Source organism: Zea mays, chromosome 6, assembly GCF_902167145.1.
Source record: "Zea mays cultivar B73 chromosome 6, Zm-B73-REFERENCE-NAM-5.0, whole genome shotgun sequence".
NCBI lineage: Eukaryota > Viridiplantae > Streptophyta > Magnoliopsida > Poales > Poaceae > Zea > Zea mays.
This window is the reverse complement of record NC_050101.1, coordinates 125,735,699-125,807,787: the sequence shown is the minus strand read 5'-3', so window position 1 is coordinate 125,807,787 and position 72,089 is coordinate 125,735,699. Positions and strand designations below refer to the sequence as shown.

Sequence of the window (72,089 nt, the reverse complement as noted above, 5' to 3'; positions counted from 1 at the left end):
CAGGGCACTCGAGGCTGAACTCTTCACCTTCGGGAATTTCTAAGGGCGCTCCGCTATAATTCACCGGACTGTCCGGTGAGTCACCGGACAGTGTCCGGTGCACACCGGACTGTTCGGTGTGCCAGCGGAGCAACGGCTACTTCGCGCGCAACGGTCGACTGCAACCGCATTCAATGCGCTACAGTGCGCGTAGAGTCAGAGCACGCGCAGTTGGCGCACCAGACAGTCTACAGGACATGTCTGGTGCACCACCGGACAGCCCAGAGGCCCCACAAGTCAGAACTCCAACGGTCGAACCCCAACGGTCTGCTGACGTGGCTGGCGCACCGGACTGTCCGGTGCGCCATGCGACAGCACACTTCCAACGACCATTTTTTGTGGTTGGGGCTATAAATACCCCAACCACCCCACATTCAATGGCATCCAAGTTTCTACACTTCTACACCTTACAAGAGCTCTAGCATTCATTTCAAGACACACCAAAGAGATCAAATCCTCTCCCAACTCCACACAAAGCTTTAGTGATTAGAGAGTGATTTGTTGTGTTCATTTAAGCTCTTGCGCTTGGATTGCTACTTTTGTTTCTCATTCTTCTTGTGATCATACTCATTTGTAATCAAGGCAAGAGACACCAATTGTGTGGTGGTCCTTGTGGGAACTTTGTGTTCCGATTGATTGAGAAGAGAAGCTCACTCGGTCTAGGTGACCGTTTGAGAGAGGGAAAGGGTTGAAAGAGACCCAGTCTTTGTGACCACCTCAACGGGGAGTAGGTTTCCAAGAACCGAACCTCGGTAAAACAAATCCTCGTGTCACACTCTTTATTTGCTCGTGATTTGTTTTACACCCTCTCTCTCGGACTCGTTCTTATTTCTAACGCTAACCCAGCTTGTAGTTGTGATTAAGTTTGTAAATTTCAGATTCGCCCTATTCACCCCCCTCTAGGCGACTTTCAATTGGTATCAAAGACTGGTGCTTCATTAAAGCCTAACCGCTCGAAGTGATGTCGGGAGATCACGCCAAGAAAGAGATGGGGACCGGCGAGAAGCCCACTACAAGCCACGGGAAGGCTCCATCGGGAGAGTCCTACAACAAAGGGAAGGGGAAGGAAAAGGAATCCCCTTCACACAAGTCGCGTCGGAGCGGTGACAAGAAGAAGAAGATGAGGAAGGTGGTCTACTACGAGACCGACTCCTCGTCGCCATCCACCTCCGGCTCCGACACGCCGTCCGTAACTTCTAAGCTCCATGAGCGCAAGAAGTTTAGTAAGATCCCCCTACGCTATCCTCGCATTCCTAAACATACGCCTTTACTTTCCGTCCCATTAGGCAAACCACCAACGTTTGATGGTGAAGATTATGCTAAGTGGAGTGATATGATGCGATATCACCTAACCTCACTCCACAAAAGTATATGGGATGTTGTTGAGTTTGGTGTACAGGTACCATCCGTAGGGGATGAAGATTATGATGAGGACGAAGTGGCCCAAATCGAGCACTTCAACTCCCAAGCCACCACTATACTCCTCACCTCTCTAAGTCGAGAGGAGTATAACAAGGTGCAAGGATTGAAGAGCGCCAAGGAGATTTGGGACGTGCTCAAGACCGCGCACGAAGGAGACGAGGTGACCAAAATCACCAAGAGAGAGACGATCGAGGGGGAGCTCGGTCGCTTCCGACTTCACCAAGGTGAAGAGCCACAAGAAATGTACAACCGGCTCAAAACCTTGGTGAACCAAGTGCGCAACCTTGGGAGTAAGAAATGGGATGACCATGAGGTGGTTAAGGTTATTCTTAGATCACTTGTTTTCCTTAACCCTACTCAAGTTCAATTAATTCGTGATAATCCTAGATATACACTAATGACTCCCGAGGAAGTAATAGATAATTTTGTGAGCTTTGAGTTAATGATCAAAGGCTCAAATAAGATCATCGAGCTAGATGGCCCCTCCGCGCCCGAAGCACAACCGGTTGCATTCAAGGCGACAGAGGAGAAGAAGGAGGAGTCTACATCAAGTAGACAACCAATCGACGCCTCTAAGCTCGACAATGAGGAGATGGCGCTCATCATCAAGAGCTTCCGCCAAATCCTCAAGCAAAGGAGGGGGAAAGATTACAAGCCCCGCTCCAAGAAAGTTTGCTACAAATGTGGTAAGCCCGGTCATTTCATTGCTAAATGTCCATTATCCAGTGATAGTGACAGGGGCGACGACAAGAAGGGGAGAAGAAAGGAGAAGAGATACTACAAGAAGAAGGGCGGCGATGCCCATGTTTGCCGGGAATGGGACTCCGACGAGAGCTCCACCGACTCCTCCGACGACGAGGACGCCGCAAACATCGTCGTCGCCAAGGGTCTTCTCTTCCCCAACGTCGGCCACAAGTGCCTCATGGCAAAGGACGACACAAGGAAGAAGGTAAAATCAAGATCCTCCACTAAATATGAAACCTCTAGTGATGAGGAGGATAACTTGCGGACCCTTTTTGCCAACCTAAACATGCAACAAAAAGAAAAATTAAATGAATTAATTAGTGCTATTCATGATAAGGATGATCTCTTGGACTCCCAAGAGGACTTCCTTATTAAAGAAAACAAGAAGCATGTTAAGGTTAAAAATGCTTACGCTCTAGAAGTAGAAAAATGTGAAAACCTATCTAGTGAGCTAAGCACTTGCCATGACACTATTGCCAACCTTAGAAATGAAAATGCTAATTTAATTGCTAAGGTTAATTCAAATGTTTGTGATGTTTCAATTCCCAATCTTAGAAATGATAATGTTGATTTGTTTGCTAAGATTGAAGAATTGAATATTTCTCTTGCTAGCCTTAGGATTGAAAATGAAAAATTAATTACTAAGGCTAAAGAATTAGATGTTTGCAATATTACTATTTCTAACCTTAGAAGTGAAAATGATATTTTACATGCTAAGGTTGTTGAATTAAAATCTTGCAAACCCTCTACATCTACCATTGAGCATACCTCCATTTGTACTAGATGTAGAGACATTAATGTTGATGCTATCCATGATCACCTAGCTTTAATTAAAGAACAAAATGATCACATAGCTCAACTTAATGCTAAGATCAATGGGCATGACTTAGAAAATGAAAAATTTAAATTTGCTAGAAGCATGCTCTATAATGGGAGACACCCTGGCATCAAGGATGGCATTGGCTTCCAAAAGGGGGACAATGTCAAACTTAATGCCCCTCCTAAAAGATTATCTAACTTTGTTAAGGGCAAGGCTCTCATGCCTCAGGATAATGAGGGTTACATTTTGTACCCTGCCGATTATCCCGAGAACAAAATTAGGAGAATTCATTCTAGGAAGTCTCACTCTGGCCCTAATCATGCTTTTATGTATAAGGGTGAGACATCTAGCTCTAGGCAATCAACCCGTGCTAAATTGCCTAAAAATAAAACTCCTATTGCATCAAATGATTCTAACATTTCATTTAAGACTTTTGATGCATCTTATGTTTTAACTAACAAATCCGGCAAGGTAGTTGCCAAATATGTTGGGGGCAAGCACAATGGGTCAAAGACTTGTGTTTGGGTACCCAAAGTTCTTGTGTCTAATGTCAAAGGACCCAAAACCATTTGGGTACCTAAAATCAAGAACTAAACTTGTTTTGTAGGTTTATGCATCCGGGGGCTCAAGTTGGATCATCGATAGCGGATGCACAAACCACATGACTGGGGAGAAAAAGATGTTCTCCTCCTACGAGAAAAACCAGGATCCCCAACAAGATATCACATTCGGAGATGGAAATCAAGGTTTGGTCAAAGGATTGGGTAAAATTGCTATATCTCCTGACCATTCAATTTCCAATGTTTTTCTTGTAGATTCTTTAGATTACAATTTGCTTTCCGTATCTCAATTATGCAAAATGGGCTACAACTGTCTTTTCACAGATGTAGGTGTTACTGTCTTTAGAAGAAGTGATGATTCAATAGCATTTAAGGGAGTGTTAGAGGGTCGGCTATACTTAGTAGATTTTGATAGAGCTGAACTCGACACTTGCTTAATTGCTAAGACTAACATGGGCTGGCTCTGGCACCGCCAACTAGCACATGTTGGAATGAAGAATCTTCACAAGCTTCTAAAGGGATAACACATTTTGGGACAAACAAATGTTCATTTTGAGAAAGACAGGGTTTGTAGTGCATGTCAGGCAGGGAAGCAAGTTGGTGTTCATCATCCACACAAGAACATTATGACGACTGACAGGCCACTCGAGCTCCTACACATGGACCTATTCAGCCCGATAGCTTACATAAGCATCGGCGGGAGTAAGTACTGTCTAGTTATTGTGGATGATTATTCTCGCTTCACTTGGGTGTTCTTTTTGCAGGAAAAATCTCATACCCAAGAGACCTTAAAGGGATTCTTGAGACGAGCTCAAAACGAGTTTGGCTTAAGGATCAAGAAAATAAGAAGCGACAACGGGACGGAGTTCAAGAACTCTCAAATCAAAGGCTTTCTTGAGGAAGAGGGCATCAAGCATGAGTTCTCTTCTCCCTACACCCCACAACAAAATGGTGTAGTGGAGAGGAAGAATAGAACTCTATTGGACATGGCAAGGACCATGCTTGATGAGTACAAGACTTCGGATCGGTTTTGGGCCGAGGCGGTCAACACCGCCTGCTACGCCATCAACCGGTTGTATCTACACCGAATCCTCAAGAAGACATCATATGAACTCCTAACCGGTAAAAAGCCCAATATTTCATAATTTAGAGTCTTTGGTAGCAAATGCTTTATTCTTGTTAAAAGAGGTAGAAAATCTAAATTTGCTCCTAAGACTGTAGAAGGCTTTTTACTAGGATATGATTCAAATACAAGGGCATATAGAGTCTTTAACAGGTCCTCAGGACTAGTTGAAGTTTTTTGTGACGTTGTGTTTGATGAGACTAATGGCTCTCAAGTAGAGCAAGTTGATCTTGATGAGATAGGTGATGAAGAGGCTCCGTGCGTCGTGCTAAGGAACATGTCCATTGGGGATGTGTGTCCTAAGGAATCCGAAGAGCCTCCAAATGCACAAGATCAACCATCCTCCTCCACGCAAGCATCTCCACCAACTCAAAATGAGGATGAGGCTCAAGTTGATGAAGGAGAAAATCAAAAAGATGAGCCACCTCAAGATGACGGCAATGATCAAGGGGGAGATGCAAATGATCAAGACAAGGAGGATGAAGAACCAAGGCCGCCACACCCAACAGTCCACCAAGCAATCCAACGAGATCACCCCGTCGACACCATCCTCGGCGACATTCATAAAGGGGTAACCACTAGATCTCGTGTTGCACATTTTTGTGAGCATTACTCTTTTGTTTCCTCTATTGAGCCACACAGGGTAGAGGAAGCACTACAAGATTCGGATTGGGTGGTGGCGATGCAAGAGGAGCTCAACAACTTCACTAGGAATGAGGTATGGCATTTAGTTCCACGTCCTAACCAAAATGTTGTAGGAACCAAGTGGGTCTTCCGCAACAAGCAAGACGAGCATGGTGTGGTGACAAGGAACAAAGCCTGACTTGTGGCCAATGGATATTCACAAGTCGAAGGTTTGGATTTCGGTGAAACCTATGCACCCGTAGCTAGGCTTGAGTCAATTCGTATATTATTAGCCTATGCTACTTGCCATGGCTTCAAGCTTTACCAAATGGACGTGAAAAATGCCTTCCTCAATGGACCAATCAAGGAAGAGGTATATGTTGAGCAACCTCCCGGCTTTGAAGATAGTGAGTATCCTAACCATGTTTACAAACTCTCTAAGGCGCTTTATGGGCTAAAGCAAGCCTCAAGAGCATGGTATGAATGCCTAAGAGATTTCCTTATCACTAATGGCTTCAAAGTCGGAAAAGCTGATCCTACTTTATTTACTAAAACTCTTAACAATGATTTGTTTGTATGCCAAATTTATGTTGATGATATTATATTTGGGTCTGCTAACGAATCTACTTGTGAGGAATTTAGTAGGATCATGACACAAAAAATCGAGATGTCTATGATGGGGGAGTTGAAGTACTTCTTGGGCTTTCAAGTGAAGCAACTCCAAGAGGGCACCTTCATTAGCCAAACGAAGTATATTCAAGACATTCTAAACAAGTTTGGAATGAAGGATGCCAAGCCCATCAAGACACCCATGGGAACCAATGGGCATCTCGACCTCGACACGGGAGGTAAATCCGTCGATCAAAAGGTATACCGGTCGATGATAGGTTCTTTACTCTACTTATGTGCTTCACGACCGGATATAATGCTTTCCGTATGCATGTGTGCAAGATTCCAAGCCGACCCTAAGGAAGCTCACCTTACGACCGTAAAACGAATCTTGAGATATTTGGCTTACACTCCTAAGTTTGGTCTTTGGTACCCTCGGGGATCCACATTTGACTTAATTGGTTATTCTGATGCCGATTGGGCGGGTTGCAAAATTCATAGAAAGAGCACATCGGGGACTTGCCAGTTCTTGGGAAGATCCTTGGTGTCTTGGGCTTCAAAGAAGCAAAATTCCGTAGCTCTTTCAACCGCTGAAGCCGAGTATATTGCCGCAGGTCATTGTTGCGCGCAATTGCTTTGGATGAGGCAAACCCTTAGGGACTATGGTTACAAATTAACCAAAGTTCCTCTTCTATGTGATAATGAGAGTGCAATCCGCATGGCGGATAATCCCGTTGAGCATAGCCGCACTAAACACATAGCCATTCGGTATCATTTCTTAAGGGATCACCAACAAAAGGGGGATATCGAGATTGCATATATTAACACTAAGGAACAATTAGCCGATATCTTTACCAAGCCACTAGATGAACAAACTTTTAACAAACTTAGGCATGAGCTGAATATCCTTGATTCTAGGAATTTCTTTTGATGTTTTTGCACACATAGCTCATTACTATACCTTTGATCATATCTCTTTCATGTGCTATGACTAATGTGTTTTTCAAGTATATTTCAAACCAAGTCATAGGTATATTGAAAGGGAATTGGAGTCTTCGGCAAGGCAAAGGCTTCCACTCCACTCTATAACTCATCCTTCGTCATCGCTCCGAGCAACTCTCCATCTTTGGTATAATCTTCACTCATGTTTTATTTGCCAAAGGGGAGAAAGTAGTTTTACACGGGCTTATATTTCACTCAAAGTATCCGTTTTTGGCGATTCATGCCAAAGGGGGAGAAAGTATTAGCCCAAAGCAAAAGGACCGCACCACCACCCTTATTTTAAAAGAGTTTTTTCAAATTGGTATCTTATTGTGTTCAAAAGGGGAAGAAAGTAGCACCTTCAAAAATTTAGTATCTTAAAACCCTCTTGAACACTAAGAGGAGGAATTTATTGAGGGGGAGTTTTGTTTAGTCAAAGGAAAAGCATTTGAAACAGGGGGAGAAAATGTCAAATCTTGTAAATGCTTCTCAAAACTTAATCATTTACCTTTGACTATTTGCAAAAGGACTTTGAAAAGAATTTACAAAAGAATTTGCAAAAACAAAACATGTGGTGCAAGCGTGGTCCAAAATGTCAAAAATTAAAGAAACAATCCATGTATATCTTATGAATTTATACTGGCTCAATTCTAAGTAACCTTTGCACTTACATTATGCAAACTAGTTCAATTATGCACTTCTATACTTGCTTTGGTTTGTGTTGGCATCAATCACCAAAAAGGGGGAGATTGAAAGGGAATTAGGCTTACACCTTTTTCCTAATTAATTTTGATGGTTGAATTGCCCAACACAAATAATTGGACTAACTAGTTTGCTCTAGTCTATAAGTTTTACAGGTGCCAAAGGTTCACAATAAGCCAATAAAAAGACCAAGAAAAGGGTTCAAACAAGAGAGCAAAAGACAACCCGAAAGGCACCCTGGTCTGACGCATCGGACTGTCCGGTGCACCACCGGACAGTGTCCGGTGCACCAGGGCACTCGAGGCTGAACTCTTCACCTTCGGGAATTTCCAAGGGCGCTCCGCTATAATTCACCGGACTGTCCGGTGAGTCACCGGACAGTGTCCGGTGCACACCGGACTGTCCGGTGTGCCAGCGGAGCAACGGCTACTTCGCGCGCAAAGGTTGACTGCAACCGCATTCAATGCGCTACAGTGCGCGCAGAGTCAGAGCACGCGCATTTGGCGCACCGGACAGTCTACAGGACCTGTCCGGTGCACCACCGGATAGCCTAGAGGCCCCACAAGTCAGAACTCCAACGGTCGAACCCCAACGATCTGCTGACGTGGCTGGCGCACCGGACAGTGTCCGGTGCGCCATGCGACAACACACTTCCAATGACCATTTTTGGTGGTTGGGGCTATAAATACCCCAACCACCCCCACATTCAATGGCATCCAAGTTTCTACACTTCTACACCTTACAAGAGCTCTAGCATTCATTTCAAGACACACCAAAGAGATCAAATCCTCTTCCAACTCCACACAAAGCTTTAGTGATTAGAGAGAGTGATTTGTTGTGATCATTTAAGCTCTTGCGCTTGGATTGCTTCTTTTCTTTCTCATTCTTCTTGTGATCAAACTCATTTGTAATCAAGGCAAGAGACACCAATTGTGTGGTGGTCCTTGTGGGAACTTTGTGTTCCGATTGATTGAGAAGAGAAGCTCACTCGGTCTAGGTGACCGTTTGAGAGAGGGAAAGGGTTGAAAGAGACCCGGTCTTTGTGACCACCTCAACGGGGAGTAGGTTTGCAAGAACCGAACCTCGGTAAAACAAATCCTCGTGTCACACTCTTTATTTGCTCCCGATTTGTTTTACACCCTCTCTCTCGGACTCGTTCTTATTTCTAACGCTAACCCGGCTTGTAGTTGTGATTAAGTTTGTAAATTTCAGATTCACCCTATTCACCCCCCCCTCTAGGCGACTTTCATCAACCCTTGCACCTTATTATACTCCTCTCAACTTAGAGAGGCGAGGAGTATAGTTGTGGCTTGGGAGTTGAAGTGATGGATTTATTCGACCTCCTCCGAGTCATAATCCTTGTCTCCCTTCTTTGGTACTTGCACTCCATACTCAACGATGTCCCATATGCTTTTGTGGAGTGAGGTTAGGTGATGCCTCATTTTATCACTCCACATAGAATAATCTTCACCTTCAAACATAGGTGGTTTGCCTAATGGAACGGAAAGTAATGGAGTGCACCTAGAAATGCGAGGATAGCGAAGGGGCATCTTACTATACTTCTTGCGCTCATGGCGCTTTGAAGTAGTGGAGGCCGATTCCGAGCCGGAGGTGTAGGGTGACGAAGAGTCGGTCTCGTAGTAGACCATCTTCTTCTTCTTGTCACCCATCCGATGGGACTTGATGGAGGAAGAGGATTCCTCCTTGTGCTTGTGGGCGGACTCCCTTGAGTGTGTTCTCCCCGAGCTTGCGGACTTGTCGCCGGTCCCGAGATCCCTCTTGGCGGATGCTCCCGACATCACTTCGAGCAGTTAGGCTCTAATGAAGCACCGGGCTCTGATACCAATTGAAAGTCGCCTAGAGGGGGGGTGAATAGGGCGAATCTGAAATTTATAAACTTAAGCACAGCTACAAGCCGGGTTAGCGTTAGAAATAAGAACGGGTCCGAGAGACAGGGTGGAAAAACAAATCGCGGGCAAATAAAGAGTGAGACACAAGGATTTGTTTTACCGAGGTTCGGTTCTTGCAAACCTACTCCCCGTTGAGGTGGTCACAAAGACCGGGTCTCTTTTAACCCTTTCCCTCCCTCAAACGGTCACTTAGATCGAGTGAGCTTCTCTTCTCAATCAAACGGAACACAAAGTTCCCGCAAGGACCACCACACAATTGGTGTCTCTTGCCTTGGTTACAATTGAGTTTGATCACAAGAAGAATGAGAAAGAAAAGAAGCAATCCAAGCGCAAGAGCTCAAATGAACACAAATGTCGCTCTCTCTAGTCACTATTTGATTTGGAGTGATTCCGGATTTGGGAGAGGATTTGATCTCTTTTGTTGTGTCTAGAATTGAATGCTATAGCTCTTGTAATGTGTTGAATGTGGAAAACTTGGATGCCATTGAATATGGGTGATTGGGGTATTTATAGCCCCAACCACCAAAAGTGGTCGTTGGAAGGCTGCTGTCGCATGGCGCACCGGACAGTCCGGTGCGCCACCGGACACTGTCCGGTACGCCAGCCACGTCAGTCGGCCGTTGGGTTCTGACCGTTGGAGCTCTGACTGGTGGGGCCTCTGGGCTGTCCGGTGTGCCAACTGCGCGTGCTCTGATTCTGGCGTGCACTGTAGCGCATTGAATACGGTTGCAGTCGACCGTTGGCGCGAAGTAGCCATTGCTCCGCTGGCACACCAGACAGTCCGGTGTGACACCGGACACTGTCCGGTGCTTCACCGGACAGTCCGGTGAATTATAGCGGAGCGGCCTCCCATTTTCGCGAAGGTAGCGAGTTCAGCGTCGAGTGCCCTGGTGCACCGGACACTGTCCGGTGGCACACCGGACAGTCCGGTGCGCCAGACCAGGGTGCCTTTTGGGATGTCTTTAGCTCTTTTTATTTGAACCCCTTCTTATTCTTTTTATTGGTTTATTGTGAACCTTTGGCACCTGCAAAACTTATAGACTAGAGCAAACTAGTTAGTCCAATTATTTGTGTTGGGCAATTCAACCACCAAAATCAATTAGGAAAGAAAAGGTGTAAGCTTAATTCCCTTTCACGCGCCCACCGCCCAGGCGCCCACGCCGTTAGACCGGGCCGGTTTCAAAGCCCGGTTACCGTCGGGCCGTGCCCGGGCCAGCCCAACGGACCGAAACCACTGCCGAGCACGGCACGCGCTTCGTGTCGGGCTGGGCCCGGGCCCATTTCCACTCGTGTCGGGCCGTGCCAGTCCTGGGCCAAAATAACGGGCTCTGTGCTGGGCTATCGGGTCGTGGGCTTTCTAGCCATCTATACGTTAATGTTTACTCCTAAGGCAAAAAGTAAAAGAACAAAAGATATATATTGATTTGGTTCGATTGTTGGTGTTTCAATTGGCCCCCCTTCAAATATATAAGAGGGGGGTGTAGACCCGTTCCTAGGCATCCTCCAATAACTCTCACGAGTTTATAGGGATAAACATGCGTGGAGATATGAGTTAATCCGCCTGATTTGATTTAATCGTGGACTGTCGTGCTGAGGGCGGATCGTCTAGCCGTGCCTAGTGCTATAAATGATGCTCAACAATATGGTATCTTACATGAGTAGTATATGGTGATGATAGCCGCTAAAGCAATAGGTGTTGCTTCGTTGTCTTTCATATAGATAGAGCTTTATAGTCACCAAACATCAAAGTGAGGAGTAAAGAGTGTAGAAGGGGGCAACATCAAATATGGTTGAGCAACATAAGTGTTAGGCGATGAGCAACATTTATAGGAATGGAACCGTTCCATTCTTCTCAACCAAACACACCCTGGCATGTGTATGATTCCATACCTCATCTAAGGATCACCGTGACCTGTGATCGACTTGTTGCCGCGTTTGGCAAGGCCTTAGCTGCAAGCTGGTTGTTTGAGCTTTAGCTTGTAGGGAATAAACTTTTTTTTGTAGGGAAACTCGGACATACTAAACTTTTAGCTTGTCATACTCTCTCACCCACTTTCTTGCCATTTGCCACAATGGGAGGAAATGTATCATAAAGGCTAGTTTAGTGAGGATTGAGGGGGATTTGAATAGTAAGGGATTCTCTCTCCCTAGGGCTAGTTTGGTGATAAAGAAATTGGAGCATATTCATAGGGAGAGAAATCTCTTGATATTTAATTTAAATAATAAAAGATTTCTTTCCAATGGATCCCTTTTAATTCTTTTGTCACCAAACCAACTCTAAAAGAGATTATTGAAGCATAGCCACATGCCGTTACCCTACACATTTGTCGCGCTCTGAACCTTTTCCCTACTTGAATGATCTCAGCACACCCAACGAATTTTCGTGGGACAACACCTTGCGACTTGCGAGCACATGAATCACTGTATAGAAACTATTTACAAGCAGTACAAGGTACATCCATGACTGGACAATGAGTGTCGATTCTCAATTTTTCTCACTGCTAAACCATCGTATGGTTACCGAGCCAGCGGCGAGGGTCTTGGCGTCTTGCTTTAGAGTTTAGGCTGTCTGAACCCTTGACAATTCATGAATAAAAGCCCCATAGGAGTATAGGACATACGATCTCAGCTCTAAGCTTGGAGAAAAGAAAATTTCGAAAATACACCAACAGTGGGATCGTCTTCAAACACCCGGCCTTATTGCTGAAGCTCGTTGTTCTCACTTCACATGGACCACTTCCTGTCACACCTAACTCAACCTGAAGATGCAAAGGAGTGAGAATTAGTTGACAATTGACTGAATTCAGACCCAAAAAAATTTGTTACTAGAAGCTCATGCGAATTCAACAATGAACATAGATATCTCTGTGATAGGAAGTAACATTGATGCATTGCGTAATGGGTTGGCACCATAATTGAAGACAGTCTAATTTGATGTTACTGTCAGTCTCTAAGGCGTCCTGAGCACATTTGATTGGCCTACCTAACATAATCGCTGGCTGACGTTCCCATCGATATCAAGATGACTGTGATGACTTCCTCAACGCGGAGAGTTTATTATGTGCATGCATTTGTGAGTGTCGGTGTAAAAAACACAAAAATACAGTTTCTTGGTTTGGCATCCATTACCTTACCTTGATCTGTATTGAGCCGAGTCTCTTCTCCTCCCTTGCTGGGAACCAGCTATGCTCCTTACAGATGAATCATTCGGCTCTGCTAAGGGATTGGTGACAAAACCACCATGGACTCCAAATTTCTGCTGTCTGTCCCACTTGTAAGGACTTCTGCTCTCCTCGGAGTAGTTTGCTGCGTCCGATATAGGGTACCTGGAAGTGTACCTACCTCCGTCATGCCTTCTCCAGAACTTTGGGCTCAGAATGCAGCAAGCGTTTGTGTCAGGCTCGCTGTTCGGAATCCTTCCCGAGGAAGCAGCCAAATCACGGGATATCTCGTCCAACACCATCTCCAGCCCGTTCACCCTTGTCTCCAAGGAACGTATCCCATTCTGGGAGCTCCCCATGAATTTCTGACGAGACAGAAGTAATTAGAAGGTCAGACGTGTTTTCTGTTGACTGTTTCCAAGGAGTAACTGGGAATGAATGATTCAAGGCTATGCATGGTTTAGAACATCTTACATGTAACGGATAGTTGTTTGGACATAAAATGTCAATAAAAAACCTGTTGTAAAAATATAGTATATTGCCTATATAATAGACCTTCTGTTCTAAAATAAAATTTGATTCATACAACACTTAATGTATGTGTTTTGTATATATGTCAACATTTATCATCATCCATTTGAATATAGACATAGAGCTAAAACTACTACTATTACTATTTTGGTACGGAGGGAGTATGTGATCAGAACATTGGTTGGTGCTTTTTTACAGATGCAGGCAAACACTGTCGATGTTCCTGATAGCCAGTGGTATGTGTGATACATGAAGATATGCTTAAAAGAAGTTGGTAATTAAAACATTGCCGTATTGCTGTACTGCGGTCCAGGTTTCCCCCACACCATGCCACTGATCAGGCCTGAAAGGATACTGATTTGACAAGTGCATGGAGGACACATTGAATGAATGCATGACTCTACCAAACGGTCAGTGCTGCTCACTAGACGGTGAGACCAAATAATAAGATCCTATTAAATATCCTGATGCAAGACCAGGACGAAGCCCCCCCCCCCCCCCCCCCCAGGTCCTGGTTGTTTCAACAAAGTTTGCTTCGTACAATTTTTTTCCCAAACAACAAGTTTTTTATCTTTTCTTCGTTATATTTAGCTTCTATGTCATCAACTCATCATGTAGGACATCTCATCTGCTTATGCACAGAGGAGATTCTTAAGAAAACAGGAGGTGAAAAAAAAATGGAATATCCAGTTTATTATAAAGAAAAAATAATTTGAACAAATTATTGACGTATGATACATTGTAACAAGGCATAACTACCTGGAGAAGATTAAGCAAACTGGCTTGCTGATTCTCAATCTGAACGAGCTGCATCCTGATCTTCGACAAGTCCTCATCTTTGTGAGCTGACTGAAATTCTTCGGGCGCGTCCTCAGTCTCAGCCGTCTCTTCCGAGTCACCATCCCCTTCCCCGCTGTATGGAACAACTCTGGATCCTGACTTGGGACCAGCCACCTTCTTGTAACCTTTGTCACCAGTCTTCTGAAACAGCACCCGCCGCGCTTCAAGCCTCTCCCTAACATTGCCTTCTTTCAGAAGCTTTTCCTCAGCCACCATTTTAATTGGCGTTGCGTCTGGAGCCGTAGTAACAACAACCCTGTCCTCAGATTTCTTGAACTGGTCTGTGCTGCGGCGTGAAGGAGGCAGATTTTTCTTAGCCACGATGGAAGGAGGGCTGCCTTTTCTGTTGATGGCATTGTTCGATCCATCCGGTTGGGGCTGCCTGTTAGTCGGCCATGAGTTCCTCCTTGTAATTGAAGGGCTAGAGGTGGAGCCCGAGGAATCAGCTGGGTATCGGCCATCACTTGCAGTATCTGTCCAATTATCCAATCAAACCAATGTTAGAAAAGAATATCCGTAGTCTGAATAACTCTCATCAAGACAACTAAATCCAGCCAATGTAATATCATGCATAATGCAGTTCGTACCTATAAAAAGCGAAAAGGCTATAAAATTGCAAAACAATTTATTTTCAAAGAACTATTATTATTCAGTGTGTTTTACTACCAAGTCGTGCAAAGTCGAAGCAGCATCTCCTCTGCACTTGCGTCTTGGCTCGGTTTATCCCTCACACGGTCAGACCACACCCATGTGGAGAGCCTCTGTCACTGGGCTGTTTTTTTTTCTTGGTTTACTACCAAGCAAAGACTATTTCTGTCTTTTACGGTTATTTTTTAAGCGTGCTTACGGTATGCAGTTCAAACCCCCAACCAAGCACATACCTTAATTCACCCAAATAGCAAAAGGGGGGAAAATAGTGACTAGACCCTCATGAATAGCCGCATCACCTGTGAGAGAAGATCTAGACTGGGACGATGGTAAGGAGCAGACCTCCTCATCCAAATCCGGGATCTCCTTCCATGCTTCGATCAACCGGTTCATGGACTCGCGCACTATTTTCACCTGCATTGTGCCAAGAAGGTGTCAGAATCGTCAAGAAGCCGCAGCAGATCTACGAGGATGCCGAAGATCTCATGCGCCCGACCTTATCAAATCTCTTGGCTTCGAAGACGGTAATGCAGGAAGATTTGTGTGAGACGAGGTCGTCTCCGTGCTCGAGGGCCAACAAAGCGAGCGCCTCGGCGGCAGCCTTCCTGGCGGCCCAATCGTCGGCAGTGAGCGCGTCGCGGAGGCAAGGCACGGCGGCGGAGGCGGCTCCACCGCCGGAGGCTGCCGAGGCAGCGCCGATGAGGGAGATGAGCGCGGGCTTGGCCTTGAACGCCGCGCTGCGGAGGAGCTTGTAGAGGCGCGGGAGGAGCCCCCGGAGGTACGCGGCGAGGTCGTCGGTGGGCTCCGAGGCCTCGACGGCGGCGGCGGCGGCGAGCGCGGCGGCCAGCTGCGCGCACTGGTCCTGCTCGTGGAGCACGGCGTCGGCGAGCGGGGCCAGCGCCGCGGGAGGCGACGCCGCGGCGCCCGCCGCGGCGCGGGCCGCGTCGACGAGCGCGGCGCGCACGGAGGAGTCCGGGTCCCGGACGCGGCGCAGCGCGGCGGCCAGGAGCCTGGGCACGAGCGGCGCGACGGCGTCCCGCGGGTGCTCCCCGGCGACGAGCGCCAGCAGCCGGAGCGAGTGCCGCCGCAGCGGCGTCCTGTCGGTGGGCCGCGCGTCGGAGACCGCGGCCACGAACACCGGCAGCTCGTCGGCGTCCAGCTCGCGCGCGATCGCGTCCAGCTCCGCCGCGGCCATCGCCTCCGTGTCCCGGTCCGAGAGGCGCAGCAGGCAGCGGTTCACGCGCTGCTTCATGGGCTCCCTCGGCGCAGGGCCCATGGTTTCCTACTACTTGGTAATGTAGCCTCGATGCTCCGACAGGAGCGGTGTCGACACGGCGGAGTCCGAGCCGTCGTGGGCTCTGCGCAGGTAGGTACTCCTACTTGGGTGTAGGAAGGTAGGTGGCTTGGAGAGTGGGAGTCCGGAGAGGCAGGCGGCGAAGCGGGGACGATGGCGTGGCGGGTACTAATAGCTCGTGGAAGGGATGGGTGCCTGGCTGCCTGCCGGGTAGGAGAGGGAGGCCGCAGGGGCAGGGCGCAGGACGGAAGGGGAAGAGATGAGATCTTGGGAGTTGGGAGTGGACTGCGTTGCGCTGTGCATTAATTAATTGTCTTTTTTCAGCAGAGTAGTATTTCGATGCCATCTGCTGGATGCTTTTTTTGGTATCACATCACTATAGCAGTATTGGTGCCATTTCTGGAGATGTGTTTACACGGAGTCATCTGTGGACGCTTATTCTATTTTTTATTTTAATTTTCACAACGTCTACGGCGTGTTTATTGTGACAGAACAATATTTTGGAGGCTCCTTTATTCGAACTCAACCTTAATTTCTGGGCTCCAGTTGGGCACACTATACTACTCCTCTCCTACTCCTAGCAAGATTGGTTGGTGTTCGATGTGACAAACGGTGAAAAATGCGAGTGTGAGAGCAGCTACAATCCTCCAGATATTTCTTTTTGGTAGGTCACGAGTAGTTATTGTGCCCCCCCCCCCCCCCCCCCCTCCTTAGGCCAATGTCGTGTTTATGGAAGAAGTGTCAGCTAGCATTAGACTAGATTTTAGCACAGCTGGAGCGGTAATGAATTACGATTTAAATAATTTTTTCAACGTTTGTTTGATCCTTTAATTAATCTTAGTTGAAAAATAAAGATAAATAGAGCTCAATCTAAATATGATCTTATACTTAAATTTTATAGTGTAAAATTTAGAGCTTATTACTATCTCTAAACATAACCAGACAACCAACTAATAATAAAGTTTGTATGATGACAGCAATGAGAGAGCTTTCCTGGTAAGAGGTCATTCGACAAGAAATACTTTCCATTATGATTCATAATGCCTTCTCAACGACATAACTTCTAAGGCTATCTCTAGCACCTTACTCAACAACATATCCATATAGACCATATTCAAACTCAACTCTGCGAACAGTACAATCTACAGGATAAAATAATGTTTAAAGATACAGATTAAAACAAAGAAAATACTTATTACCGCTATAAACATTAAACAATGTTTAAAGATACAGATTAAAACAAAGAAAATACTTATTACCGCTATAAACATTAAACAATGTTTAAAGATACAGATTAAAACAAAGAAATTACTTATTACCACTATTAATAATAGGTCATAAGATGATAAAAAAAATCACAGGACAACGGTGTTTTACATCAAAGCAGATAGTAATATTTTTTTAAAAAAAATAGTGGAGACCAGAAGCTCGTATCGTATGTATACTGAATCCTATCAATGCGCACACAGGTGTCCTACCTCTGCAGTCATAAGATGATAACAAAAATAATCACACCACTCGTTTCGGATTAAAGCCGTTTATACTGCTACAACTATATTCTATAGAGACAAAAACAGCGTAGAAATAGTAGATTAAAACCAAACGAAATGTTATCTACCACTACTGCCGCTAAAACAATACTCCTGACAATAAATAAGTACACTTTGAGACTAAACAAACCGTCCGTTTTGAGTCCCCGCATTTTAGACGAAACAAACCATCCATCTTTGCCATATCATTCATTTTTTCTCAAACAAAGATACTCCTTAAAACATACATCAAGTAAATAAGAAATGACAATCTTTATTAAAATCCTAAAGAAAAGAAAAAACGAAGGCCGCGTTTGTCCGAATCGCTAGCAAAATCCGAACAGGGCGAGCCGCGCTAGACAGTAACATGCATGGTATAGCAGTGAATAGACAAGTCATCCGATAGCGATAGACAACTCTTAGAGCATTATCTATTTCTTTATTCTTTATTTGACTATTTATTTATTTTTTTATAAAGATTAAATTATGTATACAGTATCTTATTTTAAGAGACTCTCTAACATATAAGTTAGTTTGACTAGCCGGAACATGGCTAGCCAATTTTGGCTAGAGTGAGAGTTAAATTGGAGAGTTAGATAATTTGGCGAGTTGAACGGTTCAAGAGTTATTTTGCTTTTAAGTAGCTAAAAAATTTAGCTTGACGAATTATTTGGTTAGTCTCTCGGAGATGTTTAGCTGATAACTGTAAATATATATAAATAAAAAAACGAGTCGTGGTCCAGTTGATGAATACCTTGCGGATCTCGCCGGGGGGAGGGGGCCATCGCTGATGTCACGGTACATCGAGATCGACGAGCATGTGACTAGAATTGCAAACTTTTATCCGCAGCTCACAATAAGAGTAGTACTTGTCACTATGCTGTTGCCTGAGTGATCGAGCATACATATACAGTATTGAAGATGACCAATGGGAGAGAGCTTTGTCTATTCCCTTGCCGGGGTGTCTGTCTAATCTATCCAGTGAGTCGGTGAAACCGTGGGTGCCGCTGCTGGATGCAGTGCCATGTGACCGTGCTTTGTTTTTACGTGCATCACCCCTGATCCCTCTCCACTGGGGGCCGGGCGCGGGAGTGACTTCCACCAGAAAAATAAAAGAACCAGCTGCTCCAGGGAAACTGCGTGGCTGACATCGCGTCTGCATCAGCAAGCTCGCTCTCTCTCTCTTGTGGTTTCGTAGACAAAAATATATATGTGCAAGTTTTTTTTAAAAAAAAAGAATTGGTCGGGAGATGCTGTCTGTGTGTGTGTGGTGTCCTGTCAGTGCTCAGGCACAGTGCTGTACCAGCTTCCTGTGTGTATTTTTCTTTTCATTTGATTTGATATGGTCAATACTCAATACACGCGCCACACGCAGGAATAATCTCTTGCTGATTCTCGAGCCTCAAGAACGGGGAGACGAGGTTTTCTCACCGACGACGACACACACAGTTGCTGTTAATCTGAAGGAGGAAGGTACGTGCCTACGGCTACTACCGACAGTTGACCATCATTTTCCCGTCCATTTTACAATTAGATTTCCCCCGATCAAGCATTATTAGTAGAGCACAAGCACATGGTTGTGAATCTATATACTATATACATACTAGTATCGAGTAGCTAGCAATTAGCAGCACATAGCACATGACAGAATATTAGACTAGTGGCTGATGATTAAGCTACCGCATATACTAATCAGAGGAAGACAGAGCATTGAAAAAAAAAAACGCCAACTACTACTACATACCTTATAGCTAGCTAGAGCATCCCTACCAAATGATGATTGATCTAGACATCGCAACACGGGCAGGTTAAGACGCGATTATCGAGATGATGCTGTTCTACGATCGCGCGCTCTCGGCTTCAGATCAACGGAAGCAGGCCGGGTGTAGGATAGCCTGCTTCCTAGCAAACGGTATCAAATATAGATGGCTCATCAATTATATTTGTTGGGGAAGGGCCTTTCAGGTAATGAATTGGGGTGCAATTAACAAGTGAAGCAGACAACTGGCGGGAAAATAAACTTGGGTGAGAGTGAGTTAGCACCTTAACGAAAACTATATGGTGCTTAATTAGATCGAGGGCCACCAACTCTGGCTTCTCGACAAGCCATATCAAGGCCAGGCCCCGTTTGGTTCACATCTTCTAGAATTTAGTGACTACAATTTAGTCTCTTTTTTGTCCCTAAACTACCAAACATTATGACTAAAGCTTCCCTCCTAAACTATAGGGTGACTAAAACTAGGGTGTATTTAGTTTGGCTTTGTCTTTTACCATCTAAGGGCTAGTTTGGTAACTACATTTTCCTATGAGATTTCTATTTTCCTATGAAAAAATGAACTAATTTCCCCTTAAAAAATGTGATTCCTAAACTAACCCTAAAAATAAAAATGTACATGTTCGAATAGCTATGTCGTTTAAACAAGTTCTACGAATATAATGTATTGAAATCGTAGCAATATACATGTAACTAACCAATGTTCAAATTAATCATGCAGCAGAGGAGGATGGTATCACCGTACGTGCGTATGGCTAAAGTCCGTGGCCGAGACAGGCAAGCAGCAAGCTATAATGGGATGATGATTATCCGACAGACATAGGGCTCCCTCCCCGGCCAACCGCCGTCAAGCATGTGCGCGCGCTGCCGCTGCCACCTGCGCAGCCGCGTGTAAGACGGCGGCTTGAAATGCCACCTCCCCCATGACCATCCGCTCGCTGCCGTGCCGCCTGGCCACCCAACCAGCCAAAACGGAGAAACCACGGTTCCTCAATCCTCATGCATCCGCGATCTCCTCGCCAAATCCAGCGCGGTGAAACCACTGTAGCCTTTCTGTCGCGTTTGCCTCGCCAAATCCAGCGAGCGAGGTCCGCGCCCGTGAACGCGTGGTAGGCACTAGGCAGCCACCGGGGGCCGGGGGGTCGTCGTGCGAAATCGGTCTGGACAAAAGGCCGTCCGTGTGTACGCTTCCGGAGTTGATCCATAGGTTTTACTTGCACAGGGCCAAAGTTGGCAGGCCCTTGTGCTCTCGTGACTTCGTTTGCGCCGCCGCATGCAGTTGGGGATCTCGCCGGTTTTTTGCCCGCCACAAAAATAAACTAGGCCAGACGTCAGAGGCCAAGCTAAGATTTTGTTGAAAACATGAACAAGTTGAAAAATAAGCTAGGCGAGCAGTTGCCACCTGCATGTGGCGTACGTACTGGTACTGCCTGAACTGAACCCACGGGGCCTCGTCTCGCGCGGACGGCGGCCGTGAGAAACAGAGCGAGTAGGAGTGGAGTCTGGAGTGCCAGTGGTCGGCGTGGGCAGTCTGTCGCGCCGGTCGTGCGCGTCGCGTCCTTGCTGCCTCTTCTCGCTTTGTGCAAGCCTAGCCAGCCGTGCCATAGTTGCTGCTTGCAGCAGCTCCTTTATTTGCTCCTAAATTTTATTCCCTCAATAATAGATTAATTAGACTTAATAAATTTGTTTCACCGTTTAGTCTTCAATTATATAATTAGTTTCATAATTAATAGTTATTTAAATATCCGATATAGAATGAGCCAAACTTTAGTTCCAAAACCCAAACACTCTAGGGTTTCCTCCAACTCTAGTGCAGAACATGGATATAGATGAGAAAAAAGGTGCTACCCCTCGCGTACCTTAAATCTATGTATTCTCTCCTCGTCTTAGACGTCCACATGACCACATCTGTATTCTGCTGGAAACGGGTATCTACTTTTTCGTATCCGTATCCTTAAGCTATCTTCAGCGGATCTTCTATCTCATTTTCTATTTCAAATTTCACTCTACAAACAATATTATTTATAGTGTCGTGCCCTCTATTTTACCCAGTCTTACACATCGCTGGTCTACATAGGAGAGGAGGCCTAGACGCGTGAACTGTCGAACTGTGAAAGTGGAAGTGTGGAACTCTGTCCGCACATCGGGAGGAGACGTTTGAATAGGACTAGAGAAGGAGTACTCTCTCAGTCCACACACTCAAAAGAACAACATAAAATTCTTATCACTCAGACTAACTCAAATCTAAATAATTTTATACACTCTCCGCTCCAAATTATAATTCGTTTGATTTTTTGTATTAAGTTTGACCGGCACATCTTTTTTTTTTGCTAAAAAATAAAAATTCAAAACCATATTTAAAGTATATTATATGGTAAACAATATCACAGTAAAAATGAACAATAATTATGATTTTTTTTAATAAGACGAGCCGGTCAAACTTGGAGTAAAATATCAAACGAATTATAAATTAGAATGGAGGGAGTACTAAATAATTTTAAATATAAAAATATTCGATAACTACTATTTGATACTCCCTCTATCCCATAAAATAAGACGTTTTTTTTGCAAAGTCTTTAGAGTGAAACTTTGACCATTAATTTATTTTTAGAATATGGCATCAACAAATACAAGTTGAGCGTCATATTAAAGTACTTTTGAATACAAAGTTTAGCCGTTGCCGATGTATAGTTTACCGAGACTTCTTTGTCGATCGGCAAATACTTCGCTGAGTGTTTTCCAGGTTTCGCCGAGTGCCTGAAGCACTCGGCAAAGCAGTTGTGTTCAGTAGTGCCATAAATTTAGTATAGAATTGTTTGACCACACATGAGCTCTAATCCACCAGATCGAGCTTTGGCTAGAATGACTTGTTTGATCCTTGGTATAGACCCTGCATCTAATTTCTGCTATTTATCAAAATATATATATATATTTAAAAAACTTCTTATTGGTCTCATGATGGTCGAGCGCATCTCCAACAGAAGTCCTAAACAAAGTTTTATTTTAAAATATAAGACTCTGACACCTAAAATCTACTCCAACAAGGGTCCTATTTCACAAAATTTCATCAAATAATTGTAGAACTCGTCATCTCAGGTCCTAATATGGGACCCCATATACTGGAGCCCTATTTTCTAACCTTTAATTTTCTAAATAATATGATATATTTCCTAATAACATGATATAGAACTCAATTATTGGAGATGTTTAGTGGCCCTAAACACTTGAAATAAGGTACTATTTTAATTTTTAGGACTCAAATATGGGACTTGGCGGGGCTACATCGGGATCACGCCGCTCATAGTGCCCCCGTGCATTTTAAGGTTTAGGGGGTGCATGGTTTCCGTGACTAAAGTTTAGTCTGTGTACATTATATGTTTAAATGTCAATGACGAGTATTAAATATAATTTAACTATAAAACTAATTACACTGCTAAAGACTAAACGACAAGACAATTGTTTTTAAGCCTAATGAATCCACAATTAGCTAATAATTACTGTAGCATCACATGATCGAATCATGCACTAATTTGTCTTACCGTTTAGTCCTTGTGTAATTAGATTATATTAAATATCTCTAACTCAGATGTGGTGGGAGCTAAAATCCCCCCCCCCCCACCGGAACACGAGGATAATATAAAAGTGAAATAGTTGCTCTCAAAACAAATGCAGCTAGTTTGTATAATTTTACGGCTCGAAAAATGTTGATAACCATGTCTTCGGTCATACCATTTTTAATAAAATCGTGTAAATCATTATATTAGCTTTTTTTCTTTATATATCATTAATTTTTTTTAAAAAGAAGTCTCCGTATATATTGATGTTTAGGGCTCCAAAATATCGGGCCTCTCCGCTGGAGTGAAGAGAGAACGATGGTATCTTGCGGGCGTATCCGATGGCACCACACGCCACATGTTATTGGGATAAGCGACAGTACGTACATGTCGAGAGTACCAGCATTAGCATAGATTGATTGTCCAATAATTTCACATGATTATATACTTATGTATAGTCATGGGAAACGACTACATTGACTGCTGTCAGTGTCAGGGCTGTGGAGCTCTATCTGCTTGTCTGCTAGTGCTAGCTGGTGGAACCGGAACAAACGCATGTGCAGTGCAAGAATGCAGACGAATGAGTAAGGACCGGACCCCCGGTCGTTATTCCGGTTGCATACAAGCCCGGCACATGCATGTGACGCCTGCGTACGTACCGCATGCATGGATCTATATGTATCCCCTTCGATCGACCCCTTTCTATATATATATATATATATATATATATATATATATATATATATATATATATATATATATATATATATATATATATATATATATATATATATATATATATATCCGGACAGCAGGGCAAAATGCCGACGACTTATCTGCCGCATACGCATTTCTTTGCCTTCGACGCAAATCCTAGGCTCTTTGTTTCGGATATGTTGGCGCTGATATTGGCAACCATCAATCACTAGAGATGCACAGCCTAACGGAGCTCTCTGTGGCGACGCGGACGGTACGTGACTCTAGATACAGAAGCGGTGCTTTTCCTGCGATGCACGGGACGGTCCACGCTCTGGGCCGAACGGTTCACGACGACGTAGGGTCGTCTTTCTTCTCGTGGAAATCTAGATCTTGCCTCTAGGAGAGATCTTATGGTGCTTCAGGTCGATAGGTCACCTAGTGCGTGCGTCCACAGGCGATGTGGAGTCGCCTATAAATTAAGAGATAGCCGAGGTGGTGTATCTTGAATGGACTACTATATCTTGCCCTTGAGAGAGGTAAGATCCTAGTGTCGTCTTGACGTCGTGAGGTCACCCAAAATAGATATAGACGACGTAGAGTCGAATAAGGGTGGAGGTAAATATGTGGAAAGTTATAACTAGAGCTACGCTACATCTACTCATAGGACAGGAATTATAAAGAAAGTAATTTGTTCGATTGGAATGTGTTCGGGTGGTTCTCAATCGCCGTATCCCTGCATATATAGGGGAGGTTTGGACCCGTTCTTATGTGATAGCTAACAAATTCCATGTGATTAGATGGATAACCACGCATGAGATAAAGATAATCGACCGAGTTAATCTGATCGCGGGGGCACGGACCGTGCGGGCCCTAGTGCCGGACCATCCGCCACTTTTGGTGTTCAACACATGCCTCCTGCTTTTTGGTGGAGCTTAGCGAACCAAAAGCACCAGCGAACTTTGGAAACAATTGATCTCATGAGTTATTTTGTCCCCGAAAGGACTCAAATCGATGCAAGTCATCGACTCTTGTGATAAGATAATATTAATATTTGATAAAACATTGATGCACAAAGGCCGTTTCGGATTGCATCCTCTTTGGCCATGTCTGCTTAATCAACATGTCCATAGACAAAAACTTGTGGTGCACCCTAACCGGAATAAGCAAACGGATTGAACCAGCAATACATATTCATCGTCGTACCACCCCACACTTGAGTAGGACAACACATCAGTGATGGATAGATCGGGAAGCACCATGTCATCCCTAGAGGAGGATGACCAAGCGATCTTGGTTGCGCTAACTTTTAGGCCGGTTTAGTTGGCTTTTGCTTTCACACATATCGTCTTTTTTACTTCGTTTGTATTAATGGTCGGTTGTGTGGAACGACCTTCTTCTTTATATATTTAGCAAGCAGCTAATCAAAAGTAGGGCCCACTTGGCTGAGTCGATCAGACGTCTTGTTTTGCTTCGCAGTACCTATTTTGGAACATTGTGGTATGGCAGTCTGAGATTGCTGCTGCTTCTGTTTGTCTGCGAACCGTCCTAACTTCATAGCCGTACTGTTCATGTCTTTCCCGGACTGTCCGACCTTAGTACCCGGACCGTCTGGCGTACACAGGACATGACATATTTGGATGGACAACTAGATCTTGCCCTGAGAGAGGTAAGATCTTAGGATTTTTTGGGGTCGGCAGGCCACCAAGATAGATCTAGACGACGTAGAGTCGAATAGAGGTGGATGTGGATATGCAGAACGCTATAACTACAATTATGTTACATCTACTCATATGTCAGAAATTATAAAGAAAGTAATTAATTGGTTCGATTGGAACGTGTTCGGTGTTCTCAATCGATTGCTATATATATAGTTTAAATCCGTTCCGATAGCTAATAAATCTCACGTGATTAGATGAATAATTACGCACGAGATAAGGATAATCGTTCGAGTTAATCTGATCGCGGGAGCGCATATCGTCCGGACCCTACCTAGGATCGGACAAAACACTGTAAAAAAACAGGATTAAAACCAGCGATTTAGATGTAATCTATAGAGACAAAACACTGTAAAAAAACAGTTTTGAATTAAAGCCAAGTGAACCGGTTGTCCGATGGATGCCGTAACTGATCGGTGATCGCAGCACGCTTGATGAAAAAGAAGAGAAAGAGGGCTTCAGTCCCATCACCATACAGAAACATGCATACACAGCGTATGTACCGTGCCTTTCGAGGCTGAAGCAGCCGTCTATGAATATGCAACAAAATGGATATACGAACGCATGCCCGGTTCCATCTCTACGGCGGCCTACGCCATGTGCCTGCATGCGTTCCCTGCATCTAACCGTACCGTGGCATTGGCACGCTGCGCGCGACGATACATGGAGCGAGGGCGATGTCCATGCCCTGCCGCGCCATGCAGGCGCAACGGCGCGGCGCATGTGGCCGGAATCCCTCCTCCCGGTGACCATTTGCGCGCCGCGCGCGCGGGAGGCCGGCCGGGAGCGAGCGCGCAATTACAAAAACGTCGCTTCAATCCCTCCCCGTCCCCGTCCCCGTCTCCGTCTCTCCGGCACTCCACATGCCGGATGTGAGGATGACACGTACGTACTCTAGACGTGAAGGCAGTCAATGCGATGGTTAGTGTCCGTGACCACTCCTAACTATATAAATTATTGGTTTGTCATGCATGTTGCCATGCGTTCTGATTTTGGTACTATAGTTGGGTGCTCACAAAAGTAATCAACTTTTTACAAGCCAACGTTCACGGACAAGGAGCACAAGTAGTGGTTATGAAGTACTACGTTCACGAATATTCGTCATCCGCTAATTTATTTTTAAAACTAAACCGTGACAAATAAAAAAAGAACGGAGAAAATAGCATGATCACATAGCACTTTCCTTGTAGTCTTAACAAACAACTACTCTCTCCATTATTTTTTATTTATCACGGTTTAGTTCGATAAAAAATAGCGGACGGTCAATATTCGAGAACTCTCACATTGCCAAAATTCCTCAAAATATCTGTATTACATAATTAAGTGTGTTTCATCAAGTGTATAATAAAAGACAGGCGAAAACTATTTTAGACGTACGATACTGGTTGAACGAAGCTATCCGTAAGCCGAAGCTAAGAGGAGAGATGCGCACAAACAACGAAAATGCCGATCTTTCGATTAAGGCAAGAACTGATGTAGCTAAGGTCTACGAAGCGTCGTCAAAGCAAGAACTGAAAATATATATATCCCGATCGATAACTACAGAATGGCATGCATGCTGGCTTGCTGAGTGCGGATCGGCCGGAGCTGAGTCGAACCTGTCCGACGGGATGCATTCATGCATGTGGCGCGCGCGACGTCGTGATCTTAATAATAATCGTCATGCATGCTGTGTCGTCGTAAGCTAGGGCCGGCTAATCATGCACAGTATGGAAGCATGTTTAATAAAATTGGATGACGGCAACCTGCAGATCGTCGTCATCAACGCTTGGTCGCTTCCTTTTGGTAAATCCGTAGTACGTATGATATATACTCATATAACCGCGTAAGATTTGCATGGCGTTGATGAAGAGCTTCGAATTAAAGACAGCGTCAGGTTCTTGCATCGTAGGCAATTAGCCATTTTGGACAACTATTTGTCAGTCATTTTGGAAAGAAGGGCAATTATTACGTAACATATCCATTTTGGAGATGTTTAAATGGGCCGTGCCCATCGAGCGGCATGTGGAACGACACATTTTTACCCGTCACGAGCACGGCTTGATCCGGTAGTTGATGGGTTCGAGTCGGCACAACTCATTATTCGTGTCGTGTTTGGACCGCTGTCGTGGCACGCCGTGCGGGCCTAAGCATGGCCCACTAATTTTTTTATTTATTTTCCAGCGCATTTTGTGTATACTAGAAACAACTTTAATAGTGTAGAGATAAAGTAGATTTGATTTACTTGGCTAGAGGGGTGTGCATGACTCTTTATAGCCTCCAATCAGTTTCGAGCCATTGCGAAGCTTGTTTTTATGTCTTTTTTGCTTATTTTTTTCCACCTCAGTCAAAGCATGACAGGCTGCAGGCCGGCTCAGCACAACGTCGCTATATGACTATATCTATGTCGTGCTTGGGTCTGATATTCAGCACGGTGGCTCATCCCCGCATGACCCGTCAACATAACAGTCTTAAACGTGTCGGGCCAAAGATGGGCCCGTATCAGGCTGAAACGTGTCCACCCGTTTGGATATATATTAGTGCCGCTGACAATAAGACATGGCATAGATATCTGATCACCATGACACCACTGTTTTAATTCGTGTCGGCTTCCATTGTTTATATATTGTTTTTGTCTATATAAATTGCAGTCGCTGCAGCAGTTCAAACACATAGCTGGAAAAAAGTAATTAATCATATAAGTACGCCAACGCCGACAGGTTTTTGATTTCTTTTTCCAAATTGATTAAAACGAGAAGAGAGGAACGTTTTCATGGGAGTCGACGCTGACTCCCATGAAAGCGCTGTTCCACCTCCATCCACGGCAGCCTGGCTGGCGTCTGGCGCCACCTTCCACGAACCGAGAAGCGTCGGTCGGCGGCCCGTACTAATGACAATAAATATATTATGTTTTTCTTTTTCGCAAAAAAACGTATTAGGTTTAAAGTAAAAAAACTAGAAAAATATTAAAGTATTTTGCAGCAAAAAATACATAGAGACCAAAGTACTGTACTTATTCTACTCCAACGGTACTTGCTAGTTTAAACCGTAACTATGTAGGTGTGCTATCTTTCTTTGATCGTTCGCCGGTGCTTGGCGGTAGATGAGCAGGTGACTGTGAGTGACAGGTGAGCAATAGCTTTCTCCGACCAGAAGCGTCAGTGCGAGTCAGGCGCCGCCGACTTCCTTCCTGTTTTGTTTGCCTCGTGACACGCACGTACGACTCCCTTCCTGTCCATTAGCTACCGATGATTCGGGCGTGTTTGGTTTACGGTAGATTTTAAGAATCTGATTTTAAGAATATATTATGGATCCAAACAGAGTTTATTCTGTGCCTTAGATTCTGCGCTCATAGAAACAAAATCTGTAGAATCAAGCCATAGTTGGGTTTTCTTGGGTAACGTGAACATGCAGATTTTAAAAATCTGCGGAAACCAAACGCGGCCGAAGATTCATCACGGGATAGATGGTGGTGGGTATGAAAGTCTTCGCCAAGAGTGGCCGGTAGTTTGTTGTATAAAATACTATTTTATATTATATATGATGTTGTTTATAGATTGGAGATTAGATATATAGCTCGAGGACCGGCTAAACCTTCGTGCCGTTTTTATCTTCTTCTTCTCCTCATTGTTTATATTCTCACCAAAACGTTCACCACTTTATGCTAGATTATGATTTTCTTCTATCGATGAAAAAATCATTGCTCTTGGAAATATCTTTTTCCGTACATGTAAATTGCATCATGATTTTTTTATTTCACATATTGTATAATTCAAAATATTAATGAGCTTATAGCTCCTAAAAACTATATATATATACACATATATATATATATATATATATATATATATATATATATATATATTCAAATTGTACAAACTACAAACCTCGACTACACCTAAATTTATCGCATTTATGCTAGTTGCATCCCATGTTTTAAAATAGGTTAGGACACTGTTTTGAATATTTTACATTTTTTCTATTTTTTTATATTATCTTATAGCTAAATCTAATATTTGGAAGCTTCTAAACATATTTTCACAATCTCTAAATGTGCGTTGCGTTCACGATGTTTCACATCATAGTTTTATCATGAGGGACATCAAGACATTTTAGGTAACATTTGGTTCTAAAGTATGGTGGAGACGGAGTCGCCCCGCTCCCAATTTATTTTTGTTTAGATCGATTCTCTGAAGGGCGGAGTGAACCTAAAAATAGGAAAATTACGCTCAGATATAAGACTATTTGGCTCCCCAAAATCTCTCGGACAAAAACCGCTCCCTGAGACATAGTTGTTCCATCCTATGTGGCTCCGTAACCGAACACTATCTTAATACTCTCTTCGTTCCAAATGAAAAGTAGCTTTGGCTTTTTTTTATAGACACATAACTTTTATAGCATATTTATACATAGCAATCGTAGTTTTATTATGAGAAGCATTACAACATTTAATACTCTTTTTAGTTCTAAATTGGAAATAGTTTTGGTTTTCCAAGTTACATATTTTTTATAACATATTTGTACATAGTATATATTTATGTGTATAAAACACGACATACTAAAATGTCAGAGCGGTTTACAATTTGAAATATAGGTGTAAGTGTTTAGATTTTTTTTCTTCCAATTTTTAGATATTTTTATATTTGTATGAAACCATCTATGAATTTGTTTCTAACCGGGAATGCGTAACTTATAAATCATTTTAAGATCTGAAGATGGACAATTTATATCTAAATTTATGTAGAGTTTGAGGATAAAATCTAGACTCGGTGGTTATTTAGAGGCAAAAACCGCTCAAAGGAAGACTCGGTTTGGGCCGAAGCTCAAAATTATCCTCGCTCGCCTACCTCTCAAACTGTTACTGGGTTGCAGGTCGAAGGGGCCTCCCTGTCGTATATTTTTACAGCCCGTGTTGGGCTGCCAAATGTCTTCATTCGTCCTGAGGGTCATGCATGTCGAAGACTTGAGGCCCATCTAAACTGTTTAAAACCCCTCTGAAGCGTCAATTGTCCGAGAGCCCATTCCTTCTTCGACCATCTCTGATCTCCTCTCCCGGCGGGAAAAGAAAAAACAAACCTCCCTTCTGAGCTGAGCCTCTCCAGAAGCTCCAGAAGAGCCTTCCACGGAGCCGATGGCTGCAGCGGCGTCAGGCGGCGACACCCCGAAGCAGCTCCTCTCCATCATCCGCGACTTCGCCTACGAGAAATCGCACGGCGGTAAGCACCCAACTTCTCCCGCGCCGAGCGCGGAGGCACTAGGTTTTTCGCGCGTCTGCGGTTGATCGGACGCTCCGCCGTCTCCCGCTTGGCGTGCGCGCAGAGCGCAGGGTGTCCGACCTCAGGCGGCGCCTCGCTGATGCGCGCGCCGCGGCAGACGTGGCCGCGGCGGAGCTCGACGCCGCGAAGCGCGCGCGGGAGGCTGCGGAGCAGGAGTTTCGCGGGAGCCAAGTGCAAGACGCGATCGCCGCCGACTCCATCCTTGCGCTAGAGGTTTCTCCTCGTCTCGCCTTTAAATTGACGAATTGTCACGCTTGCTATGCCCAATTTTCGTGACCCGAACTACTTTGGTGCGTTTAGGCGACGATCTCGTGTCTCCATGAGGAGATCTCGAAGGCCAGCACTGATCTGGACGCGCTCAAAGTTAGAGCATCATAATTCGCAGCGAATTTATTTGGGTCCTTTGTTACTTTAGTATTAAATTAACTTATTCTCATTCTGGTTTGTGGTTCGAATTGGAATGGATCGGCTGTTGGTGCTTGACGAATTTGCTCCAAAAGAGCAAGGAAGACAGTGAGAGGTGAGTAATATGAACTATCTAATGCCTTGTTGCTCTACAAAATATCCCATATGTATTGTCCTGTACTAAATATTGTTTCTCTCTGCTGGTCATGGTTATACTTTCCCTCACTGCTGCAGAGAAGACTTCATTAGCAAGATGTATGAGATGAACGCAAAGATAAGGTATGAAATGACTTCTTTTGTTGTTTGATGCAATCATAAAACAAACTATAACTGATGTTGCATCTATGTTTTTCGGCTTTGCCTATAGTGGTGTTGGCAGAATGGCAGTAACTACCTCTGTATAATAAGGATATGATGTATTGTTTGGATATTCTCAAAATACTTGAGACAAGGGAGCACAGTGGTGAAATTTTTTATATGGGACGTGTATCAGAGGTGTTCGCAAGAGTCATGACATTGCACTAAGAGGGCACTTTAAGATTCTTATTACATTCTGCTTTTACTTTTTAAATTTTTCATCAATTTAGATTTGCTTGCTGGCTAAAACTTGTTTTGTAAGTTTCAATTTTGTTACTATCATGCTATCTATCGAAAGGTAATACTGTCTTGTTCATTATCTAGAGAAATAATATTCATCTTCTGCAGGCAATTTCAACAGATGGTATCTCTAGAATTAGCAGAGTACAATCATTGTGAGCTGCCATCTACAGATGGTATGTAATGAAAATCAGAATGGAACATATCAATTTCTGTTCCTGAATGGTGGAAGGGGTTCCATTTAATATATGTTTCTCTAGTCATTTCTTGTTTATTGCTTCTTCATAGGTTTTCTTTCCTTTTTACCCATAAATTTGCGATATTAAATTATGTTATGTTGTTGAAGCTGATTCTGTCTGTTATGATTTGGAGTTTTTGTGCATTGCCAGGTGACAGCTGATAATTGTTCATTTATTACCAAATGCAAATTCTGTCTGTTATGATAATTGTTCATTTATTACCATAACAGAGAGGAACTTCAAGATAGCCCAGTTTGGTGTTGTCTTTGTACTTATGAATATAATTTGTGTTGTTAAACTTTGTAAGTCCTTTTTTGTCTGTGTCCATTTCTCATCTTGTTTCTGAAGTGTCTTTCATAGTTAGCCTAAACATCCTTTGACCTCTCTGGTAGTCAAATGTACTGAAGCTCGATATGTTGAGTGATAGTGCTAGTTTCGTTTCCTTATTTTGGACAATTCGCAATTTAACATATGGATCAAATTGTGCACTTCGTTCCTTTACACTATCTGAGATGTCCCCTTTGTAGGTGAACATGTCAAAGACAAGAGTAAAACCGTGGACTCGGAAGGCATTTCGGAAGAGTTGTCAGATAAGGTGAGCAACATTGAAGCTGAGGTGCAGCTCTTGGAAGAAGAGTATAAAAAGGATCTGCTTTATCATGATAAGGTTTGTTCTCCCCAAGCATTGCATTATATTTATCTTCACAATACTATAAGCATGGAACTTCCAACATATTTTCAATTTTCTGTTCGTGAGACCACCCTGATGAAAAACTGTGGCTGTGAATTACGGGATATTTGAACGACGGCTGACATGTTCTGCATTTAATAAGTTTATACAGTATATGCGACCATTAAAGTGCCAAATGCATATTAAGCTGCTGTAGTTCATGAATCAGGAAAGCGAGAAACATGATAATGGCAAGTGCGATGCATACTGATTGTTACTGAATGGTTAATGCATCTGAAGGCAAATGTATTAACTGTGGAGCAGTACATGTGTTTGCCAAAGGCTGTTCATCAATCAGCATTACAAACACTAGTAGGCGATGCAGTGTCAAGGGTCATGGCTGGCGTGCAGGCAGAGGATTTGTGGTTTGAACTGTGGCGTAATCTATTTTTAATAATCCATACTAACCATCAGTTATCTCCCTCATTGGTTAGGAAAGGTTCGGTGATTAAGGACATTTTGTCCTGCCAGGCGCCAGTTTAACAAAAACCAAGGATTTTGGTGCTTTGTTCGCAGGTCCGTCAGGAGCTGGCCGAAGTCCAAGCAAAGAGAGCTCTTATGGAGGCTGTTATGGAAGAGACAAAGCAGTTGCAGGAGCTCGGCGAATATCCTGAACATACAGAGCTGTCTGTTCCTATGCATTTCTAGTCGCATATTCCCCATGCTTTCGGCGAAGCTTTCTTTGACCTCGAACACGCGGGCAGCTGAACTGGAGAAGGTGCACGCTTCACTTGCAGTGGAGCTGCAGCGTCGGTACGTATGCCCCGGCTGCGGAGTCAATAACATGCCTGGGCTGGAGGAGGCCGCGAACTAGAGGAGGCGTCAGATGATGTGCAGTGCATACACAATTTGGTCAGATGTTTGACGTGGGGCGGATAGGTGAACTTGTTAATGAGGCATTTGATCATACTCCTAGTCAGTAGAAGCCTTAGACGAGCTTGTCATACACATCGGCGAGATGTGGGTTCCTGTCTGGAGTTGAGCTATAAAAAGTTTGAGGAATTACTGGTCCTGTCTGAACCTATATTTCCTATTCATATAATGGTTGCTATCTTAGGCTATTTCCAGTGAGTGCACAGTGTCAAATACATTTAGGCTCTGTTTGTTTGGTTTGAGAAATGAGTTAGTCAATCATCTTATCACTCCTTATTTTTTTGTTTGGTTTATGAAATGGAATGAGTTGATCCATTACCACCTCATTTTTCATAGTTAATTAGTTAGTACTAATATGAGTATTGGAGTCATTCTACCAAATTTGAGGATTGGACCCATGATGCACCTACCTCATTTTGGATGGAATGATTCCTCAAACCAAACACCCCCTTAGTCACTAAACTAAACTTTAGTGACTAAAGTTTAGTCGCTAAAGTACTCAGTTTGGTTCCAGTGACTAAACCAGACTAAAGAGCATTAATTGCTGTGAATAATTACTGCATTACCCCTATTAATTAGTGGATGTTTGCTGCAAGAAAAGATGGAGAGAGCAAATAAGGTAAAAATCCTACTTTAGTCTCTTTTAGTCATCCCACTTTAGTCACCATGTTTGCTTCTTTAGGGACTAAAAATGACTAAACTTTAGTCATTAAACTTTAGTCACCCCAAACCAAACGGGGCCTTAATACATACTATATATGTTAGAAATAGAAAGGTGATGTGACATGTTATTGAAGAGAGAAGAGAATAAAGTGGTATCTCGACCTAATACAAGAAATAAGATAGGATCCTTTAGTACTCCCTTTGGGGCTAAAAATACTTTTGTCTATCCTCATGAAACGGGAAATACTATGCTATTTCCTCTTCTTATATTACTACTTTTTACTTTGTTCATTGGATCCATAGGAATCCATTTTGATAATGGAGTAAAAGATAATAGAATATTGGAGTTAACCATATTATCAAAGTGGCTAACTCCTTCAATAAACTTGTTCCAGGAAAATTCTAATTCTTCCATAAATTCATATGAATTTCTCACTAATGCAATTTCTTCTGTAAGTTTAGCAATTTTGGGTCTATTCATAGCATATATCTTTTATGGATCTGCTTATTCTTTTTTTTTCAGAATTTGAATTTTCAAAATTCCCTTGTAAAAAAGAATCCAAAAAAGAGCTTTTTGGATGAAGTAAAAAAAAAGATATACAGCTGGTCATATAATCGTGGTTATATAGATTTTTTCTATACTAGGGTTTTTATCCTAGGTATAAGAAGATTAGCCGAACTAACGCATTTTTTTGATAAAGGTGTCATTGATGGAATTACCAATGGAGTAGGTCTTGCTGGTTTTTGTATAGGAGAAGAAATCAAATATGTAGGGGGAGGGCGAATATCGTCTTATCTATTCTTTTTTTTATGTTATGTATCCTTGTTCTTATTCTTTATTCCATGAAAATGGATTATTCCATGAATTCCTCAAAACGAGGCTCATCAAAATGCAAAATCTAAGACTACTATAAGACTACTAATAAAATAAGAAAAAAATGAGAACGATTAAATTACTTCTCCCGAATATCCAACTGACTTATTAATTTCTTATAACGTACTCTATTTTTCTTTGCCAAATAAGCCAGCAAACGTTGACGTTTTCCCAAAAGTCTTCGTAGACCTCTTTCCGATGAAAAATCTTTTTTGTGTAATTCTAAATGTGAAGCAAGTCTCCGTATCTTATTGGTGAAACTGAATACTTGAAATTCAACAGAACCCCTGTTTTCTTGTTTTTCTTCTTTAACCATAAATCAACAAATTTTTCTACCTCCTTTCTTTTTCAGATACCACTTTGACACGAGATCATATGCATTAAAATTTAAACCATCTAATAAACCCACAGTTCATATTCTCATACACATCTAGATTTAATTACCTTGTGGGGACTATGAAATAACACATGATACTATATATTGGGACAACTGTGTCTTCTATGGTAATATATGATGTGACAATTTTGGATATTATATGACAAGAAACAATTGATTGAGAATAGCCTTAGTATATGGTTGTTTGGTTCGCTGCATAACTTGTCACACTTTATCTAACTTTTCTGCCTAATGTTAGTTATTTAATTCGAACGATTAATCTTAGTCAAACTGTGGCACAATTAGCAACAAACCAAACATGCCTTATGTGTTTGCTTTGTGTTTCTTTGTCGTTCTACGATAGAACCACAACTACAGGAACCTAACTCTTCTCTCGGCCATAGCAAAGCTCTTGCTCCCTCCACTCATGCAAACTGGGTGGTCCTTCTACCTATGCAGAAGTTACAATTAGGCCATCTTCAGAAGATCGTGTATATAGACGTGCAAAATGTTATTTTATATTATAGACTATATTGTTTACAGAATGAAGTTTGAAATAAGGAATGAGATAAGGAAGTTGCTAAAGATAGTCTTAGAGCCTTGATTGTGGCGGCGCTTAGTCTACTACCTCAGGAACGATGATCCGCTACAAGATTCGACATGACCGCTATCAAGCCTTATTTAGGCCTCGTTCGTATTACAACAAAACCATGTGGATTGAGGTGTTAAAGTGGATTGAGGATAATTTTAACTAGTAGTGGTCTAGTAGGTTTATTCCTCCTTGATATCTTAGGATTTGTTCGGTTAGGTCTGAATCGAAGGGGATTGAAGCAGATTAAATCTAGAAAGTGATTTGATCCCATCCAATCCCCTTCTGGATTGGTCTAACCGAACAGACTCTTAGAGCAACTCCAACGGTCTCGCCATCCCCTTCTGGGAAGTCCGATCTAGAGATTCAAGAATCGAAACTATAAATCAAATGCAACAGACTTTCTTTCTGGTTATCCTTTTTTCTTGTATCGCTATTCCGGTGTTCTCGCTCGGTAGATTTCGCGAGTCATCATCGCTCGCCATCTGTGTAGCCACGTGCATGCCTCCCTTCCTGCCACCACAAACCCACGCTGGTAGGAGGCCGGTTTTTTTCCCTATGTTTTCCCACCATGGTCTTGATGCCTTACCTAATCTCTTGGAGATGCTTTTTTATTTGGGAGTAAGAGAATTGGAAAGGATTAAGAGAGAAATGAAGAGCCAAAATCTCCTTACTATTCAATTTTGAATAGCAAGAGAATTTTAGCTACTCCAATTTCCTTCTCCTAAACAAACCATCAATCTTCTCTAATTCTATGGCTTCAAAACAGGGGATTAAAGAAGATAATGAACTAAAATCTTTTACTATTTAATTATTTATTTTTGAATAGTAAAGAATTTTAGCTCTCAATCTCTTTCCAAACTAATCCTTGTGTTCTTTTTTCCCCAAAATTAATCAGGAGGCAAGATAGAGGAATGTGCGTCCATGAGCAGCGCCTTGCCCTGTGTTGAGTTTTTTCCCCAAAAAAACAATCAGGAGGTTCAACAAGTTGCAAAAGACCACGATCTGGGCATCTCAGGCAGACCGAGGATAGTGATTACAATACCCCTGCATTGTTCTTCATTTTTTTCTCTATATCCAACTCTCTAGAGACAATTATTCTTAAATGTAGTCCATCTTAATTCACAAGGCTGAGCTGCAGTTGAATTCGTTTTTATCTGAACAGCAAACTACATGAGAAACCTACAAGGGACTACAAGAGGAACCGTTACAAGGGATCACATGTGCTTAAAATTTTCATTTGTAAAGTTGTCAAACAGACCCTCAGTGCAGCTCCAGGGATAATGAAATAAGTATAAATTTTCAGGACTCTTCTCGGCCTTGTACTTACATTTCGCAAAAACAAAAAAAAAACAAGGGAGCAAATGGCTTCTATCTCTTACGTTTCTGATGTCTTTGCTTTTTTTGCTGCTACACAACGTATGGCATCACCCGCGCCAAGATTTCATCCAGCGCCAAGGTTCTGCCAACACATACATTAGTGACATGCTATTGATACTACAAAATTTTCTGCCAACACACTACATTAGTGACATGCTATTGATCCTACAAAATTTTGCTTCATCAAGGGGTCTATAAAATATCGTCAACATTATGCTAATTACCAACACCAAGCAATGGTGAAAGAATCATCGTGTTAGTTTCTCCAAAGTTTGTAATAGCCTGACAGAGTTCTGCTTATTTCTGACTAGGACACTGATTTCGTCCAGAGCTTCTTGCTTTGCAATATAGACACCAACTGCTTTGACATATGGGAATTCTGGTCCAAACAAATGAGCAGCACAAGCTGCCTTGGCAGCCAGGAGCTTGCAATCACCTGTAAAAACACAACTGTTTTAGTCGTGATCCCATCGCAGACGTCTAAATACAGTACAGCACCATACCACTACATATGTTTACTATCAACGTTTTGGGACAGCAATCCAGTAACACTAGATTTTGGGACAGTAACCCAGTCACACTCTCGGTGTGTAGCCCCACCACATCTTGGGTTGCTGACATGCTCACAAACCTCTCCGATATGGTTATCATTATGTACAGCAAAGGAACAACAAGATAACAGGTTTCCCAGGAACATGGAATACCAGAGAACCTTTTCACACCACAGTAAAGAATTGAATCAAATTGGCATATCGGTGATCCGATACTAAACAATATGCTGCAGGGTTCTGCAAACAGATACCCATCATTTTCATGAAAACAGCAACCCTAGATCAACCAAAAAAATATTTCCAGTCTCACATAGTTGGCATATCGGTGATCCGATACTAGGCAATATGCTGCAGGTTTCTGCAAACAGATACCCATCTTTTTCATGAAAACAGCAACCCTAGATCAACCAAAAAAATATTTCCAGTCTCACATAGTATACTATGGAACGAATTAGTCAATATGGATGACACTTATTGCCTTATTGGCCTAACTAATCTTAATTAAAGTAGGACAATATGTCATTTTATGCCAGTAGTATAAATGAGTCAGCAGCTACCTGACTGAGCTTCTGATGTATAAGCATTTTGGCTGAAATGATGGCGTGCCCACCATCTGCATCGGGCCTTCCATGATTCTCTGGTAAACTGCTCAAAAAAGACTGAAGAAAATTTACTGGAAGCCTCCAATGATTCACCCCCATGGGTATTAGTACATGATATGCAATCCTCGTAGTCAGCAGTATTGTCAGAAAAAAGCCGAAGGAAACATGATACAAGCTCTTCCCAGATGCAGGATTTCCCATTGACGGAATCTAAATGTAAAGCTATTGCCTCAAGTAGTTGGATGGTGTTATAATATCCTGTCAATACAAGAATAAAATGAAGGCAAACATTGCTTAGCAAAATACTTCATATCCCAGATAAGCAGTCCATTGACCAGTCTAAAAGTTGGATGGTGATCCAGAGAACCAACAGAAGAAAAGGTGATGAATACAAACATTTGCTTAATACTTCAAATCACCACAACCTAGATTGGTGTTCAAATATTTATGCACCATGTAAAATAGTCACAGGAACATCTCAACCATGAAGCTAATGTGTTGGTGTGACGAAAAATGCATAGGCTGTAGTTGATTCTTACATGTCTAAACTATTGCAGCCTAACACCCTGCTAACTAGGTGTAGCTGTAGGCTGCTCTAGATTATGGAGGGGCGTGTGAAAACTGCAGCCAAAGTAATATTTTATTAGGCCCCACTTTGGATAAAATAGGACAGGGCCTTAGACTGTCTACTATCAGTTTCTAATACAAAAAGATGAATGAAATATTACACAATGTGAAAGTGCCTTTCATGAAGGTTCTACTAATCTATACTACTCTATTGAGAACCTAATGTGGACACCTATGCTACTATGACTTCACCCTCCCCACGCCTAGCGCCCGCAGTGCAAAGCGAGCACTCGAACCCACACCCCGCTACTCCAGAAATTTGGGGCTAACCACCAGACCACATGTACCTTAGTGTTTACAAATAAACAATAATTATTTGCAGCCTAGACGCCGCTCCCTACGCTCCCCCGCCTTGTGGCAACGCACGGGCGCATACCTAGTACTAATCTTATGATGTCAACCTACCTAGGATTTGAAGTATTGATTGTCCAAGTTTTCATAAGTTTCACATGTATGGCAGTAATCCTTGAATGATATGTTTATGATCAGGTGATTAGGACTAACAAAATAATCAGCATTAGTTAAAAAATAGATTAGCTGAAAGTGGAATATTTCAAATGCCTTTACCAAGGAAGCCTCAGTTTAGTAAGTGAAAACAAGTGGATATTCTATGCACCGAAAATCCACAGATAGACAGTCATACCAACGAAGAGTTTAAGTGTTTAACACAGTTATATGGAAGAATAACTCAGCTATCTAAGTAGTACTGTGTTTAAACAGTAGAAGTTTAAGTGATTTACACAGTTATATGGAAGAATAATTCAGCTATCTAATTAGTACTGTGATTAAACAGTAGAGGAATCTAGAAGAAGAAAAAAAACCAAACCTTTTTTATGCATTTTGATTAGCCTCTCCATGGAGTAGCTACATGTAGGATCTCTTCTCAAAGCCTCCTCATAGCAAGAGAAAATGGTTGATACCTGGTTTTGGTCATACTCTTCCAGCAGCCTACCTCTCAACCTGGACCAAGAAACAAATTAACTTAAACCACTCAAATCACAAAACCTTGTTTTCAATCAGATGAGGAAAAAACAGACTAGATGATTCAAAAATACTCCCTCCGTCCCAGGATATAAAGTGTAACCACTTTTTATTCTTGTCCCACAATATAAGACATGCTCTCTCTATGCATACGTACATCGATGCAGTGGTATAGAGACAATTAATTACATTTCTTGGTCTTTGAACCAGAGGTGGTTACGCCTTATATACTGGGACGGAGGGAGTGCCATGTAACCTCAGATAAGGGATGAGATTCAAGATGACACATTGTTTTACCTGAAAGGGAGGGCTGTAGCTAAACTGAGGCAGGCCTTCTCAAGCTCATTTAGTGCAACTTTCAGTTTATCACCTAGGAGGAGAATCTGTCAAAAAGAATGTAGCAAAAAAATGAACTGGTCAAACAAAAAATCATAGAAGTAAATGAAACTCACAGCAACATTCCATGTCGATTCAAAACAAGCAGGACATAATTAGCTTGATATGAATCAGGAACAAAAGAAAAGACATGTCAGCACTCAGCAACTATACTACAGGTGTACCAGGAGAATGAAGGGGGGAAAGAGGCACAAGACCAGGCCAAAATCTGCTGAGGAGATGAGCCGTGTGAAAAGGGGGTGTGAGAGTGTTCACAAGGAAGGCCAGTGTGACCGTGTATCTGTAGGAGGAGCCATGTAGAAGGGGGCTGGCTTGGTTTTTGGCTTGTTGCCATGTTGGCAGCGCTGCCCAGTGATCCAGCAGCAATTTCAATCAGAGTTGTATCTAGCCAACTCATACTCGTCGTGATTTGTCATTATGTCAATATGGTGCCAAAGATGCTAAGACTAAGAACAAATAATGGTGTAGCCAATAACAGCTTGGAAAAGAAAATCTGGTCTCTAAAGGAATGTCTAAAGCGATTATATAAACTCTATAAATGATACGGTGCAGCACAAGTGATGTAGAGGAGCATGGTTGTTATGGCGGTCTAGGACCTTTTAAGCGCCTAAGGCGTGGGGCGACTTCAAAGACATATAAGGCGAATAATAACAAAAAAATGGATAAGTAAATAGATAGATCAAAGCTATTTTTCGTGCGTGTTTTTTAGACCTTTATTTTGGAATTTCTGGGAGAAGGAACAAGAAGAACAAGAAACAGCTCAATTCTGCAATTTCGATAGATTTGGCAAGAAAATTTGGGACGCGTCAAGCGCCCAAAGAACAAAGCCTAGATTGGAGGATTTGAGGGAGGGGAGCCAAAAAAAGACTCGACCTGCAGGGGTAAGACCGCTCTCACGGTATTATATTAAGAAGACCTTCCCTCGAACCCCTGTCCCACCACAACGGCATCGTAGTCCATGTGAGAACGACCGGGGCTGGGCCTTAGACCTGTACTTTGGCGTGGGACATACGAGGGGATTTTTTTAACCACGGCCTGAAAATTCGCTCCCACGGGGAGTCGAACCCAGGACCTGAGGAGTGCTACTCAAACCCCCTAACCAACTTGGCTAGAGACCCTTTCACGAAGGGGAGCCAAAAGAGATGGTCAGAAGCAGAAAATGGTACAATTATGCACAGATTAGATGAAAATGGTGTATTAAATAAAATTGCTAGTTCACACAGGCCAATTTGGTTTTTTTAGTTTGAATACAAATTGCAGAATTACGTAACTCCTAATATGTATGGGAGGAGATCAAGTACCAAATACCTGTATTAGTGGCAATAATGCAGCCATCACTGGCGGATTTGAATAAAGAGCCAATCTTAGACATTTTTCTGCATCTTCATACAAGGTATTAGGCACTGACTTGTACTTCATATATTTATCAAAACAATCATTGGAAGCCCCAGTAGCGAACTTCAGCTTTAAAGGCAGCAAGCTCTGCTCCAATCCTTCAGTGCAAATAATAGAATGTGACATTTTAGGATACAAATCATCGGGAGCTACATATGACTTCACAACAAGATACAAAATTAAGTTGAAATATACTGATAAGGTGGTAGTTCAGCTTAATGAGGTGGATCAGTCTGAGGACTATTCTGACAGAAAACACAAATGAAGCTGCATCATCGCAAACAAGCCTGCGACTTGACTGGGTAGTAGCACACAGCTCAAGTAGCACCCAAAGTCCCGGGTTCGAGTCCCTGTATGAGTGAATTCCAAGCTAAGTTAAAAAAAGGCCCTAGTTGGCTCATACTTCATATCCAATAAACATGGAAAGCTACTGGCGTAAAAGAGGTGCCACCAACCTTAGTAACCAGGTTCCTGGATCGATGGGATCGAGGAACGGGAACGTGGTACGCTACTAAAAGTAGGTTTTAACACTACGATATTGGGCTCCTGTTAAGGAAAATTCCACACTTGGGTTGCCTACTAAAATCGGTAAATTCCAATCTCGGTAAATTCCACACTTGGGCTGCCTACTTTTTTATTATTTTCAGAAAATTCTGAGATCTAAATTCGGTAAATTCCGATTAAAATCGGTAACTGTAGGGAACAATCGGTAAAACGGCATATTGATTCCGATATAAAATTTTGATAACCAATTCCGTTTTCGGAAAATACCATTACGTTGGATCCGGTCAAAAAAATCGAAAAGTTTTTTCGGAAAACCGAAAAATTCGGAAACCAATTTCATCCCTAGGGATGATCCCTGTGTTTTGATAGATTAGAGGAATAACATGGGATGGAAATATCCTTTCGAGTGTTAGGATTGAGGGATGAGGATAGGATACATTAATACGGTTACCCTCTAGTTTTTTAGGTTGCCTCCCTATTTTAATTGTTTTCTTCTTTTTATTTTCTCTCCTTTTCCTCATTACTATGACTACGATGTGGTCCTGGATTTCAGCAGCTTCCATTCATTCCAATTCCCAAATTTTCTCTCTTTCCTTCACGTCCACCCAAGCGCCACCACCTGCTTCATGTCATGACCAACTACTCTGCTTCCACTCCCACTCACCAACGCTGCCGCTCATCCATGATGTTGCTCGCCTCGCGCTGCTGCTACACTCGTGTCATGCTCACCAATGCCACTACTCGTCCCCAGCATTACTCACCAGCGCTACAACCTACAAGGGGAGGGGTGAAAGGGACAGCACATGTGTCATGTTACTGCACTGAATGTCTCGTATGCATCACATGGATCTGGAACGAGGAACGGGTTGTGTTATCCGCCGAATTTGGAGGGATAAAGCAAGCCCGCATCATGGAGGTATAGCACGTAGTGTCTCCAATCCAAACACCTCTAAAGGAGGGGACTAATCCATCCTGTTGGGGCGAAGGCCGAACCTTAACCTCGATCACATTCATAGTTATTAAGGAAGTAAGGCAACATAAGGCGCCCGACCCCCTTTTTACCTTTTAGGTGGTAAAGCGTAAGGCGAGGCGAGGCCTTAATTATATAATAAAATAAAAATAGTATATCACTTAGACCAAATAGTATAAATTTTATTGATAACTTTCCACAACTTCCCTAATCTATCCCTCAGTCCATCACCTTTCATATTCCCTATTATGTTAAGATTGAAAAAGAAAAGGAAATAACAAGTAAAATGAGTTAAAGGCCCATTCGGCCCACGTAAAGCACTCCCAAGCCACCACATCTTCTATACCCTAACCCTCTAGTTCTCACGCACACGGCCACAAGACACCCGCCACCCAAGAGGACGCATGCTCGCGCCAGGAGGACGTGCGCTCGCGCCACCGCAGAGGGAGGGCGGAGCCGCGCCACCGTGGAAGGGCGGACTGGTAGACGGAGCAAGACAGTCATGCGACCGCGCCACAACGGAAGGGAGAGGAGGGTCGCCACCAACAGAAAAGTCACCGCCCCGCAGTCCGCGCCTCCATCTGTACCCCTCTCCACTATTCAAGGCCAAGGCATCCACTATACAACGCCTTACGGACGCCTTGTGCCCTAAAGGTGACGCTCAAGCCTAAGATGAATGTCTTGCGCCAACGAGTAAGGCGGCAACGACGCCTTGCCCTCCAGCCTCGCCTTACCGCTTTAGCGACGCCTTAATAAATATGATCATGTTTTATGCTAAATTCACCTCTGGTCATAGGACATTGTCGCTGAGCAGGCCGGCCAAAGGGGCGAGATTTACCGCGAAAGGACAAGGGGCCCCTTTGCTCCTCGAAGGCACCCCACAAACTTGGTTGCCCCCAGCAACCAGCGGGGGCTCGACCTCTTCAAGCAAAGGCGGATTGGGAGGGCCCAAAGGCCCCCCTGGCCCACGCCCGACCGCCTAAGCGACAGGGCCATCCCGAGGCGAAGGCTTGGCGAGGCCGAAGGGTGATTGTTCCCCTCCGGCTTTGTCGCGGGGAAATGGGAATGCGGCGAAGACCTTGAGGCAAAGTCCCTAAGGAACCAGAGCCCGAGGGTCAGGCGCAATTGACCCCCGACGACCGATGGCCCCTCCCCCTCTACCGAGGAGGGCCCACCTGTCAACCTCCACAACAAGCACGAAGCTCTATATAGTTAGGTCAGGGGCGTTACTGTTCGGTAATTGCTCCATTGTACAGTATATTCAAGGAATGTAGCAGTTAACCAAGGGCATAAGCGTACTTTAGTTCCTAGGACCTTGGTCACCCTATAAATACCCCTGTCACGTCCACGAACAGGACGTGCTTGACAAGACACCCAAGCAATCTAGCCTCCCATTTTGTCATGCATTGTCGCTCTCACCTGCTCTCGAGTGCTTCTGCCCACGTATCGGACCCAACACATCTCATCCTCCTTCAACCAAACACATCAAGAGTCTAGGCTCTGACGCTATGTTTTAGTTAAAATGCCTAGGAGATGTCTCCTCCCGCTGGTCTAGTTTTTTTAAGCTAGAAGCAACATGTTCATAATAGCCAAGTGCAACAAGACGCAAACAAACTAGGGAAAAATGAAAATCTAGCTTGTTTTGGTCCAAAATGAAGTAGAAAGCCTCAAAGAAATGCATAGAAATGTCACTCTTCTTCTCTTTTTGCACCCATAACCCATTGCCCCTGTTTGTTTCGGCTTTTCGCAGCTTCTGGCCACCAAAAGCTGTTGCGGACTGCCAAACACTCAGCTTTTCAGCCAGCTTCTATAAAATTCGTTTGGGTAAAAACCATTCAAAATCAACATAAACATATAATCGGTTGAGTCGTCGCAATAGTAGTAATCCGTCACTTTATAGATCCTGAGCCCCATGGACAACTTTATCTTCCTCCGCACGTAATCCTAAAGATACTCAGATTCTCTACACAGCCAGATTCTCCCCACAGCTAGATTCTCGAAAAAGCTGGTCAGAAAAAAGCTGAACCAAACAAGCCCAATTAATAAGAGTTATTCCAATTAATTGCCCCTTTGTTCTGCATTTTTTGTAAACTCATACAACGAAAACAATATTTTAGATCTAGACTAGATCTGTAGATCATGTATCAAACAACTTAGAATTATTTTAGTAATGGATTCTAGAAAACCACTGCAGAGGTGCATGCAGAACTGGATGCACTAAAAACAAAATGTGGGCTAGCACCAAAAAATTCTGGTAGGTGCTACATTAACATTTAAGCATTTTAATGTACTTTATTCCATATAGGATCATTACATCTGCCCCTAAGTACAAAGTCCTTAATCTAGAACAATTGAAGTACGTCAACTTTTAACTGAAACAGAAAGCAAAACATCTTGAAGAACACAAAAGAACTACAAAATTGATACTTACCACAAGTAGGACCATCAGAGGTATCCAAAAATATGCTTCGCAAGTTTTCATTTCCTTGTGATTCAAGTGGATCCATTTCCTCTTTAGGGTGAAGAAAACCAGGTTTGTTATTCATTTTTTTGTCTATATTCTCATTATTGATAGAACTTTCTGAAGAGCAAGTAGCCAAACTGGACTCATCAATATTCATGCTATCCTCATCTGAATTAACCAGAAGATCAGTTCCTGCAGAACCATTTGACTTCATCGGAATACCGCATGATTCATCATAAACATCAAAATCCTCAACTTGCATATCTTTAGGCAAGCCAGAGTACCATTTATCAAATGATATTAAACCATGAACGAGATTTAAGATTGGTTCTGTCTGCAGTTTACCATTGGCGATAAGGCTGAAAAACAAAAGAAATTATCAAGTTCTCAAATTAGATCAATTCAGTCATGTGGGAAGAACTAAAAAGGACTTAGGGCATGTTTGGATCCATTAACACTAGGTAATAAGCCAATAGCTACTAATTTTTAGCAAGAGGCTGTTTGGATCCACCTGCTAATAGGTGGTTGGATAGTGAGTTGAAAGTGCAGTGCATATAAACTATTAGCAGCTATTAGCAACTCCAAACTAGCTAATGGACCAAATAGATAGCAGCCCGCCAGCTAATAATTAGCAGGTTTATTATCAGGCCTATTTGGATCCACTAGTACTAATTTTAGTTGCTAATGTTTCATGCTAATGGATCCAAAAAGGCCCTAAATTGAAGTGAAAGATGGCAAACAACTAATACCCAAAAGCTTCAACCATAAGCAAGTATCACAGAAACTGCATATAAGGTACTAAGAAGCTTTCAGCAGAATAAATATCTATTTTAAGAAATATAAGTGCATATATATATATATATATATATATATTCTGAAGCAATATTGGAAATTGCATGTCTAAACTACAACTCAAGTATCATATAATTCATTGACCTAAAGTGAAAAAAATATGCTTGATAATCTTAGCAACCTACGACCTTTTTCTTGGATGTCTATATATAGGTTTCATAGAAATGAACAGAAAAAGTGAAGGGAACAGGGAACAGGCTTGTAACCATGACCACAGCAGATAAAAAGGTATAACAGAGAGAACAAAAGAACACATGATGAGTGTACAGATGACGCACGTTCTTGTTGCGATGTGTGCATTGTCGATGTTGCCTTGTGAAAGGTAAAATAGGGCCAGTTCAAGTGTAACCAAGTTTTTCTGTCAAATGAAAAAATGGTCAAGTATCTAAAAATAACAATAACAAAATGGCCAAGCAGGCAGCAGAACATAAGTTATCATGTTTTCCATCCATCAGTATTTATAAAATTAAACGAAAAAAATAGCATTCCACAGGTAAGATGATGACCATCGCATTAGTATTAAAAAATAAGAAGCTTGTAACGCTGATGTAGGAATACATAGCCTTTATGTTGTCCTCCCAAAAATATTCCAGATATGTCCTTAATGAAACAGAGATGATGCAGGCACTAGTAATATAACCCAAGGTATTTGTCCAGTTTCATTCATATATTTCTCATTTCAGTCATACTAGCATCAGCTAACTAGAATACTTGATAACAGGATCCCTTTATATCACAAAAGCCTGACTGACAGTAGAATTAGGAATTACTTTTGGGCAAGAAGGAAACCAAATCAGCTTTCGCATCCAAACATTGAACAACTTCTGCGTTCTGAGGTAGTAGCTGCTCCTGCCACCGTACTGCACGCTGCTGTCCTCAGCAAGCCGCTTATGAATCTCCATGGCCACCTTTCATCCAGCACATGTTCACATCAGAAACACCAACAACTAAAACAAAGTAAAAAAATGCAAATTTTATCAGGCATGGTTGCTTACCACGAACATTCTGCGCGTCTCCTCGTAGGAGTCGGGCTTTCGGTTGCCGCTAAGGAGCGTCGAGACGACGCTGGCCGCGTCGCGCCACCGGTGCGCTCCCGCGAGCTCGTGGAGGATGAGGCCCAGACGCCGGCGGTTGAGCCAGAGAGTGGGAGGCTCCGCTGCCGCGGGCCTCGGGACGGAGCGGAGGTCCTGCGAGTCATTCCGTTTCCCGGACGCCCTCCCGTTGCTCCCCACCCCGGTGTCCGCGCCGGACTCGTCCTTGACGGCAGAGAACACGGGCGTCGGCGTTAGGCCGGCGAAGGACGCGTCCCCTGATGCCACCGATGGGATGGTCTGGGGCGTGACGAGGGGAGGGCTTAGGGGAAGCTGGGTGGGAGTCACTGGGAGGCGGCCTCCACGGCGGCGCTTCTTGCGAGGCAGTGACGCCGGCGTGTGAGCGGTGGGCTCTGCGTCCTCGATTTCTCTCTTGACGGCGGTGTGAGGCGAAGGAGACGGCAGCATCGTCCGCGCCATGACGAGGCAGAGGCAGAGACCGCGGCGGCGGGCCGGCGGCGCTGCACCGTCTAGGTCGAGGGTTTTGCAGGAGTATCATGTCCCCGCGGGGAGAGGAGGGTATGTTTCCAATGGGCCGCTCGGATTACTTTGGCGGACACATCAATGGCTGTTTGGAATAACTCCAGATACAAAAGGGATTTAGAAATTCACACCAAGAAGCTTTAACTCAGATTTAAAATATTATTATCACTAGAAAGTATTAAGAGAATTATATTATAAATCTATTAGAACGATTTAATAGCCCATCAATTACATAAATATTTGCAATTTTGCAACCCACAAGTATTGCTTCTTTGCTATTACGTCATCTATGTATATGATTTGAGTTCATCTGTACCTATGATTTATGGGCCCAATAGCAAGGTAGCAAAGTTCACTAACAGTGATGGCAAACTTGAAAATCCCCCTCAATTACAACCCATAAACAAAGATCTCCACAATTATCTCCATGACTCCCGAAGTGATAGAAAAAGAGTAAGCACCACTTCATTGTGCTCCGCTCGGGAAGTAAGAACCAAAGTCACTATCACCCTGTGGTCTCTCTACCTGAGGCCTACCAGCAAGAGGCAAAGCACTTCTAGGCCTCGCAGGACGTCTTCGAGCATGAAGATCATGAACACCATGAGAAAGACGGTTCATGTCTTTTATGCTCGGCTCAGAAACCCGACGCTCATTTCTCTTCCTCCTAAAGAAAAAAAACAGCCAGATGCCCATCCCTCTCACAATAGTCACAATGGAATCTCACCTCTCTCTTGGGTGGTATCTGTTTGTGAGTTTTGGGCTTTTTAGGTGGATGTGGCTGAGGGCTTCCAGGAAGGGGATCGCTAGAGATGTCGGGAAGGGTAACAAGTGTGTTCCCAAGGCGGTTAGGTTTTGGAATCCACACTTGTTTCTGAGGAGGGGCTCTCACAGGCTCCTAAGTCACACCATCTCTCGCACGGGTGATAGGCTCAGGTGAGGTGATTTTGTCAAGCTTGGGAGTGAATGAAGGTTTCTCTAATGGTTTCAATCCACTCCACTCACCAACCTTGTCACTCCCAGACCTAGAAGCAAAGCATATTCTCGGTCCGCTAGTTCCCCTCTTAAATTGACTGACCACCATGCTGGGATCAATGCACGACACCTAGCTCAAGACCGACCGAAGGTATGTGTTTTCTTCCTCGATTCGGGTCTTGTCATGTCTGCAGGACTCAAGAGCAGACTATAAACCCTCACAAAGTGCACACTGCGTAGGTGCAGGTGCACTTACTAAACTAGCCTTCTCAAGCAGGGCTATCCTAGCCTTTCTCTCTGCTAGCTTAGTCTGCAAACTAAGACAAGCAGTACACGCATCTAACAAGCTAGACCTAGATCTCAACTCGTCATGCTCATCTAGCAAGGTGTCGTACTTGGTTTGTAAAGTGGTGATGTTTGACATGTGTAGGGTGCACCCATCACATTCAGTCTCGTCGGATACCACTACTGAAGCTCTAGAAGACTCGAGCTCCCTAAGCGTGCTCTCATACTCGAATTTAAATTATTTCCTCTCTCTAGCAGAAAGCCTAAGCAACTTGTCCTAATTCGCCAAAAGTAGCATTTAGCTCTTCTATCTCAGCGGCGAGATCATCGGTAGAATGTGATACCTCAAAAGCAGAGTCGTCACCAATGTCCTAACCGTCGCTGTCCATGACATCATCACCAAGGGCCATGGTGCAAAGGCCTCCTACGGTGTCGAAGATGAAGCACAACCCATTTAGCTTGTCCTCAACCCACCTCTCAGTCTCCTCATCGCTCGAGGAAGAAGCAACGTCATCGGAGTCATGGTCGAGGTCGATGAGGAGGCAAGGAAGGCACGCTTCTTGATCTTTGCCTTCTGGAGATATTTCTTAAACGCCTCCTTGTCAAATCCTCCCTTGGACTTGTTCTTGCCGGAGGAGTACTCCCACTTGCCCTTGCATCAACTAGAGTGGTGGTCGCATGGGGCAGCCTTCTGCTTGCCCTTCTTGGGGCAACCAGCGATGAAGTGGTCGGGGTCACCGTAGTCGTAGCATCCATCATTCGACCTGCCACGCCACCTGAAAGGGAAATGTTCCCTTGGGCTATTTATATTTTATTTTGGTGATTAAATGCTCAATACATTGTTTGGACTAACATCTTGATGTATGAGCATAAGCACAATATTTGAAAGTCAAATTGAGAAACATAGGAAAATTGCATTTTGGTGTATATTGCAAATTATATTGCATTGAAGGAACAATGTACGATTCTAATACTTAGTAAATTGTTAATTGCTAACTATGTTTGTCTAAGTGCTAGGAAACTTCTCAAGTTGAACCAATCTGGAGAAATTGTGTTTGGGTAAGTTTAGCCAAACTTGTGCCAGTCTGGGGAGCACCGGACTGTCTGGTGTGCATCGGATAGTGTCCGGTGCCCAGGCTGTCAGTCGGCGAACAAGCCGCTCTCGAGAATTAGCCGAGGCACCATGGCTATAAATCACCGAACTGTCAGGTGTGCATCGGACTGTCCGGTGTAGCAGTGGAGCGCCTGGCCAATGGTCGACCATGTAATCAGCGTCGGCCACGTCAGCCTGGCCAACGGTAGGGATGAAAATGAATGGGAACGAGCGGGAAACTACCTCTCCCATTTTCGTTACCATTTTTTTACCGAAAACGGGAGCGGGAGCAGAAAAGGCGGTAGCGAAAACGGTTACAGGATATATGGGTATACGAAAACGAACGAATACGAACGAATATTCACCAAAAACGAACGGTAGCCGGACAGTAGTCGGAACAACTACAAGCACACAACAATGACAGCACACAAGCGCCGCAACAACAAAAATAGCGCACTACACAGTGCGCCCATGGCCAACGCGAGGTTAGCAGTAGTCCAGCGTCCAGGCTAGCAACTTCACTTATTAGGGTCCCTAGCTCCATGAGGCAGATGCACACTACATAGTCACACTGGAGACAGAGCTACATTGTCTCAAGGCCTCAAGCACAGATGCAGTCATCCAACTGAGCAGAGGCAGAGTTGCTGCACACACACAGGTTGTGTATTCGTGCACTTGAAACTCCCTATGGGAAACGACGGTGGCCAATGGGCCAAGAATTCATGGGCTTTGATATATGCACACAATCCGCAAAAATGTAAAACGGGATAAAATGGGAAATTCCCGATACAATATAGGATACCGTAAATACGGCCGGGAAACACCTTCAACTGTTTTTGGTCCCGTTCCCGAATATACCTATCCCGGTTCCTGTACCGTTTTCACATTTTCCCGATAAAACGAAAACGGACGGTTCTAAACGGGAATACGGGACGGGACGGTATAATTCCTGTTCGTTTTCATCCCTAGCCAACGGTCACCAGGCTGCACCGGACTGTCTAGTGTGTCGAGTGACCAACGGTCGGCTTCGCCAAAAAAGGAAAGAAATAATCTATTGTGCAGTGTCCGATGTGCACCGAACAGTTCGATGCACCCGCGGACAGAAGGCAACTAGGGCCTTCCAAATGAAGATCAAATGGCTCCTTTGGTTCCTTGGGGCTATAAAAGAACCCCCTATGCACATGATGCTATAACCCAAGCACTCTTTGAGCACACTACAACTCTGGATCTTTGTGACCACGCTATTGTTTGCTAGAGAGTGATTTGAGCTCGTTCTTGAGCTATAACTCTATCATTGTGTTTCGTGTGCTCTCTCTTTTCACTTGCGTGCGTGTTGTTGCTGTGTTGTGCTATTGTGTGCATTTCTACTCCCATCCTTACTCTGATTTTGTTTGTAATTAATGGTGTAAGGCGTGAGAGACTCCAATTTATGGAGATTTATCGCAACGAGATTTTGATATAAGGAAGATATCTATGGCACTTAAGTTTGATATTTTGATCACTTGAGAGGGGTTGAGTGCAACCACTGACTAAAGGAGGTCACCACAACATGGAGTAGGCATTGGCTGAACCACGATAAAGATCATTGTGTCACTTGTCCATTTACTTATTGCGATTACTTTCTTCTTGGGTTCTCCATTCTCTTGTAATTTGCTCCTAAGTTTAATACACATATTAAAGGAGCAATCAAGAGACGAATTATCTCTCCATATATCTTCTCATCCTAACTTGGTTTTAGTTTTCACTAACACTCATTATAAACCAAGTTTGTGTTGTTTAGAGTTGATTTTTGCAGGGTCACCTATTCACCCCCCCCCGCTCTAGGTGCTATCAGTTGGTATCAAAGTCATTCTCTTCATCAAGGGACTAACCGCCCCAAGAGATAGATCCTAAGGGCAAGGGGATTGTGATCAACGACAAGGAGAAGGAGACCTTCAACAACAATGAGCCAAAAGGAGATAAGCCCATTGACTTAGGCTCAAACAACAAGAGGAAGGACGAGAAGAAGAAGAGGCGCATCAAGAAGATAATCTACTACGACAGCGACGCCTCCTCATCTTCACCAAAGGACGACGACGACGATTCCTCTTCAAAGAAAAAGACAGTTAATCAAAACTATTTTTTTGATTATTCCTGTATTCCATACAACTCCAATGCTCATTTATTATCTATTCCTCTTGGCAGCCCCCTCACTTTGATGGGGAATATTATTCTTTTTTTGAGTCATAAAATGTGTAGTCATTTATTTTCTCTTCATCTTAGCATATGGGAAGTAGTAGAAAATGGAATGAATTTTGATAGTAGTGATAATTCCATATTTATTCATGACCAAATTCATAAAAATGGCCAAGCTAGTACTGTTCTTTTAGCATCTATATGCAGAGATGAATACAACAAGGTTAGTGGTTTGGACAATGCCAAGCAAATATGGGACACCTTTGAGATCTCTCGTGAGGGTAATGATGTTATAATGATCACCGAGATGGAGTTGGTGGAAGGCGAGCTGGGGAGGTTCACCATGAAGAGGGGAGAGGAGCCAACTAAAACGTACAACAGGCTCAAGACCCTAGTGAATAAAATTTGAATCTATGGAAACATAAGATGGACAAATCATGATGTTGTGCGCCTCATGTTAAGGTCATTTACTATTATTGATCAGCAAGGTACGTCGATGACATCGCCAACGAACCTCTTCCTCTCTACGATCCGCAACTCGTTGCACTCAAAGCAACAACCACCAAGGAGGCGCTCCCCAATAAGGTGGCACAAGTGGAGGCGGCTGGACTTAATGAGGAGGAAATGACGCTTGTAATCAAGAGCTTCAAGACTACATTGAAAGGACGCGAGGACTACCCCAATAATAATAAATCAAGATGAAAGCGTTCATGCTTCAAGTGCGGTAAGATTGATCATTTTATTGCTCAATGTCTCGATAATGAGAATGACCAGGTACAAGACAAGAAAGGGAAGGAGAAAAAGAAGTTCTATAGAAAGACAAAGGGCGAGGCGCACATCGGAAAGGAATGGAGACTCAGACTACTCTTCATCTGACTCCGACGATGAAGGACTTGCTGCCTCTGCCTTTGACAAATCCTTCCTCTTCCCCAATGAGCATCACACTTGCCTCCTAGCAAAAGAGAAGAAGGTACGTACACACGATAATCCTAAGTATACCTCTTATGGTGATGAAGAATGTGATGATGGTGATGTAGACTATAGCAATCTTTTTGAGGGCTTAGATAGATCTAAGGTAAATAATATTAATGGATTAATTGATGCTCTTAATGAAAGGATATATTGCTAGAAAAACAAGAGGATCTGTTTTATGAGGAACATGATAAAGTAGTAGGAGTAGAAAAATCTCTTGCTTTAGAAATAAAGAAGAATGAAATGCTTACACTTGAATTGTCTTCTTGTCATTCCTCTATTCTAGCCTTAAGAGTTTAAACGATGATTTGAATGCTAGGATAGAGGAATTAAGTGTTGCTAGTTCATCCACTGAGCATGTTTCAACCCGTGCTAATTATTAAGGCCATGATTTTGATGCTTGTAGTAATCATGCCTTTACTATTGCAAAGTTGAATGATGAAATTGTTCAAATAAATGTTCAACTTAAAACTTGCAAAAATGGAGTAGAAAAGGTTAAATTTTGAAAGTTGCCTAGAGGGGGGTGAATAGGCAAGTTAAAACTTTTTCAACAAAAACTAGAAGCAAACTGGGTAAAACTGAATTGATCTCGAAATTCACCCAGTTAACTTTGGAAATGAGATGTTCTAAATGATCCACAGGGTTCAAAGTAGTAGATCTGAGAAGAACACTTCTCAAAATCCACACACCAAAAAGATATAAACAAATCTTTCACGGAATGGTGAGAGAACGAAGAACACGTATAGGCACAATGAACAAGAACACAAGAGACACAAGATTTATCCCGAGGTTCGGTCACACCACCAAGGTGCCCTACTTCCTCGTTGAGGCGCCCACAAAGAGCCGGGTCTCTTTCAACCCTAATCCTCCCTTTGTCGACCACAAAGGTCAAGCTCACAGACTAATCTTTGCTCAAACGAGCGGGTAATACAAACTTTCTTGTGGTCTTCCACAAGATTTGGAGACTCACAAGAGACACCTAGTCGTCTAGGAGCTAGAAGCTCCAAGAGTAATGAATCCACAAAGAACTCGATGTAGTACCAAAGCTCAAATGAAGAAGAGCAGGAGAGATTTAGAGATGAAGCACAAAAACCGCAGCTCTCAAACTCACTCAAAGATTTCTCTCCAAAGATTTGAAATGGGAGGGCAAGAGATGTGTGAGAGAGAGTGGGAGGTGTTCTTCAAGTTAGAAATGGAGTTTGGGTCATGCTCTTGTGTGGGAGAGAGGTAGGAGTGAGTATATATAGATGGGGCTTCAAAACTAGCCGTTGGACTGATTTTGGCTGTGGAGGACCGGTTGAACCGCCCCTAGGACTGGTTCAACCGCCTAGGGCAGGCTGACAGTCAGTCTGCCAGTCAGACTGGCAGACTGCAGGTCAGACTGCAAAAACAGGTCCTGACACCGGTTGAACCGCCCCTAGGGCCGGTTCAACCGCCTGGGGATCAGACTGGCAGTCATTCTGCCAGTTAGGAGGTCAGACCGGTCAGGTGACCCGAACACCGGTTGAACCTCCCCTAGGACCGGTTCAACCGGTTTTGACCAGTGAGGTCCGGGGAAACAACCCCGGCTGAACTTTCTCTGGACACCGGTTGCACCTGCCTGGACCCCAGTTGAAGTTGAAGTTCAGCTGGAGTTGAGAAAGCTCAACTCAGCTGAAGTTCAGCTCAGCTAAAAAGCTCAGCTGCAACTGAAGAAGCTCAGCTCAGCTGAAGTTCAGCTTAGCTGAAAAGCTCAGCTGCAGTTTAAGAAGTCCAGCCGCTTTTCAACAAGAACACTCTAGGTTTCTCAAACTAACCACGATCAACCATAGAATTTCAAAGAGATTTTTGGTTTTCAAAAAATAGCTTTTGAATATAGAGGTTTAAGCTTTGGCAAAACACCAACCTTCTTTTTGGACCCCCCTTTATAGTACGACGATTCCTATACTCAAATTAAATAAAATTAATTAAGTAAACTCCTTGAGTCATTGGTGTCTCATGTGTGATTTCTCCATGGCGTTGCTTCATAAGGATCACAAACATCTTTGTCTCACCTTTTGAAGCAAACACAAATCAAACCCTATGACTTGTACCATATCACCATATATGAGATCAAATCATGGCTTCAAGTCACCTTACTGATGCATCAACATGTTATAACTCTTCATAGCTGATTAGTTCATCGACTTAGTGCAAGTACTCTCTTATTCACCTTAGCCATGGTACCTCGGTCCACAAGCCGTCGCTTGGCCTTCACCTTCGCTTAGTTCCTCGAAGCCCTTTCATTGCTATCTTCACCCTATCAAGCCATTCTTGAGTCACATCATATTGAGCATCCATTAAGAGAATCATTTTTTCAATATTGTGAACCTTGCTTGAATGTCTTCTAGATATTACTATTAAGATCAATCACACTCTAGTTTGATTCTCATAGGAGCATATATGGACTGATAGTAATATGGTCAAGCCAATTCACGATTCCTCATATCTTATTTACTTTGGCTTGACCAATCCTCTTAATCACTTCATCCTCTATTATGATCATATGTATGTAGTGATTTCTCAGGTCTTGTCCATAGATTCAAACCAATATAGAGATCATATTATATCCATTTGCATTGTCTCATTGGTTATTTAACCTCGTGTTGAATCTTTGTTCACTGATCATTATACACCATTCAAGTATGTTCATCATACTGAATTTCCTGTTCAACACTTAGCAAACTCGTTAGACCTTTAAATGTGTTGTTATCCAAATCACCAAAACTCACAAAAGGGATGAATGCACTTTTAATCTCCCCCTTTTTGGTGATTGATGACAACACATTTAAAGCTTACATAAGATTTGATAAATAAGATTTTGAATCCTATGATATAGTTTCCTCCCCCTAAATATGTGCATTTTAGAAAATAACACTTTTGTAATCAAATGTCAAAAGCACATATTTGGGTCAAAGTATGGAGACAACTTATATCATACTATTCATGGGGTGCAGTGTGTCATAAAATAAACGTGATGCTCATGACATATAATGCACTTATCAACTTTCTACATCTTATGTTTTTCTTATGATTCCCCCCTTTTGTTAATTATATCTCCTCTTCTTAAAAGTCTTCTAACACTTAGTTGCATAAGACTGAAGGTAAGCTTTAATGCAAAATTTCTCCCCCTTTGTCATAAATCTCCAAAAAGGGTACAAAGAATATAAAGGGTAGAAATTATGATTAATCAAGATGGGAACACACTATTATGAAAAGGGTCCTTAATGGTACAAAGGTAATGGAGAAGTGACATGAAGTGATGTACCTTTGCATTTTACCTTTTCAAGGGGAGTTCCAAACTTGTGTTGGATTTACAATTCATTTGCAAGTTCTTGTTGGTATAGTTGTGACATAGGTCCAAGATATTAAATGAAGATTGTCATAATAAATCGAATGTAAAACTTGATACCTAGAGTCTAGATGTCACCTAGCATTTTCTTATCACAACAAGAGGCAACATGAAAATTGCACAAGTATGGATTATGCAACTAGTGATCATGTATGAAAAATATCAATTGAAAAATACCAATTGATACAATTTGATAGATAAGCAGATCACTGATAGCATATTACACTAAGTTCTCAAGTTTTAGTGCACATATATATATATATATGAATTCAATTGATATCTGTTGAGAGTACTTATTTGCAACTTAAAGTACTATTGGCATAAAAGGAGTATCAATTGATCGTAATCATGCAACATAAGAAACATGTGCACTATTTAATCAATTAAGTTCTAGACACAAGAATTTATAAGCTATGCTACTTTATACATTTGCAATCCAAAAGGATGTGATACATATTTACCAATTTTAGATGACGTTGGAGTAGCATATAAAAGAGAAACTCATTCCCTTATGAAATATATAAAAGATACATTTATTGGAGCAAAGAATCTTTGATACCCATCAAAATTTGCAGTGGAAGCGATTGTCTTTGCCCGAAGGTTCCTTTCTAATTTGAGACTACACACATAATAGACTTGAAAATGGAGTTAGTCTCAAAGATTCAAATTATAAATCATTCTCCCCCTAAATGTGTGCATACAAGTGATGAATACTTGTTTAGCTTATGCACTTGGACTTATGAGGCCAGGGGATTAAGTTCTACAATTTGAACCTTGGTATAAATAAAGTATGAAAATGTGAAATTGTACCAATTGAAGGAATTACTCATAATCAAAAGGTATACTCATAGACTTGATATGCAATATTTTAAGCCAAGATTCTTGAGAAGTTAGCATGTTTGACTCATACCTCACTAAGATGACTTAAGACTAACTTATGATATCACCACAAGAGGTATTAATCAAATATCTAGAGATTCTTTAATCGTCACCACAAGTGCAACCTTATGATGTGACTTAAGATATTGCATATACATGCACACACTAGCATGTAAGTGCCTAGATACACAAATGTAATATAATAGTTCATGGAGTGACACACCTTTGTTCTATGCCACATGGTCTCCATTATAATCATGAATTTCCATCTTAGCTTTTGATAGGCTTGACATTTCAAAGAGAAACTTATCCTCTTCACACGATCAAGAGAAACTCATTTTCATTTCTATGGAACCATTCATCCTCATTTGATGTTCTCCAGGGTGTGAGACTACACAACATGAACTTGAAAGAAATCATTAGTCTCACAAGATATAGGCTAAACTCTCCCTCAATTTGTGCATGCAAGAGTACACAAAGTACACTTATGCACATCAACAATACGAGGTTAAAGGATATGTTTGCACTATATCTTGGTTTAACATAACATGCTTTACATAGATGATGAAAATTAAACCAACTGAAAGTTTAAGAACTGAAAGTATATCAATTGAAATCCTGAAGGGTAAAGCATGCTAATATGAACCTTAAACCTCATAATGAAGGATATCATATAAATATGTCACTACATCTTCATTATTTGGTTGACAAAAAAAATAACTCCCTTCTTGAATCGCTGTGATATCTTTTCTCTTTACGATTTCATCCAACCAAGTGATCTTGAACTTCTTTCATCTTTTCTTGATTCGATCATACTTAATATGAGACCTATTGAAACTCAATGATTGAAAGAACCAAGACTCTTATATTTATAGATTTTGAATTCATCTTTAAAGAACTTGGGAGGACCTTGTTGAAACACTTAGAAAAGAGAGCATTAGAAACACAAGAGAGGGTTTCACAAATGATGATCCTTATATGTACATGGCAAATGAATCATCATTATTGAAACCCAAAAGGATAGACTAAATTCCTTTAAATTAGTGCACACATATAGTTGATGTCAAAGTTATATGCACTATTGAACATTTTATATTGCAAGGAATTTAACCTATACTATGGTACATCCCACTAAGGATAGAATACTAAAACAACCGAAGGAGAGGAAGTTTTCATACCTTGGCCTCTGATCAACTTCTTCTTACTTTAGTTGAATAGTATCCTTTAAGCTTGTGATTTATGCAATTTAAAACAAGCACCATCTCGAAACATAGATTTTTATGGATAAACTCAACACAAGAGATGACATTAGTAGCACAAGCACTAGTTTCTTATTTAGCAACTCTTTATATGTGGAAGGCAAGCGAGTTGCTAAAATAGAGAAACCTCATAATATGGACTAAATTTCCCTTGGGCCCTCATGCACAATATATTTTGAATGACATGGATAATAGGCATGATTGTTCAATGAAGTCTAAAGGGCTGACTTAATCCATATTATGGTGAGTGTCTAATAAAGAAGAATCAAATCCAAATTAACTAGATAGAGAATACGTCACATAATTTTGGATTGTTCACCATATGATAATATCCATTCATCTTCCAATTAGACCTTTATTTTATAATCAACAACTAATGTATATCCTCAAGTGCTTCTTTTTCCTTAGTGGCTACACAAGTCACAAAAAAAAAGATTTGAAAATAATATGCACTTCAGATTCAGTTGTTACCACTCTTGCTGCTATCTCCAAATATGATTTATACATTCATTATCGAGCACCCAACTTGATCCATTGAAGGCGTGATCCTGCAAAACAAGTTTAAGCTTCATATCTTGGTACCCAATTTGAATTGGGTCCTTTGAGATTAGTAGGAAGAGCCTTGAGTACCCACACAATCCTTATTGTGACCTTTCTCTTTGTGTAGGCACCCACATATACTTGACAACCATCTTACATGGTTTCAAGTCAATATTTAATCACATAGATAAAAGCTAGAGTTAAGAATAGGAGCCTTTTCTCCTTTTCTTGATACATCATTGTGTTGCCTTCTTGATGATGAACCTAGCTTGACCTTAGGTGCACCTAGCTTATTAAGGTTAATCGCACAAGCATTCATATCATAAAGACAAGTTATGCATGTAATTTACAACTTAGTGATCCAATTCAATGTGAAGCATATGGATACCGATTGAAGTAGATTTCTAAGATATCAAAATATGGGTTTCCAAAATTTAGAGAGTATGGATCACTAATTGTACCTTTTACAGTTTAAAAATCATATCCTTGTTAGTGCATATGTATGAGATGAATATCAACAAAAAAGATTCTTATGCACTTTTAGATTTAACGATAAGGGAATTTTAAACTGCATCAAGAGTAGCTATTTAAAAAACAAAGATTACAATCCACATGAATGAGATACAAATTTACCATTTTTGATTGTCTTAGTATAGCTTACTCAAGGGAAACTTATTCTCTACGACACAGGATATATAATGTTCTCCCACTAGATATGTGCATCAAGTATTTGAATGACTTACCACATGCACTTTCAATTCAGTTAAGAGTCTCATGAGGAGTATATTACATACCATGGTCAAGGCATGACAAATTTGCAATGAATTAACTTATGCCTAAGAATACTTACCACCATATAGAATGTACCATTTGTTATACCAATTTGACAGATCTTACTATCTGTGGTGGTGTCACCTTAGTATTCTTCTTTTCATCATTTGTGGAGACTTCCTTCTTTGTTATCTCTTTTCCTTTTAAAACTAGTCGATAAAACACCTTGAAAAGAGGTATTAGTAGTACAAGGAAGTATTTAATGAATGATGATATCTATATATGAATGGCAAACAAATCATCATTTATGAGGCATAAAGGCATAAATTAAATTCCTTTTAAATTAATGCACATGGATGAGTGAATTAATAATATGCACCAATTTATAAATTTAAGCCAAAAGGAATTTAACCTTCATATTGGCATTTCTTTCCATAAAATAGATTATTGCCAATTGAAAGAATGCCACTTGAAAGGAACTATTATTGGTCACATACCAAATGAAACAACTAGTTCCATACCTTTGCCTTGAGCATTCCTAATCTTTCTTTTAGGTGAAGATTAACCTTTAATGCTTGTGATTTTACCAAATGAAAGAGCACAATCTCTACTTATGAATTTCCACGAAATGTCTTAAAAGAGATTGCATTAGAAACACAAACAATAGTTTCCTATTTAGAAACCTCTAGTATATGAATGACAAGAAGGTTACTAAAATAAGGAAACCTCATGATATGAACTAAATTGCCCTTACAAGCATCATGCATAACACCAAAATTAAACAAGGTAAAAAGCATGATTATTTAATTAAGTTTACATGGCAAGTTTAATTCATAGCATGATGAGTGATTAATATAGAAGACTCAAAACCAATTTAAATGAGAATGAATACATCACATAGTATTGGTTCGATCTTCTTTGAATGTTGAATGTCACACTCTATTTGAGAAACACATTCTCATGTTCTGAGACTACATAAACACTTAGATAGAAACATTAGTCTCACAAGTCTAGTCATATAGAGAATTCCCCTTTTGGTAAGTGCTTTAAGAATTTGAATTTCTTACTTAGCACTCTATTCATTTAAGAACATGGGATAATCCTCTTTATGTCTAGGTCATGGCAATAATACGATAATAAATTGGAAATATGCCACAATATACATACAACTAATTTAAAGCATGTAGATTGTCACAATATAAACATATAAACTTGCAATCTACCATATGATTGGAACTTTTCCATGACAAGGTAAAATATTTTAAGTTCATTCTCAAGTGCTTCATTTTTTCTATGTGGCTACAAAAGACACAAAGCAATATACTAATTAAAAACAATGTGCACTTAATATTTAATTGTTACCATCCTTTGGATATCACTTGGTTGTAGGCCTTTTGCTTGATTCCCACAAAGGTTAATCCTTATTCCCTACAACACAAGTTCTTGCTAGAGATGAATTTGAAGTTAGTGATATAACAACTCAATTCATCTTTGGTCCAATCTTAAAAGAATAGTCAATGTAAGATTGATAGCTTGAGATAAGGATTGAGTTAAACTGCTCAAGCACCCCAAAGCTTCATATTATCTCTAGGTACCTGCAAAACTTATTAAGTAAATTTTGGTACCCATCTCATGATGGGTCCATCAAGGTTAGTGAAAGGGAATTAAGCTTACACCTTTTTCCTAATTGATTTTGGTGGTTGAATTGCCCAACACAAATAATTGGTCTGACTAGTTTGCTCTAGTCTATAAGTTTTACAGGTGCCAAAGGTTCACAATAAGCCAATAAAAGGACCAAGAAAGGGTTCAAACAAAGAGAGCAAAAGTCATCCCAAAGGCACCCTGGTCTGGCGCACCGGACTGTCCGGTGTGCCACCAGACAGTGTCCGGTGCACCAGGGCACTCGAAGCTAAACTCGCTACCTTCGGGAAAATCAGAGGGCGCTCCGCTATAATTCACCAGACTGTCCGGTGTGCCAGCGGAGCAACGGCTACTTCGCGCGCAACGGTCGACTGCAACCGCATTCAATGCGCTACAGTGCGCACCAGTGTCAGAGCACGCGCAGTTGGCGTACCGGACAGTCTACAGGACCTGTCCGGTGCACCACCGGACAGCCCAGAGACCCCACAAGTCAGAGCTTCAACGGTCGAACCCCAACAGCTGGCTGACGTGGCTGGCACACCGGTCAGTGTCTGGTGGCGCACCGGACTGTCCGGTGCGCCATGCGACAGCAGTCTTCCAACAACCATTTTTGGTGGTTGGGGCTATAAATACCCCAACCACCCTACATTCAATGGCATCCAAGTTTCTACATGTCTACACCTTACAAGAGCTATAGCATTCATTACAAGACATACCAAAGAGATCAAATCCTCTCCCAAGTCCAAGTACAACTCCAATCAATAGTGGATAGTGAGAGAGTGATATTTATGTTCATTTGAGCTCTTGCACTTGGATTGCTTCTTTTCTTTCTCATTCTTCTTGTGACAAACTCAATTGTAACCGAGGCAAGAGACATCAATTGTGTGGTGGTCCTTGCGGGGACTTTGTGTCCCGTTTGATTGAGAAGAGAAGCTCACTCGATCTAAGTGACCGTTTGAGAGAGGGAAAGGGTTGAAAGAGTCCCGGTCTTTGTGACCACCTCAACGAGGAGTAGGTTTGCAAGAACCGAACCTCGGTAAAATAAATCATCGTGTCTCGCTCTTTATTTGCTCACGATTTGTTTTGCGCCCTCTCTCTCGGACTCGTTTATATTTCTAACGCTAACCCGGCTTGTAGTTGTGCTTAAGTTTATAAATTTCAGATTCGCCCTATTCACCCCCCTCTAGGCGACTTTCAATTGGTATCAGAGCCCGATGCTTCATTAGAGCCTAACCACTCGAAGTGATGTCGAGAGCATCCGCCAAGAGGGATCTCGGGACCGGCGACAAGTCCGCAAGCTTGGGAAGAACACACTCAAGGGAGTCCACCCACAAGCACAAGGAGGAATCCTCTTCCTCCATCAAGTCCCATCGGATGGGTGACAAGAAGAAGAAGATGAGGAAGGTGGTCTACTACGAGACCGACTCTTCGTCACCCTCCACCTCCGGCTCGGAATCGGCCTCCACCACTTCAAAGCGCCATGAGCGCAAGAAGTATAGTAAGATGCCCCTTCGCTATCCTCGCATTTCTAGACGCACTCCATTACTCTCCGTTCCATTAGGCAAACCACCTATTGAAAGGGAATTAAGGCTCACACCTAGTCCCTAATTTATTTTGGTGGTTGAATTGCTCAACACAAATAATTGGACTAACTAGTTTGCTCTACTGTACAAGTTATACAGGTGCCAAAGGTTCACACTTAGCCAATAAAAAGACCAAGTATTGGGTTCAACAAAAGAGCAAAGGGTCAACCGAAGGCACCTCTGGTCTGGCGCACCGGACATGTCCGGTGCACCAGAGGACTGCGACTTCGAACTCTTCACCTTCGAGAAATTCCAGAGGCAACTCCACTATAATTCACCGGACTGTCCGGTGTACACCGGACATGTCCGGTGCCCCAACGAAGAGCGGCCTCCGGAACTCGCCAGCCTCGGGAATTCATTTCCGCTACTCCGCTATAATTCACCGGACTGTCCGGTGTACACCGGACTGTCCGGTGCAACAGCGGGGCAACAACTACTTCAGGCGCCAACGGCTACCTGCGACGCAATAAATGCGCGCCAGCGCACGCAGAGGTCAGACACGCCCATGCTGGCGCACCGGACACTCTACAGTACATGTGTGGTGCGCCACCGGACATCCAGGCGGGCCCAGAAGTCAGAACTCCAACGGTCAAATTGCAACGGCTTTGGTGACGTGGCTGGCGCACTGGACTGTCCGGTGCACCATCGAACAGACAGCCTCCACCAAACGGCTAGTTTGGTGGTTGGGGCTATAAATATCCCCAACCACCCCACATTCAAGTCATCCAAGTTTTCCAGCTTCCAACCACTTTACAAGAGCTAGCATTCATTGCAAAGCACACCAAAAGAGATCAAATCCTCTCCCAACTCCACACAAAGCATTAGTGACTAGAGAGAGTGATTTGTAGTGTTCATTTGAGCTCTTGCGCTTGGATCGCTTCTTTTCTTTGGCATTCTTTCTTGTGATCAAACACTCACTTGTAATTGAGGCAAGAGACACCAATTGTGTGGTGGTCCTTGCGGGAAGTTTGATTCCCAAGTGATTTGAGAAGAGAAGCTCACTCGGTCCGAGGGACCGTTTGAGAGAGGGAAAGGGTTGAAAAAGACCCGGCCTTTGTGGCCTCCTCAACGGGGAGTAGGTTTGAGAGAACCAAACCTCGGTAAAACAAATCCACGTGTCTCACTTCATTATTCGCTTGCGATTTGTTTTTGCACCCTCTCTCGCGGACTCTATTATATTTCTAACGCTAACCCGGCTTGTAGTTGTGATTATTTTTGAGAATTTCAGTTTTGCCCTATTCACCCCCCTCTAGGCGACTTTCAATTGGTATCAGAACCCGGTGCTTCATTAGAGCCTAACTGCTCGAAGTAATATCATGAGATCACACCAAGAGGGAGATGGAGACCGGCGACAAGCCCACTACGAGCCAAGGGAGCACTTCATCGGAAGAGTCCCGCACAAAGAGGAAGGAGAAGAAGAAGGACTCCTCCAAACGGAAGGAGAAAAGATCTTCCTCTTCACACCACAAAGAGAAGAAGGAGAAATCTTCTTCCCACAAGTCGCATCGGAAAGGCGACAAGCACAAGAGGATGAGGAAGGTGGTCTACTACGAGACCGACACTTCATCAACATCGACCTCCGACTCCGATGCGCCGTCCGTAACTTCTAAGCACCAAGAGCGCAAGAAGTTTAGTAAGATCCCCTTACACTATCCTCGTACATCTAGACATACTCCATTACTTTCCGTTCCATTAGGCAAACCGCCAACTTTTGATGGCGAAGATTACGCTATGTGGAGTAATTTAATGAAATTTCATCTAACCTCACTCCACAAAAGTATATGGAATGTTGTTGAGTTTGGAGCACAGGTACCATCCGTGGGGTATGAAGACTATGATACGGACGAAGTGGCCCAAATTGAGCACTTCAACTCTCAAGCTACAACCATACTCCTTGCCTCTCTAAGTAAGGAGGAATACAACAAGGTGCAAGGGTTGAAGAATGCAAAGGAGATTTGGGACCTACTCAAGACCGCGCACGAGGGTGATGAACTCACCAGGATCACCAAGCGGGAAACGATCGAGGGGGAGCTCGGTCGTTTTCGTCTTTGCCAAGGGGAGGAGCCACAAGATATGTACAACCGGCTCAAAACCTTGGTGAACCAAGTGCGCAACCTCGGGAGCAAGAAGTGGGACGACCACGAGGTGGTTAAGGTTATTCTAAGATCTCTCATTTTCCTTAACCCCACTCAAGTTCAATTAATTCGTGGTAATCCTAGATACACACTAATGACTCCCGAGGAAGTAATCGGGAATTTTGTGAGCTTTGAGTATATGATCAAGGGCTCGAAGAAAATCAACGAGCTAGATGATTCCTCCACATCCGCGGCACAACCGGTCGCATTCAAGGCAACGGAGGAGAAAAAGGAGGAGTCTACACCAAGTAGACAACCTATCGACGCCTCAAAGCTCGACAATGAGGAAATGGCGCTCGTCATCAAGAGCTTTCGCCAAATCCTCAAACAAAGGAGGGGGAAAGACTACAAACCCCGCTCCAAGAAAGTGTGCTACAAATGTGGTAAGCCCGGTCATTTTATTGCAAAATGTCCTATATCTAGTGACAGTGACAGGGGCGACGACAAGAAGGGAAAGAGGAGAGAAAAGAAGAGGTACTACAAGAAGAAGGGCGGCCATGCCCATGTTTGCCGGGAGTGGGACTCGGACGAGAGCTCCACCGACTCCTCCGACGACGAGGACGCCGCCAACATCGCCGTCACCAAGGGACTCCTTTTCCCCAACGTCGGCCACAAGTGCCTCATGGCAAAGGACGGCAAAAGGAAGAAGGTTAAATCTAAATCCTCCACTAAATATGAATCCTCGAGTGATGATAATGCTAGTGATGAGGAAAATAATTTGCGCACCCTTTTTTGCCGATCTTAACATGCAACAAAAGGAAAAATTAAATGAATTGATTAGTGCTATTCATGAGAAGGATGATCTCTTGGACTCTCAAGAGGACTTCCTTATTAAGGAAAACAAAAAACATGTTAAGGTTAAAAATGCTTATACTCTAGAAGTTGAAAAATGTGAAAAATTGTCTAGTGAGCTAAGCACTTGCCATGAGACCATTAACAACCTTAGAAATGAAAATGCTAAATTTATTGCTAAGGTTGATTCTCATGTTTGTATTGATTCAACTTCTAATCTTAGAAATGATAATGTTGATTTGTTTGCTAAGATTAAGGAATTGAATGATTCTCTTGCTAGCCTTAGAGTAGAAAATGAAAATTTGATTACTAAGGCCAGAGATTTTGATGTTTGCAACACTACTATTTCCGACCTTAGAACTAAGAATGATATGTTGCATGCTAAGGTTGTAGAACTAAAATCTTGCAAACCCTCTACATCTACTATTGAGCATGTGTCTATTTGTGATAGATGTAGAGATATTGATATCAATGCTATTCATGATCACATGGTTTTAATTAAACAACAAAATGATCATATAGCAAAATTAGATGCTAGAATTGCCGAGCATAACTTAGAAAATGAAAAGTTTAAATTTGCTAGAAGTATGCTCTATAATGGGAGACTGAGAGCACCTAGAGGAGGGGGGGTGAATAGGTGATCCTGTAAAAACTTAAACTTATAGCCACAAAAACTTGTTAAGGGTTAGCACAATAATTGTCAAGTGGCTAAAGAGGAGATCTTGCACAATACAACAATCACAAAGAATTCAACACAGAGAAGACACGGTGATTTATCCCGTGGTTCGGCCAAGTACAAAACTTGCCTACTCCACGTTGTGGCATCCCAACGGACGAGGGTTGCAATCAACCCCTCTCAAGCGGTCCAAAGACCCACTTGAATACCACGGTGTTTTGCCTTGCTTATCTTTATCCCACTTGCGAGGAATCTCCACAAATTGGAGTCTCTCGCCCTTACACTTAAGATTCACAAAGAAGCACGGAGTAAGGGAGGGAAGCAACACACACAAATCCACAGCGAAATGCGCACACACACGACCAAGAGTCGAGCTCAAAGACTATCTCAAAGTTCTCACAAGAACGGAGCTCGAATCACTTAGAATGACAAACGGATGCGCAAAGACTGAGTGTGGATGATCAAGAATGCTCTAAGGTTGCTTGGTATACTCCTCCATGCGCCTAGGGGTCCCTTTTATAGCCCCAAGGCAGCTAGGAGCCGTTGAGAACAAATCTGGAAGGCCATCTTTGCCTTCTGTCGTCGGGCGCACCGGACAGTCCGGTGCACACCGGACAGTGTCCGGTGCCCGATTCCTTTCCTTATATGGCGAAGCCGACCGTTGCAGATCTGGGAGCCGTTGGCGCACCGGACATGTCCGGTGCACACCGGACAGTCCGGTGCCCCCTTCCGACCGTTGGCTTGGCCACGTGTCCCGCGCAGATTGCGCGGCCGACCGTTGGCCCGGCCGACCGTTGGCTCACCGGACAGTCCGGTGCACACCGGACAGTCCGGTGAATTTTAGCCGTACACCGTCAGCAAATTCCCGAGAGCGGCCTCTTCGGCCGAGGTAGCCTGGCGCACCGGACACTGTCCGGTGCACCACCGGACAGTCCGGTGCCCCAGACCGAAACAGCCTCTTGGTTGTACACAGCCAACTTTCTTCTTCTCTTCTTCTCTTCTTCTTCCTGTTTCTAATACTTAGACAAGTATATTAGTACACAAAACCAATGTACTAAGACTTAGAAACATACCTTTGCTCTAGATTTGCACTTTGTTCATCCATGGGCATTGATTCACATTTAAGCACTTGTGTTGACACTCAATCACCAAAATACTTAGAAATGGCCCAATGGCACATTTCCCTTTCAATCTCCCCCTTTTTGGTGATTTATGCCAACACAACATAAAGCAACTAGAACAAGTGCAAAATCACTTCAAATAAAACTCAAATTGATTTTGATTCAATTTTGGCATATATGGATCATCCTTTGCCACCACTTGGTTTGTTTTTGCAAATCAAACTCAAATCTCTATCTCTAAGTCAAACACACATGTTGAGGCATAAAGAGAGTCATTACAAAAGAGATTGATCAAAGATTTCAAAAAACTCCCCCTATTTCCCATAATCAACACTTCTCCCCACAAGAAGCCAACTTTTGACAAGAGAGACAATAAGAGACAATAAAAGCATTTGACAAAACAAAAACTCTATTATACTATTTTCAAAATCTCTCAAGTGGTAGCTGATCCATTTATCGCTTTGGCCTTTATTTTCTCCCCCTTTGGCATCAAGCACCAAAACGGGATCAATCTTGGCCTTTTAACCCCATTGCCTCACCAAAGTCTTCAATTAAGAGCAATTGGCAATAAGATTTCATGAGATGAACTTGGAATAAGTTACCCTTTCATCGGAGTGCAGTGGAAGTCTTTCATGGTCCAAGTCCACCTTTTCCCTCTCAATCCTCCTTCGAGACTAAATCATCAAACTCAAGCACATGGTTAGTCTCAAAGGGTCAAGTTGTAACACATCTCCCCCTAAACATGTGCAACACTTTGCAACTGACTTGTGAGGTCCAGGGAGTGTTTGTACAACTTGAGCACCATAATAAGCAACAAAATGCAAAAAGGAACATGATCAAAAGCATAAGTACATGTATGCTACAATTCAATCCAGGTTCCGCGAATCTAAGACATTTAGCTCACTACGCAACCTGCAAAAGGTCTTCTCATCTAGAGGCTTAGTGAAGATATCGGCTAGCTGGTTCTCGGTGCTAACATGAAACACTTCGATATCTCCCTTTTGCTGGTGGTCTCTCAAAAAGTGATGCCGGATGTCTATGTGCTTTGTGCGGCTGTGCTCAACAGGATTCTCCGCCATGCGGATAGCACTCTCATTGTCACATAGGAGTGGGACTTTGCTCAGATTGTAGCCAAAGTCCCGGAGGGTTTGCCTCATCCAAAGTAGTTGCGCGCAACACTGACCTGCGGCAACGTACTCGGCCTCAGCGGTGGATAGGGCAACAGAGGTTTGTTTCTTAGAGTTCCATGACACCAGGGACCTTCCTAAGAATTGGCACGTCCCCGATGTACTCTTCCTATCGACCTTACATCCAACATAGTCGGAGTCTGAGTATCCAACTAAGTCAAAGGTAGACCCCTTTGGATACCAGAGCCCGAAGCAAGGCGTAGCAACCAAATATCTAAGAATTCGCTTCACCGCCACTAAGTGACACTCCTTAGGATCGGATTGAAATCTAGCACACATGCATACGCTAAGCATAATATCCGGTCTACTAGCACATAAGTAAAGCAAAGAACCTATCATTGACCGGTATGCTTTTTGATCAACGGACTTACCTCCTTTGTCGAGGTCGGTGTGTCCGTCGGTTCCCATCGGAGTCTTTGCGGGCTTGGCGTCCTTCATCCCAAACCGCTTTAGCAGATCTTGCGTGTACTTTGTTTGGGAGATGAAGGTGCCGTCCTTGAGTTGCTTCACTTGGAATCCAAGGAAGTAGTTCAACTCGCCCATCATCGACATCTCGAATTTCTGCGTCATCACCCTGCTAAACTCTTCACAAGACTTTTGGTTAGTAGAACCAAATATTATGTCATCGACATAAATTTGGCACACAAACAAGTCACCATCACATGTCTTTGTAAAAAGAGTTGGATCGGCTTTCCCAACCTTGAAAGCATTAGCAATTAAAAAGTCTCTAAGGCATTCATACCATGCTCTTGGGGCTTGCTTAAGTCCATAGAGCGCCTTAGAGAGCTTACACACGTGGTCGGGGTACCGTTCATCCTCGAAGCCAGGGGGTTGCTCCACGTACACCTCCTCCTTGATTGGCCCGTTGAGGAAAGCGCTCTTCACATCCATTTGATACAACCTGAAAGAATGGTGAGCAGCATATGCTAGCAAGATACGAATTGACTCTAGCCTAGCCACAGGAGCAAAAGTCTCCTCAAAGTCCAAACCTGCGACTTGGGCATAACCTTTTGCCACAAGTCGAGCCTTGTTCCTTGTCACCACCCCGTGCTCGTCCTGTTTGTTGCGGAACACCCACTTGGTTCCCACAACATTTTGCTTCGGACGAGGCACCAGTGTCCAAACTTCATTGCGCTTGAAGTTGTTGAGCTCCTCCTGCATGGCCAATACCCAATCCGGATCTAGCAAGGCCTCCTCTACCCTGAAAGGCTCAATAGAAGAGACAAAGGAGTAATGCTCACAAAAATTAACTAATCGAGATCGAGTAGTTACTCCCTTGCTAATATCACCCAGAATTTGGTCGACGGGATGATCCCTTTGAATCATCGCTCGAACTTGGGTTGGAGGTGCTGGTTGCACTTCTTCCTCCATCACTTGATCATCTTGTGCTCCCCCTTGATCAAGCGCCTCCACTTGAGGTACTTGTTCGTCATCTTCGGTTGGGGGATGCACCATAGTTGAGGAAGAAGGTTGATCTCGTTCATCTTGTTCCTGTGGCCATACTTCTCCAATCGCCATGGTTCGTATAGCGGCCGTCGGAACATCTTCTTCATCTACATCATCACAATCAACAACTTGCTCTCTTGGAGAGCCATTAGTCTCATCAAATACAACGTCGCTAGAGACTTCAACCAAACCCGATGATTTGTTGAAGACTCTATACGCCTTTGTATTTGAGTCATAACCTAACAAAAACCCTTCTACAGCTTTGGGAGCAAACTTAGAATTTCTACCTTTCTTCACTAGAATGTAGCACTTGCTCCCAAATACACGAAAGTAAGATACATTGGGTTTGTTACCGGTTAGTAGCTCATACGAAGTCTTCTTGAGGAGGCGATGAAGGTAGACCCTGTTGATGGCGTGGCAAGCCGTGTTCACGGCTTCCGACCAGAAACGCTCGGGGGTCTTGAATTCTCCAAGCATTGTCCTCGCCATATCGATTAGCGTCCTGTTCTTCCTCTCTACCACACCATTTTGCTGTGGTGTGTAGGGAGCGGAGAACTCGTGCTTGATCCCTTCCTCCTCAAGAAATTCCTCCACTTGAAGGTTCTTGAATTCGGACCCGTTGTCGCTCCTTATCTTCTTCACTTTGAGCTCAAACTCATTTTGAGCTCTCCTGAGGAAGCGCTTGAGGGTCCCTTGGGTTTCAGACTTATCCTGCAAAAAGAATACCCAAGTGAAGCGGGAAAAGTCATCAACAATAACTAAACCATACTTACTCCCTCCTATGCTCAGATAGGCGACGGGTCCGAAGAGGTCCATATGCAGCAGCTCCAGGGGTCTTGAAGTGGTCATCACATTCTTGCTGTGATGCGCTCCTCCCACTTGTTTACCTGCTTGACAAGCTGCACAAGGTCTATCTTTTTCGAAATGCACGTTAGTCAAACCTATCACGTGTTCTCCCTTTAGAAGCTTGTGAAGGTTCTTCATCCCCACATGTGCTAAGCGGCGATGCCACAGCC

General features: G+C 42.9%; 3 protein-coding genes across 6 annotated transcripts; 1 reads left to right on the top strand and 2 right to left on the bottom strand.

Annotated features, from left to right (window-relative positions):
- Positions 1-11,764: 11,764 nt before the first annotated feature.
- LOC107457590 (ARM repeat superfamily protein) lies at positions 11,765-16,288 on the bottom strand. 3 transcript variants are annotated; one of them, XM_020539171.3, is made up of 5 exons: positions 15,211-16,280; positions 15,014-15,128; positions 13,986-14,539; positions 12,669-13,060; positions 11,765-12,293 (listed from the first exon to the last, which is right to left on the bottom strand). In XM_020539171.3, the coding sequence occupies exons 1-5, from the start codon at positions 15,988-15,990 to the stop codon at positions 12,284-12,286; spliced, it is 1,851 nt and encodes a 616-aa protein (XP_020394760.1). In that variant the 5' UTR covers positions 15,991-16,280; the 3' UTR covers positions 11,765-12,283. The 3 variants fall into 3 exon arrangements, with proteins under 3 accessions (XP_020394760.1, XP_020394761.1, NP_001308531.1); NM_001321602.1 differs by having other exon boundaries at positions 11,767-12,293; positions 12,664-13,060; positions 15,211-16,286; XM_020539172.2 differs by lacking the exon at positions 12,669-13,060 and having other exon boundaries at positions 15,211-16,288.
- Positions 16,289-30,291: 14,003 nt separating this feature from the next.
- On the top strand, positions 30,292-33,624 carry LOC103629953 (uncharacterized). The gene is made up of 9 exons (XM_008651051.2): positions 30,292-30,474; positions 30,578-30,747; positions 30,835-30,897; positions 31,035-31,054; positions 31,174-31,218; positions 31,645-31,712; positions 32,303-32,442; positions 33,022-33,110; positions 33,202-33,624. Exons 1-9 carry the CDS (start codon positions 30,390-30,392, stop codon positions 33,317-33,319), a joined length of 798 nt encoding a protein of 265 aa, XP_008649273.1. The 5' UTR covers positions 30,292-30,389; the 3' UTR covers positions 33,320-33,624.
- Positions 33,625-37,102: 3,478 nt separating this feature from the next.
- On the bottom strand, positions 37,103-48,254 carry LOC100191461 (uncharacterized). 2 transcript variants are annotated; one of them, XM_023300220.2, is made up of 9 exons: positions 47,598-48,254; positions 47,373-47,510; positions 46,881-46,960; positions 45,718-46,109; positions 41,726-41,910; positions 40,319-40,404; positions 39,867-40,000; positions 38,369-38,456; positions 37,103-37,696 (listed from the first exon to the last, which is right to left on the bottom strand). In XM_023300220.2, exons 1-9 carry the CDS (start codon positions 48,111-48,113, stop codon positions 37,693-37,695), a joined length of 1,623 nt encoding a protein of 540 aa, XP_023155988.1. In that variant the 5' UTR covers positions 48,114-48,254; the 3' UTR covers positions 37,103-37,692. The 2 variants fall into 2 exon arrangements, with proteins under 2 accessions (XP_023155988.1, NP_001336745.1); NM_001349816.1 differs by having other exon boundaries at positions 37,107-37,696; positions 38,369-38,671; positions 47,598-48,226.
- Positions 48,255-72,089: the final 23,835 nt, after the last annotated feature.

Bases quoted from the DNA above. Each gene is read 5' to 3' on its own strand.
- LOC107457590 (XM_020539171.3), bottom strand. From the start codon at position 15,990: ATGGGCCCTGCGCCGAGGGAGCCCATGAAGCAGCGCGTGAACCGCTGC. The intron at 15,129-15,210 runs GTCGGGCGCATG...GGCACAATGCAG, and splicing joins AAGCCAAGAGATTTGATAAG to GTGAAAATAGTGCGCGAGTC. The intron at 14,540-15,013 runs GTGATGCGGCTA...ATAATTGGACAG, and splicing joins GTCTAGATCTTCTCTCACAG to ATACTGCAAGTGATGGCCGA.
- LOC103629953 (XM_008651051.2), top strand. From the start codon at position 30,390: ATGGCTGCAGCGGCGTCAGGCGGCGACACCCCGAAGCAGCTCCTCTCC. The intron at 30,475-30,577 runs GTAAGCACCCAA...GCGTGCGCGCAG, and splicing joins CTACGAGAAATCGCACGGCG to AGCGCAGGGTGTCCGACCTC. The intron at 30,748-30,834 runs GTTTCTCCTCGT...TGGTGCGTTTAG, and splicing joins ACTCCATCCTTGCGCTAGAG to GCGACGATCTCGTGTCTCCA.
- LOC100191461 (NM_001349816.1), bottom strand. From the start codon at position 48,113: ATGGCGCGGACGATGCTGCCGTCTCCTTCGCCTCACACCGCCGTCAAG. The intron at 46,110-46,880 runs GTGCGTCATCTG...TTTGTTTTTCAG, and splicing joins GCACACATCGCAACAAGAAC to CCTTATCGCCAATGGTAAAC. The intron at 41,911-45,717 runs GTAAGTATCAAT...TTTGCACTGAAG, and splicing joins CTCTGATGGTCCTACTTGTG to GATTGGAGCAGAGCTTGCTG.